We start from the raw sequence: 72,089 nt of genomic DNA, 5'->3' as shown, positions 1-72,089 counted from the left end.
CACTCGTGCCATGTGTGTTTCCTTATTTCATGAAGCAGTTCTCATTCCTTATAAATATCCTAAGCGACTTCCTCTGTCCATGGGATGTTGATCTTCATATTTACGTAAATGGAATTTTGCATATTTATTCACTTTTGTTTTTACATAAAGGAGACTTGGACAGCTCAGGGTCTACATGTGTCAGAGCAATAGTCAACTAAACCCGGGAGTGAGGGCTTCTCACGGGATCACACACCACTGCCGGTAGTGGAGTCGGGGAGCTCCAGAGCATCAGACTCAGATGGTAGTGAAAGAGATGGCCCCAGAGGTAAAGGCTAGGTGTTCCACTTTGGGAGAAGTCCGATTTCCAGGAATTAGCTCACTCAGTCCAAATGCTGCTGTCCCTGTCCTTCCTGCCTGACTAGTCACCTAGTGGTTATGAGGACAGAGGCAGAGGCCAGCGTGGAAAGTCAGCACCTGTTAGGTATTCTGAGTAAGAAGAAGCCCTTAGCAGTTTCCAAGAGATCCTACACAAGTGTCAGGAGTGGTCTGGAAGCCACCTAAAAGGCAGGTTGTGGCGGTTCAGTTGATGAGCCCGTGGCAGGATGTTGGCGGAGCATAATTTGGGGGTTGACTAACAAAAGGGCAAAGCAGAAGGGTCAGCACCCTGGGGTCCCAGTGTTTGACGGCACAGGCTTACACGAGGTACCTGCTGAGAGTTGTGGACCACCACCAGGAAGAGCGCCCCAGACAGGCTCGGGCTCATTCTCCTCCTCAGCCCAGTTTACCCGCCGCCACCACCCCCTTCTCTCTGTTTCTCTTAGCTCCATTCTTTCTTGTGATCGATGTATGTATTTGTATATGTGATATATTTTTGATTGAAGGTATTAAGTTTTTTTACCTTCTTACTTCCTTAAAATTATGTGTTATTTTAGACTGCAATGATATAAACAAAGGATAAAAAAAAGCGAGGGGGGAAAAGAAAGTGAGGAATGGCGGTCACAGAGACTCAGCTTCCCTGCGCCATATGCCGCACCTTTCCCTCCAGGCTGGCAGGGGTGTGGCGCTGCGAGCGAGCTGGTGGCTGTGGAAAGCTGGCCGTGGCCATCACCGGCCATCTGTGAGCTCAGTGTGGCCTCCTGGTCCTGACTTGGGATGGCGCAGCTGCAGCTCCCCGTCCCTCACATGTAGGGGAGCCCAGCTGACACCCGTTTGCTTCCAGCTCGCAGATGCGCTGGTGCCCATGGAGATTAAACCTGGCATTTCCTTGGCGACTGTCTCAGCTGTGCTGCACACGAAAGATAACAAGCATGTCCTTCAGGTAGGGGGGTAGGTGGGCTGGGCTTGCACCCCCGAGTTGGCACTGGGGCCTGTGAAGACGAGGAACCCCCCAGGCCGCCCCCATCAGTGGTCCTAGCACTCCCACTAGCACAAGTCAGAGACCAGACTCTTAATGGATTGGATTGAAACAGAGAGGACATTAATACAAATTCTTCCCTACTTATCTCTCTGGCCACATGCCTCAGAGAAGAGAAGCGGGAAGAGCAGCTATAATTCATGGAGCTGGGGCCGCACCGCATCCTAAGTGCCTTTCCCGGCTCCCAAGGACTGGCGTCCCTCAGCACGCGTGTGCGCACCTTTGCTAGACCCGGAGTGCGGGCAGGGGGAGCCCCCAGAGCAGCAGGGAAACCCACCCCCAGGGGAGGCCTCCCTACAGAACACGCCTGCAGAAGCGGGCAGCGGCTGGGCACCTGTGAGCCACGGGCCGCAGCGCCTTGTCCCCGGCACCTTGTGCCCCAGTTCACCGTGTGTTTACTGCCTCATGGCATGGCTCTGTGAGCCCTTGTCCTCACCCCCCTTCTCGAGAAAGACTCCTTTCAGACTTGGACTGTGCTGCTACATAAAACATGTGAGCTCCTTGCCGTGAGCATTTCTCACCTTCCCACATCATCCTCACCAGACTCGGTTACCGCCGCTCTGTAGGCAGTTTCTCTGACCTTTTACCCCGTCAGTCTGGGTTAATCCCCCACGGCGGGTGGCCCGGGCCACCGGCACTACTGCTACCCCAGCAGCTGCCAACACAGCTTCTCATTTGAAGAATTTACTTGAAAAATACTGAAGTGAATCCTTTAAAACTTAAAAATGAGTCTTGATCAAAGGAAGATCTCTGCCAGAAAAGTCCCAATGCTGTGTGGATACTTGGCGTTAGCTTATGTTGGGAGAGCCCCGGCTGGCGCGGGGCCCTGGGCGGGACCGACAGACAGGCTCGTGCTGTGGCCCCACACCGGCCTCTGCGCTCTCAGTGCTTGACGAGACCCGCCCCGTGTCCCGCTCTAGCCCCCGCCCAGGCCGGCCCAGCCCAGCGGCGGTAAGAAGAGAAAGCGGGCAAGCGAGGACATCCCCGACTGCAAAGTGCTGAAGCCCCTGCTGAGCGGCTCAATCCCCGTGGAGCAGTTTGTGCAGACGCTGGAGAAGGTGAGCACTGCCCCGGCCGCAGCACCGCGGCCTCCCCGCTCTTCGCTCGCCTCAAGGAACGCCATGTCGCTGCTTTTTTCTCCAGCTACACGTTCTGAGCTGCTGTCCCTGTAGCATCTGCTTGAGTCAGGGTCAGGGTAGAAAACAGAACCGGGGGAGGGTGCCAGAGAGTTGGGAGAAGACCACGCTCTTCTTCCCTGTAGGTCCCCCCATTTCTTCTCTGCCAGCCCCTACCTGTCAGACTCGGGCCACAAGAAGACTACCTCACCACACCCCGTTTCTTGTGGGAACTAGACCAAGGGAGCCCTTCAGAAACTTAGATGCGACCGATGGGTGAGGTGGGGAAGGCCAGATAAAGGAAACTTTGTAAGTCTGCTCCTTAGAGACTTGCTTTTCAAGAAGCCCCTTGCTGATCAGAGCGCCAGCATGGATGCTGGCCGTTTCATAAGAGACGAGAGGCTCATACTGGGGGGCGGTGAGGGCAGAGGCACCCATGTGTCCAGGTCCCTGGGAGAGGGAGAAGCAGGGCCAGCAACTCCCAAATGGGCGGGAAGAGAAGGAAGAAGTCGGCGGTCCTCGGGAGGACCCTGGCCCTTCCCCAAATCAGCAGCCAGCCATCAGTGGTTTAATTTTTCCCTGAAGGGAAGACCGTGGCCAAGTTGTGCAGCCCTGCTAGCCCCTGAGGGTGGGGGCACTGCGTGGGAATGAGCCTGGGAGTGTCCCTGTATGATGCAGTGAACACAGCAGTAACTGCTTCCTCCCGACCTTGTGCTCCTCCGGCCCCTATTGGTAGGACTCCGCTTGACCTGTTTTTTAAAAGCTTGAAACCGCTTCCTTTCCCAGAAGCACCTTCACTTAGTTCTGCCTGGTTCGTGTAGAACTTGACCCTTAGGATCTGCCCCAAACTGCACATGAGCTTTCTGGAACTAAGGGGAGAGATTCTCCCTAGCCTGGTTCGTGTAGAACTTGACCCTTAGGATCTGCCCCAAACTGCACATGAGCTTTCTGGAACTAAGGGGAGAGATTCTCCCTAGCCCATATTCTTTACCTATCCTGTGTCCCTTTCAGGCAAATCAGTGTTATTTCTCCTTTTCCTCTTCTCAACTTTATGTGTGATATGTAAGAAAATTCTATAACTCACATTAAGATAGTTAAAGAAGGATTTGCTGTCCTGCCTTGTCTCATTCTCCCTTGAGAAGGATTTGCCAGATCACAAGGCCATTGATATCTTGCTTTTAGGAATGGCATTTTTCTGGGATGGGGTGAAGCTTTTTTTTAATCAGGAACCTTTGGCTGGTGATGGATAGCCCAGCACCCCAGACTCCTGAACCCAGGCGCTTGGATGTGCTCCTCAGATAACTCAAAAGCTTAAGCAGGTTACAGAAATTTTGTTGTGTTTTGCATGAGAATTGGCATGTTTGGAGGCTTCTTTTAAAGTGTACGAAGCTGTTTTTTAATTCTGTTGCTGTAGGAGATCTTGTGACAAGTCTGAAGAATTGTATTGGGGAGCATCAAAAATGACAGTTTCTAGAATGTTCAGTTTGGCCAAGCCTAGGAAGTATCCTTTCTTAAAACCACCAGTTGCTGCAATATCCTCTGCCTTTCAGTCAGCCTCTTGCTTTCAGAGTATCCATCATTTGCTTTCTCTTCTTCTTTTGGAGCAGCATGGCTTCAGCGATATTAAGGTGGAAGACACAGCAAAGGGCCATATTGTCCTGCTCCAGGAAGCCGAGACACTCATCCAGATTGAGGAAGATTCGACTCATATCATTTGTGATAATGATGAGATGCTCAGGGTACGACTACGGGACCTCGTTCTCAAATTCCTACAGAAGTTCTAAGAGGAACATCTAAGCCATTTCTACTTCACCGAAACCCTGCAGTCTTCTGCCGGGGCTGCCGGCACAAACTGAGGAAGAGCATGAAATGTTGGCCGTGACTTGGTGGTGTTCTCTGGCTTAAGGAATAAAGAAGTAGCCCTTGAGGGACCTGATTGTCAGCAGTTACAGCCAGAAGCTCCTGCGCTGGATTTCCACTCTGTTTTGGGCAAGGACTTTTGCTTTAAACTTGAACTCATTCTCTTCCCAATTTTGCCTCTCTTGGGTGGCCAGGATGGTAAGGCAGCAAGCTAAAAAATAATGTAAGTGGAACAGATGCAGTTTCCAAGAGGTTAATGGTGGAAGGGGAGGTAAAAAATGACTGACTTAGCAGTCTTCATTTTTCATGGTTTCATAGGCCTTGGGCAGGAGGAATAAATCTTTGCTTGTGTTTTATTTACTTGTCTACAGTGCTACACCTAAGAAGAAAGATGATTTAAAAAATTTTTGGTATAATGAACCATCTATATGTATTTTATACTGTGAGCCCATTTTGTTAATAAAACTTATTTTTTATAGAAGTACATGTGCTCTGTTGAACCTAGAATGTACACATTGATTTAGTATCCGAAAAAATAAGTATACAGAACAGCATAAATTGAGAAAATAACCATAATGGAGCACCCGGGTGGCTCAGTTGGATAAGCGTCTGACTCTTGATCTCACGGTCGTGAGTTCAAGCCCCATGTAGGGCTCCATGCTGGGCGTGGAATCTACTTAAAAAAATACCATAGCATGGGGCACCTGGGTGGCTCGGTGGTTAAGCGTCTGCCTTTGGCTCAGGTCATGGTCCCAGGGTCCTGGGATCAAGCCCCACATCGGGCTCCCTGCTCAGCAGGGAGCCTGCTTCTTGCTCTCCCATGCCCCCTGCTTATGTTCCCTCTCTCGGTGTGTCTCTGTCAAATAAATAAAATTTTAAAAATACCATAGCAAATTTTAGTTTGGTGTGTGCAAGCATATAACCCAACATTATTTAGAAAACTCAGATATATGTTTCTTAAATTGTATGAAAAGTTGCCTAACTTTATCTGAGCTGTGTCTGTATTAAAAAACAACACAGGGGCACTTGGGTGGCTCAGTCTCTTAGGCATCCAGCGCTTGATTTTGGCTCAGGTCATGATCTCAGCACCCTGAGATGTAGCCCTTTGTCGGGTTCCATGCTCAGCACAGAGTCTGTGTGTCCCTCTCCCTTCCCCCACCCCATCCCTGCTTGTGCGCTCTCAAATAAACATATAAATAAAATGTTTAAAAAAAAAAAACAAAACACCAGCACAGATTGGTCACAGTAGCCTTAACCTTTGGGGGAAAGATCCAGAACACACAGCCCAGGCTCCATTAGTTAATCCATGCTCACCGCAGCCCCTGCCACAGATGATCAGGATTCTCTGCATTAAGCAGGGCATTAAACTCAGATACCCATAGACCCTTATAATAATAGTAAGCTACTACATTTACAATAATGCTGCTGCTTAACTGCTTAACACAGATGTTTACCTCATCTAAGATAGCATCAGTTGTAACGCATGTGCCGATCTTGCAAGTATTATCATTGGAAGAAGGGGGATAAAGAGCACAGGTCTTAGAATTGGTCAACTGTGGAAGTAGGCCCAGTTTAACCTGCTCCTACGATCTCTCTAGACTGGTTGAAATTTACTCAGTAATCAGTCCTCCAACTTGGCCAGCAGCTATGCATCACGAAGGGATTTAGTGAGCCAAGAACCACGTACAGTTCTGTTACTGGCTCAGGTTTTAGAGAGAGTTGACAGACTATCCGTTCTCTCTCTCCTGCCAATGGAGGAATTCTTCATGAGGAGGAAAACAAGCAGCTTCCCTTGACAGCTCGGGCACAGGAATGCTCAGCTTTGACAGGCCTCTGTTGTCTATGGTACAGGTCATTCCAACCAATCAGGGGGCCTAAGATGCATCTTAGGGGGACCTATAGCCTTGGATGGGGACTGACGTGACAGGAGATTGGTTGCTATGAAAGCTTACCTGTGTTTTTAGGAGGAGACTGTAAATATGCAGCACATGTAGATGACCTCCTGACAAAACTTTTGTGAGAAATCAAGTTAAATTTCAAGGATCTTTTAAAATGTGAAAGCAGTATAAACTCAAGAAAATGAAAATGCTTATTTTACTTGGATTTGTTCAAGTTTGATTTCTATTAAAGGGCTTGCTCAGAGAGCCCAAGGCATTGATCCCTTGAGAGGTGATTACTGAAGAAACAAACAGTATATAAGTGCAAATCAGTCTGTAAACTGACAAGCCAGTAATAACTTCGAAATTCTGAAAACTGTAATCAAGTCGCCACCACCTACTGAGTGGCAGAAGCCAGAGAGGCAGGAAGAAGCAAAGAATGATTTGTTAGAGCGGAGAGAAAATCTAGAACTGGAGCAGTTGCGAATAACTGCCTAGAGTGCAGAGATTTGGATATTAAACTAGGTTGGTTAGTAGAAGATCCACAAGGAACAACAGAGCCTGCCTTCCCACGCCATGATTATACTGATGGGGGCTCTATTGGAAATAGCGCACTGACTATTGACAATGACCTGGTGAAGAGTTGGACATGTAGAACAATTTCTACTCAAGCCCAACAAAATCCTAATGATGAAATAGTCATTGAAAAACCATTACTAGTGAAGAGGAACCTATTTTTATTATTTCTTTAAATCTAAGAAGTGGTGTGTTTATTATTGTGTAACAAATTACTCCAAAACTCAGTGGCTTAAAGCAACATTCATTATCTCACCATTTCTGTGGGTCAGGAATCTCGTGTGGCCTGGCTGGACGCTCCTGCCTCAGGGTTGTCTCTCCACAGGGCTACAAATAAGATGTTGGATGGGGAAACTGAGGTACAGAGATTAAGCAGCTTTCCCCAGAACATAGCCAATAGGTGGTATCTGCCTTATCATAATGTCACATGTTGGTATCAGGAGCAAGAGCAGGCCTGGAAGCAGGGGCATCCCTGTTAGTCCACTTCTTTTCAAGTAAAGGTAACAGCTACTGCTCTTCTAATCCCTTGGGAGCTTGAAAGCTTGTGGACTTCACAGCTGTCCTACACAGGCAGGAGTTGGCTCTTCCAAACTACCATGAAGTAGTAACAGAAACAAGAGTGAAGAAGCCTCCAAAGCTGTCTGATGATAACATTCCTGTGAGCAAGCAAACAGGTGGATACGAAAAGGAGACACTTCTCTCTGGCCCCGAGTCCAGTTTTCCGCTGTGGCCATAAGGAGAGTTGAATATTGTCTCATCATTTCGTGCCACACTGTGGGTAGGTAGGAAGCATCTGATGTTCTCAAATTCACTGCAGTGGAACTATGGGTAAACAATAATCCTCTTCTTTAAACCCAGAATGAGGTTAGAAATAACCAACTACAACTCCAGAGGAAGTGGCAAATAAAACCTAGAGACGGGCCCTGTAGAACTTGGCCGAAAATGTCTAATCTCACCAGAGGCTAGAGCCAACATCAATCATGAGTGTATTTACTAAAGATTAAATACCACAGTCTCTGCTGCTGCTTGGCAGTGCCTTATAGGTTTTAGTTGCATCATAAAAACAGTATTTTCCCATCTATAGATTCAATGAAATCCTCAGCAAAATTCTAATGACATTTTTCACAGAAATAGAAAAAGAAAAAAAAAAACACCTAAAATTTGTGTGGAATCACAAAAGACCCTGAATATTCAGCCAAAGTAATCTCGAAAAAGAACAAAGCTGGAGGCATCATAGTTCCTGATGTCAAGCTTTATTACAAAGCTATTGTAATCAAGACAGTACGGTCTTGGCATAAAAACAGACACATAAACCAATGGTACAGAGAGCCCAGAAATAAACCCACACTTAAACAGTCAACTAATATTTGATAAGGGAGCCAAGAATACTCCTTGGGAAAAGAGTAGTCTTTTTAATAAATGGGAAACTATAACCACATACAGAAGAATGAAATTGAGCTGCTATCTTACACCATTCAATAATTAACTTGAAAAGGATTAAAGCTTTAAATTTGAGGCCCAAAATTACTAGAAGAAAACGTAGGAAGTAAGCTGCTTGACACTGGCCTTGGCAATAATTTTTCGGATAGGACATCAAGCACAAGCAACAAAAACAAACATCAACAAGTAGAACTACATCAAACTGAAAAGAGTTCTGCACAGCAAAGGAGACTCTCAACAAAAGTAAAGGCAGCCTACTGAATGGAAGAAAATACTTGCAAACCATCTATATGATAAGGAATTAATACCCAAAATATATAAAGGACTCATACAACTCAACAGCAAAACAAACAAAACCAATTTGATTTAAAAATGGGCAAAGGACTTGAATAGACATTTTTCCAGAGAAGACATAGAAATGGCCATCAGGTGCATGACAGGGTGCTCAACATCACTCATTGTCAGGAAAATGTAAACGTTCAAAACTACAATGAGACACCACCTCACACCTGTCAGAATGGCTATCCTCAGAAAGACAAGAAATTAGTATCGGCGAGGATGTGGAGAAAGGGGAACCCTCGTGCACTGCTGGTACAAATGTAAACTGGTGCCGCCACTGTGGAAAAACAGTATGAAGTAAATTGAAAATACAGTGTGATCCGGCATTCCACTTCTAGACATAGAGACCAAGGAAATGAAGTCATTCAGATACGGGCAGCCTGAGTGTCCACTGATGGATGAATGAATAAAGAAAATGGACACACACACACACAATATGGGATATTATTCAGCCATTAAACACACACACACACACACACACACACACACACACACACACACACAGAAATTCTGCCTTTTACAACAACATGGATGGACCCTGAGGGCTGTATGTGAAATAAGTCCAAGAAAGACAAACACTGTCCAGCCACACCTCACGTTGCGCTTCGCAGATACTGCTGTTTGGACAAGCTGAAGTTTCCAGACTTGAGTGGAGGAAGTGACTGCAGACGTGGTGGCAACAGCAAGAGAACTAGACTTAGAAGTGGAGCCTGAAGATGGGACTGGGCTGCCGCAAGCTCATGATCAAACTTGAACAGGTGAGGAGTTGCTTCTCACACATGAGGCTAAGTGGTTTCTTAAGATGGAACCTACTGGTGAGGATGCAGAGAAAACTGTTGAAATGACAGCAAGGAATTGAGCATATTACAGACACTTGGTTGATAAAGCAGCAGGAGGGTGTGAGAGGAGTGATTCCAGTTTTGAAAAGTTCTGTGGGTAAAATGCTATCAAACCGCATCACGAACTGCAGAGAAGTCATGAGAGGAAGAGTCAGCTAATGTGGCGAACCTCACTGTTGTCTTACTTTGAGAAATTGCTGCGGCCACCCCAGCTTTCGACACCCACACCCTCCGGCATCAAGACAAGACCCTCCAGCAGCTAAACGATTACACCTAGCTAAAAGCTCAGATGATGGTCAGCATTTTTTATCAGGGAGGTATTTTTAAATTAAGGTTTGTATTTTTTTGTGCACTTAATAGATGACACTATAGGCATAACTTTGATATGCCCTAGGAAACCAAACACCTGATTTGACTCGCTGTTGCAATATTCTTCTTACTGTAGTGGCCTGGAACTGAACCCGCAGTATCTCGAAGGTATTCCTGTCTGTTCTCACTCTATGTGGAATCTAAAAAATTCAAACTCAAATAGTAGAATAGTGCTTGCCAGAGCTGGGAGGTGAGGGCATTGGGAGATGTTGGTCTAAGGGTACAAACTTCAGCTATAAGATGAGTAAGTTCTGGGGCCCTGATAGATGTATAGCATGGTGACCAATTAACAATACTATAAAAAAATGTACTTGAAAGTTAGAAGAATGGATCTTAAAAGATATCACCACAAAAAATGATCATTATGTGAGGAGATGGAGCTGTTAGCTAATTTTAGCATGGTAATCATTTTTCAGCATGTACGTGTACCAAATCAGCACCTTAAACTGGCATGGTATGTATTTCAATAATAGCAGTAAAGCTGATGAAACATTATTTTACATGTATTAAACTTAAGCATTTTTTGAGTCATGGTACCACAGGTTGTCAAGAGCATTTTGCCCACAACTTGTCATTAGACATACAGGCTACTTCTTGTTTTCTTATATTGTTATGTGAGACCACAGTAAAAAACGGAGGGCACCCTATGCACAATAATTCTTGTGCTAGCAGGGTTTATCTTTTACCCCTCCCTACGACAAGCCATGGTAATAATTCCTAACCCATTTATGAGTCTTCCTGACATCCAGCTAGGAAATCAATCACAAATAAAAAGTAACTTTAATTTGAATATACAAATTTTGGATTACTAAAAACATGATCAACTAAAAGTTTGCTGACATTTTTGAGATGAGCTAATATGTTTCATCTAGTAACTAGTTATAATACTCGCGGTATTTTGAAAATAGTGAAATTTGATGTTATAAAGTCTTTTCCGGTCATCAGTAGGCCCTTCCAATCATCAATGAACATTTTTTAGGCACCTGTTATAATCTGTGCATTGTGCTCCTTTGATTTTAGCTTGCAAGAATAACAGATAAAAACCGGAGTTTCTCCTAAATTTCTCATGAAGTACAGAGGAACAAATTTCCAGGACCGTGTGTGTGTGTGTGTGTGTGTGTGTGTGTAATAGGGAATATTACCAGCCATAAACAGGAAGTTCTGGGGGCCCTGGGGTGGCTCAGGTGGTGAAGCATCTGACTCTTGATCTCAGCTCAGGTCTTGATCTCAGAGTTGTAAGTTCAGGCCCTGCATTGGGCTCCATGCTGGGCGTGGAGCCTACTTAAAAATTAAAGAAAAAAGGAAGTTCTGACACATACTACAGCTTGATGAACATTAAAAACATGCTGAGTAAAATAAACCAGACAGAAAAGACTCGCTATTGTATGAGTTCGTTTATATGAATGTTCAAAAAAGACAAATTCATGGAGACTACACGGAGGTTGTCAGGGGCTGACGGGAGTGAGGAATAGGGAGCTGCTGTTTAATGGGCACAGATTTCCTGTGGGGAAGATGAGAAAGCCTGGGAATTGCTGGTGGTGACGGTCATACACCGTGAGTGTGCTTAATGCCACCAAACTGTACACTTAAAAATAGGTTAAAAGGTCATTTTTAAGTTATGTAAATTCTACCAGAACGAAAATATTTTAATTCTAGGGGTGCCTGGGTGGCTCAGTTGTTAAGCGTCTGCCTTCGGCTCAGGTCATGATTTTAGGGTCCTGGGGTCGAGTCCCACATCGGGATGTCTGCTCGGCAGGGAGCCTCCTTCTCCCTCTGCTTCTGCCTGCCGCTCTGCCTGCTTGTGCTCACTCACTGTCAAATAAATGCATAAAATCTTTTTTTATAGGTTTTATTTATTTGACAGAGAGAGATCACAAGTAGGCAGAGAGGCAGGCAGAGAGAGAGGGGGAAGCAGGCTCCCTGCTGAGCAGAGAGCCCAATGCGGGGCTCGATCCCAGGACCCTGAGATCATGACCTGAGCCAAAGTCAGAGGCTTAACCCATGGAGCCACCCAGGTGCCCCTAAATGAATAAAACCTTAAATAAAAAATCTACCTTGAACAGACACATTGTTAACAGTCATGAACTTCATGTACACCTGAGTTGGCATTGGTGGTAACTTGTCTTCCAAGAAGATACACACCTGTTGAACATGATGTACAGTTTCTCAGCAGTTGTAGTAAGGATGAATAGTGGTACCCATGATTCTAGGCCCAGCACTGTCCAGTAGAGACACACTGCAAGCTACAAATGCAAGCCATGTGTGTAATTTTATATACATAAAATTACAAAAAGAGCAAAAAGAAATAAGATAATTAATTTTACCAATATATTTTAAGCAACTCGTTATATTCAAAGTTATATTATTTTAGCATATAATCAATGCAAAAGCATATTATGTTCTTCGGACTTCATCTTTGTACTCCAGAGTGAATTTTACACTTAAACAGCACATCTCAGTTCATACTGGCCATGTTTCAAGTGCTCAATACTGATACTAGGCTTGTGACTATCATACTAACTGCACATGTCAATACCATTGTAGGTGCTCTGTAGTAATTTTATCTAAAATAGGATTTGTGGTTGTATTTTGTGTGAGCAGAGTTGCTTGCGCTACAATATATTTTTATGCGTAGTGATCCGTAAAGCTGGTTGTGAACTTGGTTCCTTTTATTGTAAATTTAAAGGTCACATGACCTAAACCAGTTGTTCTCAACCAGGGGTAATTTTGCTCCCCATGGGACATTTGACAGTGTCTGGAGATGACTGGCGTGGGATGGAAGGGGCCCTAGAGGAATCTAGTGGGTCAAGGCCACCGATACTGCACAGGTCCCCCGCATCCCCACTCCCCACAGTAATGAATCATCCGGTCCAAATCTCAACAGTGCTGACAGTGAAAAACCTTACTCACTCAACTTTGTCCCAGGTTACAACTAGATAAATTGCTCCTCTTTTGCTCTGAGAATAAACCATGTCTTTCTGCTGAACTTCAGTTGTTCAGATCATGGAACTTCTTTCCACATGTCTTGATCTGGGACAAAATATTTTGTTTTCTTCTAAATCTCTTATTCTCTTTGTTAAAATAACTAGTGTGTTTTTTGTTGTGTCGCTGGGCCTTGACTGGCAAAATTATTTTATGTCAAAGAGTTGTCCCTTTGGTTATTTAAATAAGAAACTACAGATTTTTCAAGGCAAGAATGTTTATTTTGCAGCATTAAATGCCAGCATATCGTTACAGTGAAATCGGGGTAAGGCTGTCTATGACCTTTCAGACGTACCTGTGCTTCATGGCTTTTGCAAAGATGAAAAGGGGTAGTGTTTCTTCTTCTCCTTTTTAAGTAGGCTCCATGGCCAGCATGAAGCCCAGTACACAGCCTCAACTCATGACCCTGAGACCTGGGCTGAGATCAAGATTCAGACAATCAACCAACAGAGCCACCCAGGAGCTCCTTTTCTTACTACTGAGTGTAAGAAGCAAATGAGAGGTACAGTACTATCACTTTAAGTCTGCCCCATTACCCATTCCTACAGTGGCCTTCCTGGCTAAATCCCCCAGGAGAAACAACCACCTCACCAAAAGGGAGGTGCACTTTTTCCCTTGATTATGTAAGAAAGCTAATTCTAGGGGCACCTGGGTGGCTCAGTCCATTCTGCGTCTGCCTTTGGCTTGGGTCATGATCCCAGGGTCCTGGGACCTGGTCCCGCATTGCGCTCCTTGCTTACTGGGGAGTCTGCCTTCTCCTTCTCCCTTTGCCTGCCGCTTCCCCTGCTTGTGCTCCCTCTCTCTGTCTCTGTCAAATAATAAAATCTTAAGAAAGAAAAAAAGGACAGACAATTATATCCTGAATGCTAACCTGATTCTTTTGAAGATTTTTTTTTTAGGAGCTGGGGAGGGGTAGAGAGACAGGGAGAGAGGGTCTAAGCAGACTCCATACTGAGGCGTGGAGCCAGATGTGGGGCTCGATCTCATGATGAGATCACGACCTGAGCTGAAACCAAGAGTTGGACACTCAACCAACTGCGCCACCCAGGTGTCCCAATTTAATTGTTTGGTTTTTTTTTTTAAGTCAGTGAATAAAGTAGAGTAACATTTGAAAATCTGGCTGATAACATTCCAATGGGAGTTTTGTTTTTTTGGATAGATGTTTAGATCCAGCATATAAAATCTGCTAAATAACGGTGACTTTCTATTCCTCCAAAAATGATCTGTTGAAGAAGGCACTTTCCTTTCAGACCTGGTATAGATGCCAAATTAATGTTCCAAAATCTTACATAGAATTTCTTTATTTTAACCTGTTCTTTTTTAAAAAACAACAGAAAAAATGCTGGTTTCTGTGTTTATAAACACCCACAAAACCTATCTTTTATAAAACGCTGACATAGAAGAACTAACACATTAAACGTCCTGCTCCTGCTATAAGATCACCTTAAAATCAGTCAACAAACCGATTACTGTGAGACAATGAAGACATACTAACCACAGTCCCTTGCCTTCTAGGAGTTTAACATCTAGGAGAGAAGTGGGATCCAGGGGAACATAACAGTGCCATCGGATGTTCCCTAAGAAAAAAAGAGTCCCATGAATAAAAAAGTTCAGGAAACATTAAAAAAAAAAAATCCTAGACTGAAATGTAAAAGCTACACCATAAAGCTCTTAGTGGAAAACGTAAAAGAATATCTTTAGAACTTGTGGCATGGGGGCACCTGGGTGGCTCAGTGGGTTAAGCCTCTGCCTTCTGCTCAGGTCATGATCTCAGGGTCCCGGGATTAAGCCCCACCTCGGGCTCTCTGCTCAGCGGGGGGCCTGCTTCCCCCCCTCCCTCTCTGCCTACTTGTGATCTCTGTCAAATAAATAAAATCTTAAAAAAAAAAAAAAAGACCTTGTGGCATGGCTTTCTTGAGTCATAGAAAGCAGTAACTAAGAGATAGTTAGACCATATCAAAATTACAAGCTTCTGCTCATCCGAAGAGATCAAGAAAATGGACAGGCAAGCCACAAATTGGGGGAGTATCAACAATAAAAAGACAACATACCCATACAATGGAATACTATCCAGCAATGAAAAGAAATGGGCTATCAAACCACGAAAAAGATGGAGGAAACAAGCATTCACATACCTGAATGAGAGGCCCATATGTGAAGGCTCCATACTATACAATTTCAATCCTAGGACATTCTGGAAAAGGCAAAACTATGGAGACAGTAAAAAGATCAGTGCCAGGGGTCAGAAGGAAAGAGCTGGTAGAGCAAAGAGGATTCTGAGGATAGAGAAACTTCCGTAGAATATTATAATAGTGGGTACAGGTCATCATACTTTTGTCAAAACCCAATAAATATACCACACAAAGAATGAACCCTAACATAAGCTAGGACTTCAGTTAATATTTCAACACTGGCTTATCAATTGTAACACATGTGCCCCACTAATGCAAGATGATACTGAGGGCAAGACAGAGCAGAAATTACTCTACTCAATTTTTCAGTAACCAAAAAAAAAAAAAAAAAATCTGTTAAAAATGTATTTTTTAAGCAACACAAAAAAAGACCAATTTTTTAAATAGGCATTGTCCAGATATTTTACAAAGAAAATACATGTAAATGGTGTAAGCATGTAGAAAGGTGCTTAATGTCATTAGACTTCAGGGAAATACACATGGAAAAGTAGGAGATACCATTACTAACCCACCAGAATGGCTAAAGAGACTGACAGCAGCATAGCCTGGTGAGGATGTGAGTAACCAGAACTCTGAACATTTTTGGTTATTGTAGAGAATGGGTACAAACACTTAGGGGAAAGGTCCAGCAGTTTTGTTTTTTTTTTTAATAAAACTAAATGTGTATTATACCTACCTTATCTGTCACACAATTTCACTCCTGAGAGAAAATGATAAATCCACAAGAAGACTTGCGCATGAATGGTCATGGCAGTTTTATTACTGATAACCCAAAATGGAAATAGCCCAAGTGCCTAGCAACAGAATGGATGAATGTTGCCATGGGAGGCCATACTACTCAGCAATAAAAGGAACAAATCACTCATAAACACAACATTGGGTAGATCTCAAAAATATGCTGAGTTTCTAGAAGCCTGGCACAAAAGAGTAAAAATTGCATGACACCATTTATATGAAATTCTAGAAAACGGAAAACAAATCCAATGTGAAAAAGAAACAAAATCAAATCATTGGTTTTCTCGAGGGGGTGGAGGCGGAGAATGACCAGGAATGAACATAAGGGAACTTTCTGGGTTTAACAGTAATGTTTTCTTTTCTTTTCTTTTTTTTTTTTTTAAGATTTTATTTTTTGAGAGAGAGAGCGAGCCAGAGAGAGCGCACACAAGCAGTAGGGAGAGGCAGAAGGAGAGAGAGAAGCAGAATCCCCACTGAGCAGGGAGCACAACATGCTCGACTCCAGGACCCTGGGATCACGACCTGAGCCCAAGGCAGATGCTTAGCCGACTGAGCCACACAGGCCACCCTGTAATGTTCTCGGTCTTGACGGGTAGGATTACACAGGTAGATGCATTTGTCAAAACTCAAGAGTGTACACTTAAGATTTGTGCACTGCAGGGTATAAATTTTATATTTAAATTTTATATTAAACACATAGAAACTAATACTGACCTCCAGCTAATGGTATGTGTGCTTATGTATTTGGAAGGAAGTATATTAATGTCACTAATTCACTTAGAAATGTGCCCAAAAATAGGATGGATAAAAGGATGAAGACGACGGACAGATGGATAGGGGGATGGATACACAGACAGCAATAAACCAAGTAAACAGTAAAATAGTTGCTAAGTATACAGGTTTATACTACAAATAATATACTTAATTTTTCATGGTGAAATATTGGGACCAATAGTTTAAAATTTTTTTTTCTAATTTTATTTGACAGAGAGAGAGATCACAAGCAGGCAGAGAGATAGGCCGAGAGAGAGAGAGGGAAGCAGGCTCCCCGCTGAGCAGAGAGCCCGATGCGGGGCTCGATCCCAGGACCCTGAGACCATGACCTTGAGCCGAAAGCAGGGGCTCAACCCACTGAGCCACCCAGGCGCCCCGCGACCAATAGTTTAAATAGAATCCAAATAGTTTAAGCCCTAACATGACAACCCTGCGATATGACCAGAATTTGTACTTTCCCAAATACGAAGACAAATTGAGAAAGAGAAAACCATTTGCTGAATTAAAACAAGTCAAGAGTTTACCAACTGGAATTTAAATTAAAACTTGAAAAGTAAACCAACCAACAAACCAAAACAAACCAAGAAACAGGGGAAATTTAATAACAGACAGACTCAGCCCTACGGTTGGGCTTCCTGCCCTATTTTGATGATGTCTTCTGGGATCCAATCTGTGTCTTTCATTCTCCTTGGCATGCTTTCTTGTCTTCCTTTGTCAATGAAGATTTAAAAAATAAAAATAAGACTTCTCAGCCAGTGTGCGGCAGGATCCTTTAACTCTCTGGTAACATCACATCAGCACTACAGGTCTGGCTACCAATTCAGCTTGCTGCCCGCTGGGATTCCCGTGTGACCCTCTTTGGGTATTCTGTCAAGTCATTCATTTATCCAATGGAACAGGAGATAGGGCAAGCGGTGGCTTCCAGTGCGTCCAGAATCTCCCCCAACAAGCCAGCGTTAAGACACGTGGAATGCAGAGCAAGCCACTGAGAAATTCTCAGTACGTCACCCCAGTGAGCAGCATTTCTACTGTGGGCCAAATGGCGGATGCCTCGAATTATGTTAACTTCCACCTCTGAGATCTAAACACACTGCTAGCTCCCCAGCACCACACCACACACACATTTTTAAAATGAAGCTGGCACTTGCCATCCTAGATCTCACAGCCATCAGTTACAGGACACCTGAATTCCTCCCTGTGCCATCGAACCACGGATCCCAGGAACAAGCCCCAGCAAGGCGGCCCACGTCCACATGTGCTGACAGCATCACACAGGTTCAAGTGCGAGGGCTGCTCCAAGACCAATCACGCAGCCCACAGGCTTGTGCGGGGAAGGGGCCCAGCTGGCGGCTCCCTGCAATCAGGCAGGCCCCTTCTCTCAGGTCACTCTTCTGGCCCTGTGGAGGAAAAGGACACAGGACCTCCACACTGCTTGAGTTAAAGTCTCCATTTATTTTATTTTTTACAAAAATCCAACATAAGACTATTGTGCTCATGACTGGAAAAGGGGGACAAGGTGGATGGACATGGCATGGACATCAAAGAGCTTCCCCCTGCAAAATATCATCATTTCAAACCAGGAGCTCCCTGAGCACACACACAGGCAGCGACTAAAGAGACGACCCCCACCCGCCCAGACAGGGCCTCCCCGACGGTGCGCAGGCCTGGGCTTGAGGAGCAGTCCCCAACACACGGAAAACCACTGCCAGGGGCACAAAAGCTCAGAGCGGCCTGATCAGCACCTTCGGGAGGCTCTCACATTGGTGAATGCCCCTCAGGGTTAAGAGCAAACTGGCTAGCCACGGACAAACACATACTGGGCCCTGGCAGCAAAGACCAGGCGAAAAGGTGTGACCTGTGGAGGGCGGGGGAAATCCATGTAAGCTGCAGAGCTGTTTTCCTCTTCTAAATGAGTCCCAGTCACGTGGTTTAGAGGACATCTGTGTTTCCCAATGGGACAGATCAGCATCAAGGGCATTTGAAGCATGGAGCTGGGCCCCCCCCAACCACCTTGCAAAAAGCAGCATCCATTCTCCAGGAGCACCTAACAGAGTAATGTAAAAGGTCTGACTGCGCAGCCTCTTGCTCCTGAGGAGCATCGCTCAGGAACATGGCCAGTGCCCACCAGAGCGTGCTGTTTGGAGTCCCTCCAGTTAGTGTCCTGTTAGGTCCAAGTAGTGCTCACCTTGAGGCTCTGACAGCATAAGCCTTCCTGCAGTAGACTTCAATGTCATCCAGAATCTCAGACCACTCCGCTACTCCTGCATCTCCCAACAGCATTCGGGGACCCACCAGCCTGGCTCCGTGACAGGGGGTCCTAACAGACTGCTCTTTTCTCGCGGGCTCCCACTGAAAGCCAGTTTATGAGTTCCTTACATGAAAATAAACAAGATAAAAATAGCAGCCACGTATATAGCTCAAAACACCACACTCTTTGGCTCCCTGGACGGAAGAAGGCTACCACTACTTAGGAGTCAGGAAAGGGGAATTAGAAAGTTAGGGTGCCGGGAGTCTGGACCCCTCTGTTGGGCTGCTGAGAAGCAGGGCTGAATTTCCTGGGTAGCTGCCTCTATAGGAGAGCAACAAGAAAATGCCAGTGGGAATCTCTGGAGGCCACAAGTCCTGGGAGCAGCCCTGGTCTTGCCTGCCAATAAGGAGAGGTCTTTTAATCCAGCTAGCCCTCTACCTGGGTGGGATCTACAGGACAGAATCTGGCTTCAGAATGATACTTGAAGAGACCCACTGAGACAGGTCAGAGGAGAATGTGCCCCCAGGAAAGAGAAGCACAGGGTGTCAAGGTCTGGGGAAGACAGAACTGGCTTAAGGCATGTACATGACCAGGACAGACCTGAGCTTTTGTCCAGCTGTGGGAAACCACCTGTATTCAACTCCACTGCAAGAAAGTGGGGTCCAGGAAAATGGTAGAAGTCAATGGTTAAATCCCTGCCAGATGCCACTAACAGCCTCTTCGGGTCCCCTACTGCCACCACCACCAAAACAAAGAAAAAAAAAAAAAAGAAAGAAAGAAAATTAGCTTATTACCATTTCAGCCAGGGAATAGAAATGTAAACCCAGAGTGGAAAGTGGTAACATGGGTATGAATGCCTATGAAATCTCAGGCCGGACTGGAGCCTAACATAATAAATGATGTCTTCTTATCGTTCTGGCACATAACAAATCTCAAGGGGTTCTGGAACAACCTGGAATGCGGGATCTAAAAACTACAGGTAACATAGGGTATAGGTCCAGACAAAGGTTGAAGGAAGGTGAATTTCACCAAGGTATTTATCCCAAGGCAGGTGCCTTGCTATAAGACTTCCCGGCCAGCCGGGTGGGGGTCCGCAAAGGATGCTCGCTCATTCTACACCAGAGAGAGCAGGCCAACCTGCAGACCACTTCAGATCACAGCTGGAGGTGCGGCCTGCCAATTCTCTGTTCTCTTAACAAGAGAGAACTTTCAGGAAAGCCTGAAGCCAAAGCACAATGTGCGTTTCAAAAGGAGGGCCTAACGAGAAGAGTCATCTGGGAGCACCATCTTCAGGTCTCACTCCTTCCTCATTCTTCTGTTTCAGACAGGAGAGAATGGGAGCTGGGACAGCTCAACCTAGCAATGAATCCTCAAATAGCACTGAACCCAGCACAGGGAAGCCTTGCTGTTCCCAAATGTGCAGGTCCTCCCAACGTACTCAAGTAACAGGAGGACTTAAGCTCCAGATTACCAGTTGGCACAGATGGAGGAAAGAACAAACCAAGAGGGCTTATCTCGTCCAAGAGCTCCCTAGGAGAGCCAAGCCTGGCCCTTTTTTGTTTCTGCACACAGATGCTCTGGGGTATACGGAGATGATCTTTAAGAATGAGCCAGATACCATAAGGCCAGGATCCATCTCCACTAACGTCCAGAACATCAGAAAACTTAGTGGGTCCCTCACTTTGTGAAACAGGCAGAACTCTCAAACTTCCCCCCCAAATCTATCTATATCTCTCTCTATATATGTATATGTATGTGAGAGAGTGTGTGTGCATATATACATACATATATATACACACTTATATATAAATAAGCCTCGAATGGCAAATCTCAAACTTTCTCCTTTTAAATAATAATAATAGTTGTTACTGAATTTAAAAACCACAAACCAGCTGTCCTGGACTTATGAACTGCGTGAGCGACTCCCCGGAGTCCCCATTGTCCTCAGTGTAAGCTATCAGTCAGTGCCCTGTGTAGGGAACCCCCGAGTCCTCTGACCAGGGTTCCAGGCCCAGTGTGGCCGACTTTAAGAGGAAGAAGGCTACTTCCTTTCCACTCTTCCCGCCTCCATTCCCGTAGAGGGTTTGGGTCACCCACCCAGCGGATGTCCCTGGGGTCCTTCAACGTCTAGGAACCGTAGAAGCCATCTCCCCCACTCTGTTCATCCTCTTCCCGGCACTTGCAGTGTCCCTAGATGAACTTGAAGCACTTGGTCTTGTCGTGGGGCAGGCGGGTCTTGAAGAGCACAGAGTCCACCCTGAATTGAGTGTAAAGTAGGGGCATATAGCCATACACCTTGACAAAGAAGTTGATACATTTGTGCCGCTCATGGAAGTGGGAATCGTCGTGTGACAGGGCCTGAGGGCATCCTGGGCATCGGAAGGTCCACCGAGAGGTCACCTGGGAATCGGGAAGAAAAAGCACAGTGAGAATCACAGGGACCAGGATGGACAGAAATCCTGCCACCTAACCAATCCGACACTTCCATTTTCCCAGGGAATTCACTGACCGCAGGTGGCCATGTTCACCCACAGAGGGCATCAGGAGCCAGAGCCTTGGCTCCTTCCTGCCACATACGTAGCTGTATCGCTGGAAAGAGTACTCTTTCCAAATGACCTAAACTGTAGATATCAAAAGCCTTACAAGGTTTAGTATTACTTGTCTCAATAACTCAACCTCTAGTACTTATCTGGGTCACACGGCAAGACGTAGCTATAAAGGTGTTCATTCCATCAACGTTTTTAGTAGCAAAAACTGGAAAAGTACCCACCAAACGGGGACCAGTTAGATAATTATTAAATACTACCCATCCACTAGAAAAGGTATTTAGGAAAACTCTATCTGAAGACATGGGAAAGTTGTTATATGATCGTAGCAGTAGTTGGGATGATGCTGAGGAAATTTCAAGCAGTTAGAACAGAATAAAGAATAGTATTACAGCTTCACTTCCAGCAATGTGGCAGAACAAGTAACCGAAAACTCCCTTAGCAGAGAATACCTGAAAATGCAGGACGAACTATATAAACAAACTCTTGAGAGATAGCAATGAAAGAAAACCTGTAATCAAAGGAATGGAAATAAAAGGAAAGAAATTAAATCATCAGAGGCCAAAATAATGAAAAAGCCTGAATTCAATGAACTAGCCAGAGCTTTGGTTTTAAACAGGCTGGGGAGGCAAGAGCCACAAAACTACTGGAGAGTTTTCAGAACACCCGGACCCAACGGAAGGCTGCATGGGTTGGAGGCAGCTCCACAGAAAGCTGTCTTCCCAGCCTCTGCTCTAAGTGGAAGAGGAACTATCACCTGTGAGAATGGAAAGCCACACACTGGCCCTCACCCACTTGGGGCTAGGGTTTATGTCACCTGTGTGTTCTGAAAAGCCCCAAGATGCTAATTTAGCTTAAACAGGTCTCAACTAGGTCTTGACCCAGGGTACGCAGAAGAATCAAGTACAAACCCTCTCGGGTATAAAGTCAGGCCTCCCAGAAATGCCCTAAGTGAAATCCTAAAGAATACAATTTCACAATCAAATTCACAAAAAAGGGAATGAACCACATGAGGGAGAATCTGCAGAAACCGACAACAGAATCAGACCCCCAAACCCTGCAGTATCCAGGATTCTCAGATGGTGATGAGAAAGGTAAATGTATACGTGCCCTGAAGACTACTTAAGGTCTGAGAAAGAAAGCCGGGACTCTCAAAAAAGTCCTAATAGATGTGAAAAAGAACCAAAGAGAACAAGAATGAAAAGCATACTGAATTAAATCAGACAATGGATGGGTGTGAAAAGAAAATTAGTGAGGAAAAGTACACTAAAATAACTACCCGGAATAGAAATATTGACTAAAAGCTTTAAAAAATAGGAAAGAATGATTGAGAGACACGGAGAGGAGATACTGTAGGATTCCATTTAGATAAAGTTCAAAAAGAGGCAAAACCGATCCTGCAAGAGAAAAAAAAGACCTTGACTGGCTGTCATTCCGCCAGCCGAGCTCCCTGGCCTTTAGGGAAGACACTCAGGCTCCATAATAACCAGGCAAATGTGAATGAAAATAGTAGGATACAGTTTATACCCATCAGATAGGCAATAATGGAGGTGTGGCAGTACTGAATGTTAGTAAGGATGTAGAGAAACTGCAACTATTATACAATGCTGGTAAGAATATACACTGGTACATCTATTTCCAAGAAAGTTTGGTACTATCAAGTATAATTGAAGGTACACGTACCCCATGACCTCACAGGAGAGGAATGGATGGAGGGAGGGTATTATAAGACATCTACTCTATTTGTAATATTTTAATGTCTTTTAAATTTTAGTTTTTTTCAAGTAGACTCCACGCCCAGCATGGAGCCCAACACAGGGCTTGAACTCACGACCCTGAGATCAAGACCTGAGCTGAGATCAAGAGTTGGATGCTTCACCAACTGAGCCACTCAGGGGCCCCTACTGAGATTTTTGATTTTTAAAAAGTCATCCTAATCTTCAGTTGAACTCTTATATTCCCATAAGATTGAGAAAATTCCCAAAGAATACTCATTTTTCAAGATTTCACTTGGTAAGGATCATGTATACCATGTGCAAATTATTTCTGTGTCATTCTCTACACTGAAGAGATGGTTTTGGCTAATGAAACACTGGCCTAATAATATGGTAGACAAACACGCTTTAATAAGGACAAAAAATTCATCATGTCTGTGAGTGCTTCAGGTGACTGATGCTATTATTAGGCACCTACTCACTCAGATACTTTAAATTTTCATGGATAATGCCTTCTGATCTACTAGCAAAGTATAAATAGAAGTATACATCTTGGATGAAGTTTAGTCCCTGGCCACATAAGAAAGGATAAAGAAAGAAAAGAACATTACACTGATTATTAATTTCTTTCTAAGACCCCTATCTCCCTATCTTAAAGTTTATAAGGAAGTGTGCCTTTTCATTTAACATCACACAGAATGAAAACAAATATTTTCATTTAATATTTATTTATTTCAATATCTATCACTGCACCTGAGAAACACACTACACTTTTATTAAAATAATTATAACAATTATTCCATTTTTTAAAAATTGGAATATTATTTTGCTAATTATTTTTCTTTTGTGAGATTTTAGCAGACAGCCCAGGAATAGAAAAAAACTATGGGGTAATCAGGAATTAAGTTCTAATGCTGAGCTATACTTGGGAAAAGGTATGATTAGGTATAAATGAATACATAAGGCCCACAACTGTTTTTCTCTCTTTTAATGCTTTTTTTTAATGAACCCAATGTCCTCTGTTTACCACTCTACCACCACTAAAGATATCATTAGCATAGGTTGATGATTACTTAATCTATAACTTACCTTCAAAATATAAAAAGAATGAAATACTGATAGATACACATGAAAGTGTATTTTATTCTTCTTATATTCATACTCCTTATATACATACTCCAATGTATATGGAGGTATACATTTACCTCCATGTATAATGATATACATGGAGGTGAACTTGCTATTTTGTAAAATTAAATAATATGTCTTTTTAATAATAATGACATTAAGATCTGACTCAGCTTATTAATCCTGAGGACATCAGGTATGAATCCATCACATAAATACTGACAGACCATGGTCATAGATACTATTACTTTGAACTGACAGATTCTCAAGTATTAACTGCTGCAAGGTCCTTACCAGGCCTACGCTAATCCCTACCAGAAGAGCTTTCACTTGTCTGCACCTGCAATGATGACACAGAGGTGATGTAACTGGCCCTTCTGTGCACTGAATATGAAATTATTATATTCTGGTAAAATATATTCACTAACTCGAAGACAAAGACAGAACTCAAATTTCTAGAATTCTGAGGGTACTTGTGGTTTTGTTTTTGAATAAATTGTCTTTCATAGTATTACTTATATGCCTGGTACTATTTTTAGAGCTTTACATATATTAACGCAGAAACCTTAAATTTCTTGTGCCAAGGGTCTATGGAAAACGTAATAATTTTAAAGTCTTGATGGACATAAATAATACTTCAAGATGTAACAACAAAAGTAACGTGATATGAAAATACCTGTGAGTTCTACTGGTGACAATCACGGTTGCTGCAAATACTCTTAGAATGGTCACGTGTTTCCTAACCGATGAAAATGCTAAATCCCAGTTACAGATTAGCAAAAATTAAAGATGTTACATTTTTCCCATCCAAGTTCCAAACCCTCTGACTTCTGTCCATTTAACCTTAGTAGTTAAGAGTCCCTTTATTCACAATTCATTTAACCCAAAGACAATTACAGATGAGGACTATGAGGTACGGTGAGTTTCATACTGCACTACTGCAAAATAAGTGAATTAAGTAAGCATGCACCCCCAGTCCCTTAAGTACTGGGACCCTCACCTTGATGGGGGGTTTCCGAGTGATGTGGGAGACAAGGAAGTTCATGGCAATGTCCTCACAGTTGATGTATTCATCCACCATATCTCGGATGGCCTGGGGCATCACGTAAGAATACAGGTAGGCATAATACTGTCAGGGGTAGAAAAAGAATCACATAATCTGTTAGAGTCCACGGTTCTCTGGCTCTCAGCCATGAATGGATCCAGGGGCTGTTGGGAAGTGTAGGGTGGGGAGAAGGTTGGGTGTGATGATCAGTCATGGAATCACCACTCCATGTAGGGAGCTGGGGCCAGGGATGCTAAACATCCTACAAGGCAGATAACTGTAATAAAGAATTATCCCATCCAAACTGCCATTATCACCCCCCTTTTGAGGTCCTTGGTTCCTCAGTGACTTTATAACAATAAGAAGATTCATCAAAGTAGGTCAGACGGTGGTTTAGATGATCAGCACCCTATGTGTGACAATGGCAATAAGGGGTAAGTGAGGGGAAAACCCGGCGATAGAGCCATAAGACATCCAATCCCTCAGTTCCTCCACTTAAGGATTCTAGAATCGATCACTTCTGAACTCTTGCCCCTGGCTACTCCCTACTCCAAGTTATAAACATCTCTTGCCTGGATTATTCATACAGTCTCCTAAACAGTTTCTCTGCTCCCATATTTTCTTTCCTCCAATCCATTCCATGCACACCAGAGTGATCATGTTCAAACGTAAGCTCAAGTGAACATGTCACTCCAAACCCCTCAATGGCTTTTCATCTCGCTCAGAGTAAAGGCCTATGTTCTTAAAATGTCCTAAAGGCCCACAAAATGGTGTGCTAAAGCTGGCTCACACCTGCTAATGAATGTCAATTGCAAAATTTTCAGGAATTTTGTGAGGCCATTTAGAATTTTGTGAGATTATTATGAAAAATGGCCATTATTAAAAAATATAATTACATAAACTTAAAATTAAATAAGCTATATTAAAAACCAATAAAAACCTAAAGCACATCACTTCTTAATTAGCTTCATTTCAGTATTGTTTATTACATTTTACTATTGTCTTAATTTATTTATGTCTATCATATCTATATGGTGAAAATATTATAGAACTGTGCCCATCCCTTCCCATCTCCAAATTCAGTGACTCATGTCCATAACTTGAAATGAGCCATGCCAAAAATATTTATACCACAGAAATGGACAAATGCCATAAACACGGCACATATTAACTATGATATGTTGCAATGTTGCGGCTGCTGAATGAATAGGTGAGATGCCCAATAAAACTGGTTTATACGTTAGAATTAAAACTGATTTAAATAGTTAGAATCTATGTAATGAAATAATGATCATAAAATTTTTGTACTACCCACTGGTTTGCTGGTTATCTTGTGGCAAAGTACTTAAAAGATGGTGAACTTAAAAGGTGAATTACAGGGATGCCTGGGTGGCTCAGTGGGTTAAAGCCTCTGCCTTCAGCTTAGGTCATGATCCCATGGTCCTGGGATCAAGTCCCACATCGGGCTCTCTGCTCAGCGGGGATCCTGCTTCCCTCCGCTCTCTCTCTCTGCCTGCCTCTTTGCCTACTTGTGAGCTCTGTCAAATAAATAAATAAGGTGAATTACACGTATTTCTTTTATAAAAAGACAGATGATTGAAATTTTTTGATACTTTAAATGGCCAGTGGCTGTCATGAGTATGCTAATGAGAATATATTTACTGAACACAATTTATATCCTCAACAAGAACTGCCTTTCTAGAAAAATGGAGAAAAGCATTATGAAAACAAATGTTTAGAAGTATTTCCACCATTATGAGATTGTGACTAATGCCATAAATCAATAAATACTTTGATATCTGTATATTTTAAAATATATAAAAACTTTGTAACCTATTTAAAAATATTTTATCTTTTTAACTTTTATTTTTATTGATTTTTTAAAAGATTTTCTTTATTTATGACAGAGAGATAGCAAGAAAGGGAACACAAGCACACGGGAGCTGGAGAGGGAAAAGCGGGCTCCCTGTTCAGCAGGAAGACTGACATGGGGCTTGATCCCAGGATGGTGGGATCATGACCCTAGCCAAAGGCAGACAATTGGGGCGCCTGGGTGGTTCAGTGGGTTAAAGCCTCTGCCTTCGGCTCAGGTCATGATCCCAGAGTCCTGGGATCAAGCCCCATATCGGGCTCTCTGCTTGGCAAGGAGCCTGCTTCCTCCTCTCTCTCTCTCTGCCTGCCTTTCTGCCTACTTGTGATCTCTATCTGTCAAATAAATAAATAAAAATCTTAAAAAAAAAAAAAAAAAGGCAGACACTTAACAACTGAGCCACCCAGGCACCCCTGTTTAAAAATATTTTAAATGAAGTTTCAATGGCTTTAGAACCTACTGTAAGAAAAAGTAACACTTTCTCATTAGTTTACTAAAAAAAAAAAAAAAAATCAAATGACATTACAGAAGATGAAAATTCTAGTCCAATTTGAACACAATTTAGTGGATGAGTATCGTGACTTAATAAGCACAACAATATGATATTTCTTAAAGGGACAATAACTAAAACCAAGTATCAAAAACATGTTTAATTTAGAAATAGAGCTCCGATTTGCCATAACACAGTGTCAAATCAAGATTTTAAAAAATAATACACTGAATCTAATATAACACTGTATGTTAACTAACTGGAATTAAAACAAAGAGTTAAGGGGCACCTCAGTGGCACAGTTGGTTAAGCATCCGACTCTTGGTTTTGGCTCAGGTCATGACTTCAGGGTTGAAAGACTGAGCCCCATGTCAGGATCCATGCTGGGTGACAGCCTGCTGGGATTCTCTTTCTCCCTCACCCTCTGTTCCGCCCCGCTGCACACACACACACTCTCTCTAATAAATAAGTAAATCTTAAAAAACAAAACAAAACAAAAAAAAACCACCTTAAAATAAATGAAGCACATTCAATCATATTGCTCTCACTAAAATTTAAGAATTCACTGAGAATATTATTTTGAAACTTTATTTCATTTTATCTCAACATTATAAAAATTTCTGTAAGTACAGTAGTACATATATAAATTTAATGTATAAATAAATATACACATCTGTGTGGTACAGGTTTAAAATTTTTAATTGATCGGTATTTATAATTAAAAAACTTCATCTTTCAGAATTAGGGATGACCAACTTCACTGTTTTCAAGGACCAAACAAGTAAGGTAAATAAATGACTTTTTTTTAAAGATCTTATTCATTTATTTGAGAGCGAGCGAGCGTGAACAGTGGGGGAGATGTAGAGGGGATGGGAAAGGAAAGGGAAAGAATCCCAAGCAGACTCCCTGCCAAGCACAGAGCTCGCCACAGGGCTCAACCCCATGACCCTGAACCAAGACCAAGAGTCAAATGCTCAACCAACTAAGCCACCCAGGTGCCCCGGTAAGTTCCATTTTAAAGAAACTGATGAAAGAAAAACAAAGAATCATGGGGCAAATAAACACAGACATGTCCATCTACAGGGAACAGTAGCTATGTAGCTCCAGCCAATTCGTGCCTGACAAGAACAATGCCCAATGTCACCTGATCTTCATGGTTACTGAGGTCCAGATCTTTCTGTAAAATTCTCTGGTACTGAAAAAGCCTGGCAGCGTATGGGATAGCACTGGGGGACTAAAAAAACATTTCTGTAAACCATAGGCTTGAGGGCTACTACTTTATAACCCTTGCTCTAGATTTCAAATAGAAAATAAAAACTATAAGGCATATTAAGTAAATGATTACTTGAAAGTAAAGGGATCTTGCTCTGTAACTTTTAAAGAGCAATCAGAATTTGAGAAGAGGCAGATTTCTCAGAAGACAAGTAAAGTCTCAAGGTATGAATAGACAATGCTGAAATTAGTGGCTCTTTCTCATATGACCAGTGTGAAAATAAAGGACTCCTAGTTTGGTATGGTTTCTCAGTCAGAAACTTCCTAATCCTACTGGCATCCCCCATCCCAACCAAAACCCACCTGTGTTTGGAAAATAAGCACAAGGGTAAGGTTCAAGAATGGGAAAAGCGTATCAGCTTCACACATTAAGTTGTAAAAAAGAAAAAAAAAAAAAAAGCTAACAATGTAATGATTTCTTAGGCTGGTTCAAAATGTCCCTAGCAAGATGACTTTCAAGATTCTCTTTGAGGTAGGTCACAAGATCCCACCATCTGAAATATGAAATATATGAGGGACAAAGCCTGGGGAGTGTTGGGATGTCAGTTTGAAGTACCAGAGGGACATACAGGGGGGTGGTGCCCTGAAAACAATTAGGTATATGAGTACAGGCTTCAGGGAACAGCCAAGGTTGGAATACAGGCACAGAAAATTACCAGCCTGTCAGTATTCAGCCCCAAGACCTTGAGATATTAGAGAATGTCTAGGGAAGACCAAAGTAAGAAGACCTAGACAGAGAAGCTAGAAGACTAAGATACTTCAACATTTATGGGGAAAACAGTATGGTAGATGGGTCTTCCATGAGGGCAATGAAGTTGCCCAGAATGAGAGAGGGCATTGCAGATCAAGAGAATGGGCCATGTGCCATGTTTTCAATGACCAGGAAGAAATGGGTAGGAGGTGCTAGATGGCAGCAACAAGACAGACAATGTAATCCTCAAATGAAATTTTATAGGATAGCTGAGAATCGTCTGGAAGTGTCATCAGTAAGCAATAATGGTTCTTTGTATCTTTCCTGCTCCAAAGTACATTATCTGGTGAAATGAGTACACTCAATCACTGTCCCTGGAAGAAATACAGGAAACAAGGTAAAGGGGAAGCGCTGTCCTCAGAGAAAAGTCAGGTTTTAAACAGGTCAAGAGATAGAGGAGACAACCTGTGAAGTGGGGTGTGCAGGCAGCTTGACCTCAGAAGAGGGATTCTTCAGAGCCCAGAAGTAGTACTTGGGAGAGAAGGTATAGAGCAACACTATCTAAGATATGTGAGTTGCATCTGTCACTTCTCTAGTGGCCACATTTTAAAAAAAAGATTTTCTTAATTCATTTGTGAGACAGACACAGAGAGCATAAGCAAGGGAGAGGGACAAGCAGACCTCCCACAGAGCATAGAGCCTGACACAGGGCTTGATCCCAGGACCCTGAGATCATGACCTGAGCCAAAGTTAGACGCTTAACTGACTGAGCCACCCAGGCATCCCTAGAGGCCACATTCTTAAAAAGAGAAACAATAAAATTAATTAGAATACATTTTATTTAACCCAGTGTAACCAAAATAATTGCATTTTAACATATCAAAATCTGGTGTGCACTTTACACTTACAGCTCATCTCAATACAGGCCAGCTGGATTTCAAGTGCTCAATAGCCATGTGTGGCCAGCGGCTACTTTACAGGACAGAAAAGGTACAGATGAAAGATAAGTCAGGAGCAAAAAGAACTTAGCAATAACAATACAGGAGAGAAGTAATGACTAGAGGGGTTTGCATTCTAGATGTTCAATAAAAATTGGGATGTGTGCCATGGTGAAAGCTCTAAGGAATAAACAAAACTTGCATAACCATAACAGAGGCTCGTGGTGAAGCCTGAGATAGTAGTGGGTTAACCCGAGTGAGAAGAGAACCAGCCTTCTGCTGGGCAGGCCATGTCTGGGATGGCAATGGCAAAACAACAGTATTTTAGCTCAAAGCTCTCAATTTTACAGGAGAGCCTATGCCCAGAAAGAACAAACTAATTTTCCTAATAGCCTACATACAATTGTGTAGGGAGCCTTCTCACCCTGACTTTTTATTCTGGAGTTGTTCTAAGCATCTTGAACACAGTCTTTAAAAACAGAAATAACTTACATCTAGCATGCAAGGGACATGTAAGAAACATAAGAAGGCTTAACTTTAGGGCAGCATTTCATTACCACACAAAGGCTCAACTCTTAACCAACCTCACACCAATCTTACCAAGCTTTTTCTTACCTTGTGAAAGAAGGCAGCACCTGTCAGCACCATGGACAGCTCACAGGAGTAGTTGGAGTTATAGAGCCAGGACTGATGAGGAATGTCCCATGCATGGTAACGGCCAGGGAAACCCACAATGCGATCCCGTGCTTCTCTCCACACCCTCAGAAAACACAAGTATATGCACATACCTCAGTACAAAGCTCTAAGATTATCAGAAACATTTAAAATTATTGCTCTATCTTGCAGACTCTGGCCCTTGGGCTATTCTTTTTTCCTCTTAAAAATTTTTAAACAGGGGCACCTGGGTGGCTCATTGGGTTAAAGCCTCTGCCTTCGGCTCAGGTCATGATCCCAGGGTCCTGGGATCAAGCCCCACAACAGGCTCTCTGCTCAGCGGGGTGCCTGCTTCCTCCTCTCTCTCTGCCTGCCTCTCTGCCTACCTGTGATCTCTGTCTGTCAAATAAATAAACAAAATCTTTAAAAAAAATTTTTTAAACAAAATTAATCACAGGCTAAACAGGATAAGAACAAGCAAACAGTGCTACATGTAGCTTCTTTAATAAGCACCCACTTACTGCTCTTCTAACTTCTGCAGCCAGGACTTCTCTACCCTTTACAGAAAGAACAAGCTGGAATAACATGCGAAGGAGGTAACTGAAGTTCAGAGTCTCCAAAATGGGGTATGTACATCATCAAAAGAAGTGATCTATAGGACCATACAATTGAAAGACTCAAAAATGCAAGAAATAATAAACTGAGGGTTGCCTGGGTGACTCAGTCAGTTAAGCATCTGCCTTCGGCTCAGGTCATGATCTCAGGGTCCTGGGTTCAAGCCCCACCCATTTTGGGATCCCTGCTCAAAGGCAAGACTGCTTGTCCCTTTCCTTCTGCCCCTTCTCCAGCTCGTGCATGCATGCACTCTGTCTCAAATAAATAAATAAAATCTTTAAAAAATAATAAACTGAAAATTCAGTATATTTCCAGGATAAACTTTTATATCATCCCCAAATTTATTGATAAGGTAGAACAAATAAAACTAGTTCCCCAATTTCACAGGCTAAAATCAGAAAGCTGAAAGCACTTATGCACTACAAAACCCTACAGCCCTGTAGCAGGGCTTCAGGAGTCCTATAAACAATGAACCACTACATCCCCACTCCACCTCACTCCCAAACAAAATATAAACAACTTGAGAAACTCTCTCATCACTTACATGGAACTTCAATTCCTAAAAAACGAAAGAGTTTATTCCCAAAGAGCTCCCCTCCTATTAGGTTTGAAAGCAATTAATCTAGTAGGATAGATGAGAAACCACAACTATCACAATTTAACAGTATTCTAGATGTGCCTTCTGCCATCTCCTACCCAAGTGCTACCTCAGTCCTAATTTATTTCCCAAGAACAACTCCAAATTACTAACCTAAAAAGCTGTAAGATGTTTTCATTATATATTTGAATGTAAGAACTGCCAATTAATACCACTGAGATATCTAAATGTTATCATCAATATTCCTAAAAATACTGATGTCTTCAAATGCCTATTGCTCTTACTAGTACTACTAGGCTAGCAGAATAGGAAACTGAATATTTCAATCATCTGATTTGGTTGATTTAAATAAACATAATGTAATAAATTCTTAATAAAGCAGAATCTATTGGGCTACACACATGATATCAAAAGATACCATCTAATTTGTTAAGGGCTGTCAACCATGACACCGTCAACTGGGTGTTAATTATTTATTAAATAATAAGGGAGGAAACCAATATGGAAGGAATTGTAGAAGATAAACACAGGGAACAGCTTAATTAAATTCCTGGGACAACACATCAGTAGTTATAGATAGTATGGTCTCAGTGGATATTTGAAAGTTAGGCATTTTAAAAGATTGACAATTAGGGACATCTGAGTGGCTCAGATGGTTAAGCATCTGACTCTTGATTTTGGCTCAGGCCATCATCTCACCAGGATTGTGAGATCTAAATGAATCCAGCTCCACACTCAGCAGGAGTTTGCCTCTCTTCCTCTCCCTCTGCTCCTCCCCCACTCGCATGCCTGGGTTCCAAAATAAATAAATCTTTAAAAAAAAAATAAATATCAAAATAAACAATGCTACCAATTTACATAAAATTGTTGCACATAATCAGTTCCTTAACATTATACTCAAACTTGCACTGCACTAAATATTTTTAACGTATGTGCTATATTATAGATCAGGCTTTGGTATACTTCACCTTTAATGAATTGTTCTTTAAATGTGTTAATGTTCTAGTTACCAAGACACTATATACTTTTGTTAAAGATTTATTTATTCGCTTTAGAGAGAAAGTACAGGGAGAGGCAGAGGGACAGGGAGAGAAAAACTCCAGCAGACTCCTGGCTCACAACTAACCTATGGCTCAATCCCAGGACCCTGAGATCATGACCGGAGGGGAAATCAAGAGTCCAGCGCTCAACCAACTGCACCACCCAGGGCCCCCCGCAACATACTATAACATGAAAAAAGTTTCAAAGGTAATTTATAGCTCAAACTTCAAAATAAAAAATTCGCTAGATAAATGAAAACTCAAAAAACTAAGGAAAATTTTAGAAATAATGAAATCAAGGCAGAATTCCACTGAAGAATTTGAATCATGAGTAATATTCTTCTATTTACATTTCAAACTTAAATACTATCATCTTGGAAATAAGTGCACCAACTCAACCTTTTTGTGGTATGAAGTTTGACACATCATTTACCACACATCATTTCCAAATTAGTACAGTCAGTTCAATAAAAACAAAAAACTGTTAACAGTTAAAACACTACATATTTTAAATAAAGACATTTTTAAGCAAGTATGCAAGATCTAAATAATTTTTAATGAGTTACCTGAATGAAGTAGAAGATGTTACTGTTAACTTTTTAAGATTTTATTTATCTATTTGCCAGAGAAAGAGAGAGAGAGAGCACACAAGCAGGCAGAGGCAGAGAGAGAAGCAGGCTCCCCGCTAAGCAAGAAGCCTGATGCGGAACTTGATCCCAGGACCCTGGGGTCATGACCCGAGCGGAGCCGAAGGCAGATGCTTAACTGAATGAGCCACCCACGCGTCCCTACTGTTAATTTTTTTTTTTTAAGATTTATTTCGTTGAGAGAGAAAGCATGAGCAGGGTGAGGGGCAGATGGAGCAGCAGACTCCCCAGTGAGCAGGAAGCCCAATGTGGGGCTTGATCCCAGGACTCCGGGATCATAACCTGAACTGAAGGCAGACGCTTAACTGACTGACTGATCCACCCAGGTACCCCTTGCAATTAATTTTTTTAAAAGATTAATTTGAGAGAGCGAGCGAGCATGGGAACGGAGATGGGGAGGAACAGAAGGAGAGGGACAAACAGACTCCCAGCTGAGCACAGAGCCTGATGTAGGTCTCTATCCCACCACCCTGAGATCATGACCTAAGCCAAAATCAAGAGTTGGATGCTTAACTGACTGAGCCACCCATGTGCCCCATTACTGTTAATTTTTAAATGAAAGCTGATTTTATGATTTTTGAAACTTAGGCATAACAGTTTTGAATAAAGATCAGTAAATATTTATGATATTACAGTATATTAAAGTATATTTACATTTAATGTAAATGTAATAATAAGGTACATAAAGGTAAAGTACTACATTTAATGTATATTTAGTACCTTGAAGTCCATATTAAACTAACATGGACTTTATTATACAAAGACACATTCTTAATCTTGTTGGTTACACTTCCATGTTTTTCCTTCTGGTTCATTAAGAATCAATTTGAAATGCTGTAAGAAAATAAACTGTAAAATTAACTAATAATCCAAAAACGTGTAAAAAAAAAAAAAAAGTAAGGTGAGATTTTGCTTCCTACTTAAGAAACAAGAATTTCTTTTCCAAATCCCATGTTTCTTATATTACGATAGTATATAAGCCTTTTCCTCCTCTCCAAAACAAAATACTGAGGCAAATCATGGCAAAGGAAAAGGTTTTGGTTAGTTCCCTTTGGAAAAGAAAACCCATAAAGCAGAGCCATGAAATACAGAGAAAAAGATCAATGTCCTGCTCCAAAACAGGAGACACCGGGGCCCAGGGGGAGAAACCTACCTTACAGTCCAGAATCCCACACCTTCTCTTAAGCTTGTGTAGTCTTTTCTTTCTTTCTTTTTCCCAATAAAGTTTACTGAGATATAAATCACATACCATAAAATTTACTCATGTAAAAGTGTTTGACTTTGGGTTTTAGTATATTCACAAAGCTGTGCAACCATCACCACTATCTAATTTGAGACTGTTTTCATCACTCCAAAAACAAACCCCATACCCAAGAGCAGTCGCTCCCCATCTCCCTCTGTCCCCAGCCGTGGCAACCACTCATCTACTATCTGACTCCACGGACTGGCCTACTGTGGACATTTCACATAAACTAAGTCAGAGAGCAGGTGGCCTTTCATACCTGGCTTCTGTCACTTAGCCTGGTTTCAAGATTCATATGGTAGCTCCTATCAGTACTTCACTCCTTTCTATTGCTAAATAGTATTCCACTGTATGGATATATCACTTTTTTTTTTTTTAATCCATTCATTCGCTGATGGATGTCTGGGTTGTTTACACTTCTTTTATTTTTTTTAACAACTCATTTTTGTGTGTGTGGCAAAATACATGCAACATACATTTACCATTTTAATCATGCTTATGAGCACAGTTCAATGGCATTAAATACATTCACACTGTACAACCATCAACTCCATCCATCTCCAGAAGTTTTTCATCTTCTCAACCTGAAACTCTGTGCCTATTAAACACTTAACTCCGCATTCCTGCCTTCCTCTAGCGCCCTGGCAACCACCATTCAACTATCTGTCACTGTGGATCTGACATAAAAATAGAATCATATGATATTTACCCTTCTGTGTTGCTTATACTTGTTCACTATTATAAATAATACTACTATGAACATTCATGTACTGCTTCTGTATGGGCAAACGTTTTCAATTCTCTTGGATCCCCATTGTTTTACCTGTCCATTAAGAACCTATCTCCCTTTTTCTTTGCTATGTAAGTTGAAATTAGCCAAACCCCTATTATCCTTTGCCTGAGGAGGTAGTTTTTGTTATACCTGCTTCTTCCCTTTTGAACCTAGGTCTGTTCCACTCCCATTCAGATGAAATAAGCAAACTGGAAAGAAAAGAAAAAGCTTTTAGAGGCGATTGGGTGGTCCCAGGGTTCTGGGATGAAGCCCCACATCAGGCTCTCTGCTCAGAGGGAAGACTGCTTCTCCTTCTCACGCTCCCCCTGCTTGTGTTCCCTCTCTTGTTGTCTCTCTGTCAAATAAATAAATAAAATCTTTAGAAAGAGAGAGAGAGAAAGAAAAAGCTTTTAGATCAAAGGATGCGCAAATAAATGAGTCAAGGTGATGAAAGATTGGGTAGTACCACCAGAAATAATTCTCCAGTTCTATACCGGAGGCTAAACCACAAATTTCCAATGATTGGTAAGAAATTCTTACAACTCAATAATAAAAAGACAAATAATCCAAATAACAATGGGCAAAGGATCTGAAAAGACACTTCTTCAAAGAAGATACACAAATGGTTACTGCACATGAAAAGCTATTCCACATCATTAGTCATTAGAGAAATGCAAATCAAAACTATACTGAAATACCACTTCACACACAGTAGGATGGCTATAAACAAAAAACAAAAAATAGCAAATACTGTCAAGAACATGGAAAAACTAGAACCCTTATACACTGATGATGGCAATACAATGATGCAGCCTCTGTGGAAAACAATACAGTAGTTCCTCAAAATGTTAAAGAGTGATCCCACCCAACGTATATATCCGAGAGAAAAGAAACATGAACACAAACACTCGCACATGAATTTTCATAACAGCATTATTCAATAACCAAGAAGTAGAAATAACCCAAATATTCATCAACAGATAAATCGACCAGCAAAATGTGTGTATCTATACAAAATAAGTATCAACATGTGCTATGGGATGAATGAACCTTTTAAACACTAGGTTAAGTGAAAGGTGCAGGTTACACATCAGCACATATTATATGGTACCGTTAACAGTCAGAGTGTCCACAAAAAGCAATTTATGGAGGCACAGGTAGATTAATAGTTGCCTAGGGCTTAGAGCAGTTGGAGGGAAGTGGGAAGTGAGGCGTTATCGGTACACAGGATTTCTTTTGGCCGTAATGAAGATTTCTAAAAAGATCAAGGTGACAGTTGCATAACGCTGTAAATACACTAAAAACCATTGAATGAGACATAAATGAGTGAACTGTATGACATATGAATTGTATTTAATAAATGTTACCCAAAACGAAATTGTGAGGAAATGATCCCAAACCTGGATGTCACAGTAAATGTCAAACTGCTTTAAAATTAAGTCTCTAATGCCTACCCTCAATTTTTGTACTTACCTCACTGTGGACAGATGATAAACTGTCCACGGCCTGCATTCTAGTCCATGATACACCTTGAACAGTCCTGATCTACTCCGTTCTCTAACCTGTAATGCTCCCTCAACTGGGATATACAAGCCCCAGTAAGAACTACTAAGAGTCAAGAAAACAAAATAGTTAAGTCAGTAGGTACTACAAGTTCCGGAGTCAGACAAACCTGCACTTGAATTCCAGCTCTGCCACTTACTCTCTAGAGTCATGGTTTGGTTCTCCTGGATCTCAATTGACTCCTATTGAAATGGAGATGAGTACAACTTGTATCACCAAGTTTTTGGGGTGTTAATGAGATAAATTGTAGAGTGCTCAGCCAGTCTCTGGCACACAGCCTGGGCTCACCAATATCATGCACTGTCATTATCAGAACCACCTCCACCATCTCCTCCCCCTCTTTTCCTCTGGATCTTTACATCTAACCCCATCCTTCCCTATGTCTTTTAAGCCCCAGGACTCTGGCACTGTTGCATTGCCCTAACACACAGCAACATGTTGCTTCTGCCTGACTGGGAGCTATTCCCCATTCCTGTAAACACAAAAAGCTCCTATTTTTTTCAGGAAACTACCCTTTGCCTCCACTCAGTCCATGTGGTTTGTGGTTGGAAGATGATATACTTGCAGCTCCAGGGCCAGGCAGATAAGCCTGGTCTAGCCAATCACAGAAGCCATCTCCCTGGCCTCAAAGGAAGAGCCTTTGTGAAATCAAAGGCAACAAAGAGGAAAGCAGAACCTCGAGATGAAGAGAAATAGAGCTCTCCAACATCACCTATGACCTAAAATCCAGCTATGTCCTAAGTCAGCCATTACTACCTCTGAGGATTTCTGTTACTGGCAGCCAAGAAATTCATTTTGCTGCCTAATCCAAGTTTGAGTTGCTCTTCTGTCACTTGCAAACAAAAGTGTCTCCTGATTGAAAATCAGCTGCTCACCGAAACCCAAACATGATTTCATCATGGCGAAGGTGAGCATCATCATCAATAGAGAGGATGGCCTCTGTCTCAATTTCATTCCAGGGCAAGAATCGATTGTTCAAACTGTTCTTCTCAGTACGGACCACCTGTAAGGAGGAAGTAAAAACACTAATGGTCAGTGCTGCATTACAGAATACGAAACCCAAACTGCCTTTAGGTCAAAGGTAAATTTACTAAATAATCTTGCCTGGTTGCCTACTGCTTGTAAACCCTAGCATATGCCTTTCAGGAATAGAAACTGCCTTATAATTCAGCAAATGTGTAAGGATTTCACATTGTAAGCTTTATTCATTTGCTAACTAATTTCTTGTGAAAGCAGTTAAAGCTGAGGATTATTTTACATAAGCGATAAACACAGTCTAGGGAAATCAAAAATAACTTTCCCAAGAGAACACAAGGTGGCAGAGTAGAACTGAGATTATAATTCCCAGCTCTGAAATCCCCAGGCTTGCTCATGAATTTTAAAACCCAATTCAGAAATCACCTCAGTCTGTGTCATTTCTGATGCCTAATTTTAAGGTCTTTTATCTGGTATTTTAGGGGGGGAAAAAAAAAAAAAAAGGAGAGCCCACCCAGTAGAGGTTAATTACCTAACCCTTTGCAACTTGCAATTTCCACCTGTGGCACTGACTACACATAAAAAACTTTCTTTCAGGGGGTACCTAATTCAGAAAAGTTAACAGCTGTGTCCGCAGCAAATCCCTATTCAGAGAACCTCTACCCAAAGTGACCCATATATGCAAAGCAGTATTTTCTTCATAAAACAAAGATTAGTGCCCAAACAGAACTACATTATTTAAAAAAAACTATTTTTAACTTAGACGTTACCTTAGATGGGCATAGTTTATTACAATGCGGGCAGTAGTTTTGCTAATCACCTTGCCCAATACTCAAATGAGGATGACCATACTCAGCACTTTAATAGCTCATTTTATTTTTATGGTATCTATATCTAATTAATCCAACTGATGAGGAACTATCATTTTATTTCAAAAAGACAGAAACCAAGAACTTCCTGAGGAATGATCCTTTTAGAAAGACTGGAAGAGTCACCTTTTTTTTTTTTTAAGATTTTATTTATTTGACAGAGAGAGACTCAGCGAGAGAGGGAACACAAGCAGGGGGAGTGGGAGAGGGAGAAGCAGACTTTCCTGCCAAGCAGGGAGCCTGATGTAGGCCTCATTCCCAGGACCCTGGGACCATGCACGACCTGAGCCGAAGGCAGACACCTAACGAATGAGCCACCCAGATGGTCCTGAGTCGCCTTACTTACAACAGAAGCTTAAACTGAGAATAAGCTCTACCTAGCTTGATCAATGGAATTATACGCAGGGTCTAGAAGTCTATGAATGGTTTCAAAGGTCCTCCTATGACCTCACAAATATGGTCTCTTCAGTTTAAAATACTTTTACTCCTATTCTTCGACCGAAATTATTCTCTCCCTAGAGACTGAGCTCTCACACCTCCTGTCACTTCCTCCCTTTTCAAAATTAATCACTTCTATGTTCTTAGAGCACAGTCCGCATACTTCAATTAAATCATTCTAAGACACCCAGAATCCAATTAGTTCAGAGCTCAAAGGGCCTTGGAGATCATATGGTCCAATTCTCATCCTGTACACAAATGACAAATGGCAGAGCCAGATACTAACTTGTGCCTTCTAACTCCAAAGCAGTCTTTTTCTGCTAAACTCCTATTAAATTAAGAACTCTCATCAAATCAAAGCCCTATGGAAAATGCATTATTAACTGTGTACCATCGAGGAAGAAAAATGCTGCCAAATAAGAAAGCATGTGAAATAGTTTTATCACTTAGAATGTTTACTCTATTAAAGAGCTTTTTAAGACTTTGCCTCACCCCCAGAGGAGCTCCTCCCAAGTCAAGACAAGAGAGGATCTATAACAGATTTGCTACTACAGAAAACAGATGTCAGAACCAAGCGATAGATAGACACAGATTCCACCCTGCCCTGAAGCATGTTTGACCAGTGTAAAAATCCCTCGTCTCCCAAGCTCAGATTCAGCAGTTAGAGAACAAAGCACTGGGCTCTGGGTCGGGGGGAAAAGATCGAGGAGGGGGAGATAATCAAGTACTCACCATAGAAGCTGCCAGGCTCCATCCCCAAGGAGCAGGAAAGTGGCCAGAAGTAGTAGAAGCCAAACCCCAACCTTAGCAACCATAAAATGCCATCTATCTTACAATGCATCCAATTTCAGAGATGTTAAATGTTAATAATGTCCACCTTACAATCAATGGACTATGGCATCTGTCTGCTCAATCACATCCAACAAACTACCCCTGGTCCTTCATTTTACTTTCTGAGCATGCGTAGCATTCAGTTAATACAGAACTGCAATTCTGCCAGTTCAGGGGAATAAAGCTGCCCCCTCAACTCTAGCAACAATGCACATAGTTTAAAATGAAGAAGAAATAATTGAAAAATCCATTTCTTGACTATTCAACTGTAGATTATCAGTTTTGCAAGTCAGACACCAGGAGGATTATCTATAGCAAAATTAGTAATCCAGGAACATAGCACAGAGCTTTAGTACTCAGAGTGGACCCAAAGATCAGCAACAGGGGCCTCGCTGTCCTCCTGAGGACTCTCTCAGAATTGCAGGCCTACCCCAAACCTACCAAGTCAGAACCTGCAAAATCCCCAGGTGATTCCTATTTTGAGAGGGCCTGTAGAGGAAAAAGGCGGCTTTGGAGTCAATCAGAAAAGCCAGAGTTCAAATTCCAACTCCACTACTTACTTGTGTGAAGGTAAGGAAGCAGCCTCTCTGCTAAATGGATACAGCACCATGTTGTGTGCAGAAATGGAACTTGCTTATCAGCCAAACCTGACAATCTTATAAACAACCTAATTCACTCTAAAAACAGAAAGCAACAACAAAAACTAAAATAGTCATGATCTGATGCCTAGATCATATCCAAAATTTTTATCCAATTTACAAAGTAAATCAAATCAAGAGGACCTACTTGTTCACTGGAAGAATTGGAATTGAAGATCTAATACCAAATGTGTTTTAGCCTAGATTTCACATCCAAGTTTTTATCAAGTTTATTAAAGTCCATTAAGAGGCAAGTCCATTAAGAACAATTACTATGGGGGCTCAGTCTGTTAAGCATCTTCCTTCAGCTCAGGTCATGATCCTTGGGTCCTGGGATCAAGCCCCACATTGGGCTCCCTAAGCAGTGAGGAGCCTGCTTCTGCTTCCCCTTCTCCCTCTGCCTCTGCCTCCACTGATGAGTGCTCTCTCTCTCTCTCTCTCTCAAATAAATAAAATCTTAAAAAAAAAAAAAAAAAAAAAAACTACTACTATGGATTCCAGAAATAGAGTACACATACTACTTCTGCTCATCCTGGCACAACTCCAATGGGCTGAATGGCAGCAAGATTTTCAGGATTAGGGAACTGATGCAATAGTCATCAGAATAAAAGAAAAAATTTAAGGATTCATAGAAACACAACATCATGAGTTGCAGCAGCTTATTTCTGGTTAGCTTACAAACAACTGTGGTCAATAAGTCTGCTTTCAGAATTTATAGCAGGGATTCTCAATTCTGAGTGATTTTGCCCACCATGAAACATTTAAAACAATGTCTTTGGACATTTGTGGTTGTCACAACTGGTGGGGGAAGGGGGTAAGCTACTCGTGTCTAGTGAGCAGAGGCCAGGGGTGTTGGTAAATCGTACAAAGCACCGGACAAGCCCCACAACAAAGACTCATCCGACCCTAATACCATTAGGGCTACTAATGAGACACCCTGATTTAGAGTCAACGATCAGAAGACAGTACACCAAACTGCAAAGAATAAATGTAGTTTGTTATTTAAGAACAATCACCTTTTCCTCCTAACCAAAAAGATTTCTGCACTTATAAACACTGCACATACTAACTAAAATTAAGGAGGGGAAAAGAGTAAAAGCTTTCTTCTAACAGTTCTGCCTCCAAGCTACAGCGCTTAATGGCTGTAATCAGCAAACCAACCGTTATCCCTTCTGGCACCAAAATCCTAAGGACAAAAAAACTTATTAAATATTTGTAATGCAGACCTGCAGATGAGCTTGGCCTCTAAGAGTCTGAGAAATGACAGATCATACATGAAAGAAATGAGTCATCCAGAGTAGTAAGTCGTGTTTACAAAATATTCTCATTTTTGTGAAATTCTTTGTTTTGTTTTTCAAATTAAAAAACTCCTTCTTCCCCAATTGGCTATTTTTTTCATGCCTTACGATTATACGTTAGTAACCTGTGAACATGAATACTGACCTACACGTTACTGAGTGAATTACTGGTTACAACACTGACCAGAATGTATAGACTATGGTCCCTGGAATCCAACAAGTGTTCAACAAACATTTTATAAATGAATGAATGAACAATTGACTCGGAAATAAGACCTAATTTAGCCCTGTCCATTCTATTTTCAGAATACGGAATAAAGACGATAAATTTATGTATCAAAACTATAACATTCTATATACTGAAACCGCCTTGTATTTAACCTAGTTTTCCACAGCAAAACAATCCATCAACCTACAACTATCAAGTCAGGAGCAATGCTCAGTAACATTCATTTTTCTTGCTTCACATACAGTGCTTCCTGGGGATGCTTCACTAGTTCTCCTGTTTACCATCATTCATAAAAGCCTTGACTTTCTCTCACTGCAACTCTCTTCCTGTCACAATTGAACAGTACAGCAATCATAGCCTGGAGCCCTACCATATGCAAATGTATGCAAGTGTATGTATGATCAAAAAACAATTTTAGTAACCTCAGGTAACATTCAAATTGGTTCTTGAGGAATTTGGGAATTTATGAATGATAAAGAGCTACTATTCTAACAGGATCCTTTCTTCTAGTATGCTAACTAGGCATTTGGCTTCTAAATCCAGATAGAATCAGCAAACCCACATGAAGTAAGAAAGTATCAATTTATATCATAAATACTTAATTAGTTATCATAATAAATGTGATGTCCAATTAATAGTTAGCAAATATCTCTTAATATGTAAGGGGTGGAAATATAAGTAGTTACTGCTGTTAACAAGGAACAACAGCACATGTCAACAATTATTAAGTGACAGTTGCTTAAATGTAGCAGGATAAATTTGGATTCAAATAGAATAAATACTTAAATATGGAATCTTTTATAAAAGCAGCTCATGACCAGCCATAGGTAGGTCTTTGAAGTTGGTAAGCAAGAAAAATAGGGCTTGAAAAGATTATGTGAATTAACAAAAGTCATAAAGCAGACCAAGAACAGAGAGCACAAAAAGGTAAAACATACCTAAGAAGTAACAAAATTAGAAAACGTATGTGGAGGGGCTCCTGGATAGCTCAGTTGGTTAAGTGGTCGCTCTTGATCTCAATGCAGGTGATAATCTCAAGATCACGAGATGGGAGTCCTGTGTCAGGCTCCATGTTGAGCAGGGAGTCTGCTTGAGACTCACTCTCTCCCTCTCCCTATGCCCCTCCCCTGGCTCACACGTACATATACATGCATGTGCGCTCACCCACTCTCAAATAAGTAAATCTTGGAAAGAAACAGAGAGAAAAGAAAATGTAGGTGGAAAATATAAAGTGATCATGCAAATACATAATGCCACCTACTAAACTCGGCAATTTAAATATCCTTATAACATTATCCTTTCTCTCCTTTTCTCTTTTTTTTTTTTTATAGAGAGGGAGAGAGAGACTCCTAAGGAAGCTGCATGCCCAGCGCAGAGGCCAGTGGTGCGGCTCCATCTCACAACCCTGAGATCATGACCTGAGCAGAAATCAAGAGTTGGGACACAAGCAATTGAGTCACTGGGGTGCCCCTTTTTCTCTTCAAGATCAAATTTTGTTCAGCCAAAGCTAGCAATTTTCAGCCTCAATACATACACATGTTTAATGCACTTCTGTAATGAATACATTTCTGAAAATGAACCTTATGTCAAGGCATCATATAGACAGGTAAACAGCATCTAACTTTTGTCCTCCATCCTTCCCTTTTTCTCCAACTTAAAAAAGTAACCCATCACAGAGCTCAGGAATCAAGAAAATAAGTCCAAAAGGAAGCACATGGTCACGTTTACCTACCTGTGAGGACTCGTGAAACAGCTTGAGGGGATGGTGATCAACAGATAAAAGCCAAGGAGCATTAAGATAATTAGTTTTTCAAGGAATTCATTCAATAAACACCAAGTGGTGGGGACAAAAAGTTAGGAAGTGCACAGAAGAAAAAAGAATAAGAAGGTAACACACTGACCTGGTTTTCTATTTACAACTTACTTTAAATTGGGGTCAACTGCAGTATTAAAAAATTATATGTTTTGGGTTATAAGTCTATTTTAACTCATATAAGAGAAGTTACACATGCTCCCTATGAAACTGTAGGTAAAGAACTGTGGGCAGCACAGATTGGAGGTCTGCTATCAAATCAGAGAATGCATAGCAAGACCACAACACAGTGGTCTTCACAACACAGTGCTGAACCAGCACACAGAAAATGCTCAAAACTTGTTAGCACTTATTATTACACAAGATTAACACAATCTCTTCCTGTTTTATTTTGTGAACATTTAATACACACACACACACATATACATACATACACATACTGTACCTTTTCAAGAAATTCAAATTTGGTAAAAATATGCACTGACCATGGTTCAGAAGTCCTAAGTTCTAATTTCAATATTAATTAGTTGAGTGACCTAAATAAAATTCTCAGTCTTAGATTCCTTACTTTGAATTAATAAAAAGAGTACATATAGACTAAGAGGGGAAGATTCTACCTAAAGAACTGATTTGTAGAAATTAGGAAATCATTTATGCAACATGACTTTTCCGCAATTCCTTTATGTTATACATTTATGATTCTTGCTATCAATTTCTGATTTCTGGTAGCTTTGTTTTACACAATTCTCCTTCGCAACCATGCAGCCCCTTCTCAAACAGAAAAAAAAAAAAAAAGAGCCACAGCTATAATTACCAAGTTATTAAGTAAAATGATGTCCACCACCCCCCAAAAAAATCAGATACACCAACACCTAATGAAGTCTACCAGACTTTGTATAGTCTTGGACCTAGAAAAGCTGGGCAGGGTTCTTCCTATTAGTTGTGCTTCAAAATCACAATTTTAGGAAATTATCATCTGATATACTCAAGTAATATTTTTAAAAGGTGAGTGGGCACAGATAAAAATAAAGTGTATCAACTTTCTAAGGAATAGCCTTTGGAATTACCTGTACTGTTGCCTGAGGTCTAGCCAGAAGTTAAGCCTTTAACAGCCTGACTGGCAGAGACCCAGGCCTGAATATTAATGACTCTTCTAGTCTTCCTTCTTCTTCCCTTAGTTGACTACTGGCATGATGACTGACAGGACAATAACCACCTTGGCATGACATCAGGTTCCCAAAACAGAATTCTCCTTTTCCAATTCTAATATCAAGGGCTGAGAAGGAGGGGAAAAGGCAGTGAAAAATACTCTCCTATCTCTATATATAGCTGCCATTTGGAACAATGAGCGCATTTTGGCCTTACCACTTCCACAGAGACCTTGAAGTCTACAAGGGAGGTGTGATATGCTTAAGTCACCCTCTCCACCACCACTGCCCTGGTCCAAGCTGCCCACACCCCTCACCTAGGCTCTTGCAATAATAAATAGCCTTTGAACTGTTTATTCTGCTCTTTTCTCTGCAGTCCAACACACATCATATTACTCCTCACTCAGAACCCTCCAATGGCATCCTAACATACCTAGAATAAAATCTCCAATCTCAGGCTGCCTGGGTGGCTCAGTGGGTTAAGCCTCTGCCTTCAGCTCAGGTCATGATCTCAGGGTCCTGGGATCGAGTCCCGCATCAGGCTCTCTGCTAGGCAGGGAGCCTGCTTCCTCCTCTCTCTCTCTCTCTCTACTTGTGATCTCTGTCAAATAAATAAAATCTTTAAAAAAAAAAAAAATCTCCAATCCCTACCATGACCTACAGGGTCCTACATTTGCTGACTTCTACTCTCTCCAACCTGCTTTCAAATGCTCTCCTTGCTCACTCCACCTCAGATTAACACAAGGCATTCTTGCCATGTCTCGAACATGACAAGCTCCTCGCATTTGCTATTCTCTATATATTCCTCCAGAATTTACACAGCCCATTCCCTCACTTCATTCAGGCTTCTGCTCACATGTCACCTCTTCAGGGAGGCCTCCCCAGGCACATTATGTAAACTGTACACTCAATGGAGAAGAGAATTAAAAACGAAGAATTGGGGAACTGGCTGCCCACAAGACTGAGAAATGAGTAAGTATGCAGTGTGAAGATGAGTGGGGTTTTGAGCGAGCAAGACCACATCATTAATTACTGAAACATGTCCTCCTTCATAACAACCCAAGTTTTCAAACTCAAAAAGGACTGATTTTGATGTTCTTATTTCCACAGAGAGCTCTAAACAAGGCCACCCTATTTATTACTATTATCCAGAATACAAAGCAGAGTGAGGAAGATGTGTTAACTAATCAGAATGAAGTAATAACTCAAACCAAAATTTGGCGTGGGCTATGTATCAAAAGGATTACTTGGAGGTTTCTGTTTTCAGGAAGGCTGAAGAAGCTCCTAACAGACCCAAACCTCCTGCAGATGGTAACTATAAACTCTGGACAAAAACACCAAGGAAGCAATTACCTGAAGGCACTGGACAGTGAACAGAAGGTGGCAAATTCCAGAGAGGAGCTGAAATTTAGGAAAGAATTACCAACATGAGTAGAATCACCATTGCTTTTATCCTGACAGTAGGCCAGAGTCAGCAGCATATGAACAGCTAAACTCACATACAACATCCAAGTCTTTTCTGGCCTGAAGAACAAGAGGGAAGAGTGGGAGTCAAAAACAGCCCTCAGAAAGAAAGGAGATTCCAGAAGAGAGAGAGCCAGATAGAGGGAGCTCCAAGTTCTATGTATAAACTACCCAGTCTCTGGCCCCCTCTAAGCCACATGTGCATGCCTGGTGCTATCTGTAAGCAGACCAACAAAAGATAAAAGGATCAAACTCACATTTGAGTTGCTGCTCAAGAGAAAGAACTTGCAGTCTAAGTTCAACTGAAGAAACTGCTTGCAAAAACTAAAACATCAATACTTTTCAGAGAAATAAAACAAAACCCACAGTCTTCACTGTATAATATTCACACTGTACAAAACTATGTGATGTACCAAGAACCAGAAAAACTTGACTCTCAAGAAAAAAGCAATTCAGTTAAATCCACCAAGTGACCTATATGTTGGAATTGGGAGACAAAAAAAGGATGTTGAAGTAGCTATTACAATTATGTTCAATGAAGTAAAAAGCATACTCAGAATGGAAAAAAAGAGGAGATCTCAGCAGAGAAACAGAAACTATTATTTTAAAAACATGGATAGTCTGGAACTGAAAAATATAATATTTGCAATTTAAAATTGGACGAGCTTAACTGTAGAGATGACGCAAAAGTCTGTGAACTTATCAATCAAGAGAAATGATCAAAACTGAATAGGGAAAAAAAAGTTTAAAAAAAATGAACAGACACTGAGAACTGTGGGATACAATCAAAATGTCTAATATACATATAATAGAGCCCCCAAAGGTGAGGAAAGAATGGAACAGAAAAAACATCTGAATAAATAATGAAGTAAAAATTTCCCAGTATATGCTGAAAAAAAAAATTTGACAGATTTAAGCGCTTAGTGAATCCCAGTCAGAACACAAATCAAAGAAAACCATGCCAAGGCATATCATACTCAAACCACTGAAGAAAAAAAAAAAAAAAAAAGTAAAAAAAAAGTCTTGAAAGCACCCAGAGAAAAGAAATTTGGAAACAAAAATTTGGGGAAACAAAATTTTGGAATATGTGGAAACAAAAATTTGGAAACCACTGACATACCATCAGAAACAAGGGAGACCTGAAAACAGTGAAACAGCCTTAAGATGCAATGAAAGTGGTCGTATCCGACCCAGTAAGGAGTTTTTGGAAGGACCAGCTTTCAAATCCCTTGGCATACTACTTCTCTCCATTTGACTTCCATTAGATAGTCTTTGTTGTTATGCTCCCAGAGCTAAGGAACCTGATTCAACTGTTTACAAAACAGGCAAGAGACAAAGCGGTCACCCACCATCACCACATCTGTCACACCATTCCGACAGCTACTTCAACTAATGGCACTTCTCCCATCTCTCTGGGTGGAGTCTAATCACCTTGCCCAGCCCCTATCCTATTTGAATTGATGAGAATTAAAGCAATTGGGGCAAGAGTATCCAAGGATGGTAGCAGTAAAGGTCACATATACTCTAAGCCATACCTAATTCAGTTTCCCTTGTTATCTAAATAATAGACAAGAATGAGGAATTTTAATATACAAATACCGGTAGGCACCCCTAAAACAATCCCTCTCTACCAAAAACGTAGGGCTCAATAGATTTCATAGCCCACAGATATTTAGCATTTATGCCTAATGCTTAGATAAGAACCTGAGCACAAGAGAAGCACAAACTGTCCATCGTTTTCCGAAATGGTATGTGGGGTTCCTGGGTTGATTAAAAAATGCTGATTTCAAATCATTTTCTCTGAAGGACTGGAATCTGAGAGACTGCCTGGGAATCACCCTACTGCTAATTTTAGAAGTACCTGTTAATTATAACATAATGGATAAGGTACATCTGCATCCCAGATAGCAAAACTACTCCACATCTCATTATAGTGCCATTTCTCCAGAGGGGAGAGAGCTGCCAGTCCCTCCTAGTCTCGATACCTGGTAATGTTGGCTCCATGCCCAAGAGGCCAGCAATTCAACCACTGACACCCCCCGCAAAAAAACCTCCCTCTCTTAAATAGAAAATGGAGTCAAAATATTTAGAGAATACAGTGTTTTCTCCAGCTTGAAACTGTTTCCTCTTTTTCAGAAGAACTAAAAAACACCAGTACCGCTAATATGAGTAAGCTATTCAGAATGGCCTCCTATTTGGAAAGTTTCTGGCATTTTCCAACTAAGCATTGTATTATTGCAATGAGCTACCCAGTAATCAAAGAGGACTACTTATTTCCCACCAGAGTTAAAAGAAAGGATTAGTTCTGGTAACTTCTCTAACAAATTTCAGTCACTGTTAACAAGGTGGTGTCGGCTTCTCTACATCCATACCAAATTCAAAAAAAACTCAGGAAAAATGGCAAACAAAAGCTGCTTTATTATTGTATTTGAGCAGCATCCACCTTTCAAGGAACAAATGCTTTCTTTTTTCAAATTTCAGTGACACTTAAAAAGTTGTAACCTCTAAGAAAAAAGTGAAATTTATTCAGAAAGAAATCTATAAAGAAATTTTCCCATTCACAACACTTTTCTTAATATACAAGATAAATTCTGGGATCAAAAGTTTTTAGAACCCCACATAGTTTGAAGAGCCTCAGATTATAAATTCAATTAAAATTTAAAAAAAGAAAAGACTAGCAGTGGTAGAAAGAAAATTTAAAACAAAGATTTGTACAGGAGAAGGTAAATGGTAACAGCTACAACACAAAGGGAAACTATGCAGAGGACAGACAAGGCCTTTACCAGTGAAGTGAATTAAAGTTGTCCATAACACAGGCAGCATATCCATACTGCCTTCCATCTTCTTGGACATAAAGAGATAAGTAGGAGTCAAACAGTTACTGGGTACCTTTCTAGATTCCTTACTTGTATTATTTTATTTTCCTCTCTAAGCCTTAAGTCAAAGAAGTTAACTCATCAAAGATCACAAAACTGACTACTTAATCCCAGGTCTCTATTACTCCAAAACTCATACTGCCCTATTATACCATGCTGCTGCTCAGGAAATACTTCACATGAATCAGTTTCTTGCTGATACAATTTTAAAAACCAGTCTAGCACAAATATTCCCCTTCTAAACGGATTCTTCCTAAAAACTACACTAATTTTCTTTAGCAACCTTCTAGTAATGCAGGGCCCATGGGAACTTCTGCTGTCCTTGCTACCTTTTTCTGAAAAGTATCTGTGCCACAGGATAAATAGGGGCAGTTTGTTTGCTTATGACTTGCTCTAAGGCCTCACATTTAAGATAAGTAGGTAATCTTCTAGATTGCTAAATTTATGCCAAAAGGTAGATAAACAACAAAGTCCTCAGAACTAAAGCCCTATCCTGCTATTATCTTTCCTGTAAAATATGGCATCCAAATCATGACAGATAAGATAAGGTAAAGAATAGAAAGAACCTGTGAGAGACCAGGACCTCCAACTCCCAAATATTTCAAACCCCAATTCCAATCTTCCAAAAAACCTCTACAATATTCTGACAAATAGTCCTCTTGCTAAGTCTGGAAGGTGATTAAAGCTGCAGCTTCTGGAATTGGACAACACTGAAGCTCAGTTTGTCCATGACTTGTCATGATTATGACCTTGGGCAAAAGAGTTAACCTCTTAAAGCCTCAGCTTCCATAGATATAAAGAGAAGAAACCATAATAACGATGTAAGTTTGTAAATCCTAAACTACACTGCCTGGGTCACACGTACTTCCTAAGCATTAGCTGTGTCGTCATCATCTGCATGAACATCTTTGTTATGACATGGAAGACATCAACAGGGCAACCGAAGGGCTTTTGTAAATCTTCATGGGGCCAATATTGATTTCAGTTTTGGAGAGTCTTAGGAGATTTAGGAAGTGAGTAGCAGAGATGGAACTGGCAAGGCCTGAAAGGACTGAAAAAGAAGCAAGCACAAATTCCACAGGGAAAGGAAATCTGTATAGTTTAAAAAAAAATTGTATCTACAAAGACTTACACTATATATATTTGGAAAAGGGATTACAAGTGAAACACTATCTCATGCAGTAAAACAAACTGCTCATTTTTCTATTACCATGATAGGGACGCCAATGTCAGGCCACAGAAGGTCCTCCGACGGTAGCTTGGGCGAATTCCATACCACCACTACCTTGTTCAGGTAAGGGAGGCCATTCAGTCTCTCTAGAGAGTTCATAAGCACTTCCTCCCGCTCATAGGTCAACATCACCACTGTGAACTGCTCTCGTGGAACATTGCCTCCAAGTGCTGCCTGAAACTCCTTGCCAGAACCCCCAGCTCCACCACCAATAGGCCGAAATCCAGTCCCTGAGCCCAAGAATTTGGCTTCTGAGGGCAACACGGGGTCAAAGGGTGTGTGGGGGAACAGATGGAAAGGCCCTGGAGCAGAGTTCCAGCTGCGGTAAAAATCAGTGACAGTCAATGTAAAGTTGCGGAGGTATTTGGGTGAGGCATAAGGCGGCTCCGTCTCCACTGGCCCCAGGTCCAGGTCCCCGTTGTCGGCCATGTTAGGGTCAGTTCCAGCCGCCTTGCCTGACCGATGGGGGATCTCAGCAGCTGCCTCTTCCCGGATGGGAGCAGCTGGGATCTGTATGCGAGTCCTAATCATAGCCAGCACGGTATTAAAAATACTGTCAGCGGTGGAGAAGTAAGTCTCCCAGAGAAAGCGGCCTTGCCGCCGCATAGCCAGCAGATCACTATCTGAGAGGCTTCGTAACAGAAAATGAACCTCAGTAACGCGTGGCTTGGGAACCACCAGGGCGGCCTCATTCCACTGCAGCATGTCCTGGTAAGGAAGCTGTACCTGCTCCCCCAGCACAACTGGGACAGCACCGACTTCCAGGGCTTCAAAGAGCCGTGTTGCACACCCAGACGAAATAACCAAGTGAGGGTCCCCAGGAGTGATAATGAGGGCGAAGGTGGAAAGCTTCAGCAATTCCAAGCGGTCCTCACGCTCACCACACAGTGCCCACTCGGTAGGCAGACTGGGCTTCGGCTGGTTTTTGCAAGTAAATTCTACCAGGACCTGATCTAGCCTGCTGTCCTGTACAGCCTTTAAGGTGGCAATGATTCGATCATCATAGTCAGCTGGAGGGTCACCTTCCATTTCTTCTTCAAAGGAGCGGGCCTCCTGAAGGCTGGATCTCAGTGATTCAATCTTCTCACCCTGGAAGGTGAAAAGATATTTCCGTTTAACTGGCACCTGTGGTGGGATTTCCATGAAGTTGGGCTCCGACATGGCATGGACTAGTGGCGACACTACCAAATCAAAGCCAGGTCTGTATTGGGAAGCATAGAAAGTAGACTGAGCCACCATGGCACGGCCTGTACTAACATTATATAGTAAGTTCTGTGTATCTGACTTCCGTGACAGATTGATGATGACATGGTTGTGTCCATCTGTCCGCCAATGTGGTAGGGAATAGAGTTGCTTCTCAAGTTCGGCAGGCCGAAGCACTACTGGCTCCTGTATTTCTCCCACTAGTATCACATAAAGGCAGGCAATGTCTGCATTTTCTGTAACATATACATTGGCTCGTGCTGTAGCTTGGAAAGCCTGCTTGACTAAGGGATCCAGGTAGCTGCCAAAGGCAAACTGGTCACTGTCATATACATAGACTGGAAAACCGGAGGTGAGAGGACAACGAGAATAATCAAAACAATTGTGAAGCCGGCATCCCCGTATGACCTTTGGGGGAGGAAGACCAGCATCGTCCTTCTCTGGAAGCAGCCGGATAGGCAGAGAAAGTTTGGGCTGATTCTGAGCCATCAGCTCTTTATAAGAGTGCTCAGTCTGGCTAATGACATTCTTGAGCTGAAGCAGGTCCTGCTTGGCATTCTCAATACTCTTCTTACAGGCTTCAATCTTCAGATTCAGCTTGGCAATTTCACTGTTCAGCTCTTGCCGCTTGGCTTCCAGCTGCAAGAGCTCCTCACTCACAGACTCACGAATCCGGCAAAGATCCAGCACATGCTTTACCTCGCAGAGTTCGTTACCAGCCCTTGGGCCAAAAATCCGCTTGCCGGCCTCATCAGCCTCATCCAGAGTGGTGAGATAATAGTGAGCAATGAGGGGGAAGAAAACCAGAATAATGAAGAGCGTAAAACTGAGCCATGTGAGTCGGATCCGGTTGGACCACCGTAACATACAGGTTTGACCTCCATTCCCCACTCCCCCATTCCGCAACATGGTATAGCCCGTCATGAGTTCCTGTGTGGCTTTTGCCCCCTCTAGTCACGTTGGGTCACTCGCCATAACCATGAGTTTCTAGTAAACAAACTCAATCTCTTTTCACTCACACCTTTCTGGTAAGAGTTAGTGTGCTCCCTGTACAAGGCACGGAATAAAATGGAAATTTCATTTTCCTCAGCTGTAATTGAAATAGTCTCTGACCTTATTCCAGCAGATTTTAAGTTCTGATTGCTGACCAGTGGACATGTCCTTACTCTTTATCGAATGGTAAAAGGTACCACATTGTTGATGAGATGAAAAGGAGAAGGTCCCTGATGATGAAACCCAGGAAAAATAACCTGGAATCAGACAGGCTTTTTCAACTGCCATAGCTCTTGTTCCTCGATTTTGCTGACCAACAAATACACATAGTTACTATTCACAGTTATAAAGTAGCTGGTTAGAACAGAAAGAAATGCCAGCCTCTTATCGATGTCATTGCCAACAATCAGGCCTGCAAAAGAAAGAGAACCATGTCAGTCTTGAAAAGATTATGTCCAACAACCCCACCTTCCCTCACGTTTCTAGAAAATGCTTCTATCTTAAAAGATAAAGGAACAGCTGGAACATTGGGCATGTGTCTCATAGGACATTTTAAGTTCAGTTTAGGTTGCCTTCATATGGATATTTTCCTTGTGGTTAATAAGAAATGGATAAGGAGAAGTGTCCAAAAACAGCCTCATATTTTATACACACAGATATACATACCCCTTCCTCCTATTTAACTGGATATAGAGCAGAATTAGAGCTCTATAAAATGAAGATCAACCACATTCAACAGAGTGCAAAGATGTCTGCAACAATTTTTATTTAAGACTGAAGCAGCATCTTTAGATGGAGAAACACCACCCTATCCAGACTTGATAGCCAGTTCTACTCCTAAGATGAGTCTCTTTTTGAATTACTTAGGGAAAAAAAAAAGACTCTGAGAAGCTCAATGTTTTATATTCAGAGTTGAAACGAGTTGAAGAGAATTCTTTTGATCTTTACCCAGTAGTAGGTGCATTAATCCAGAGACAAAAATATATTTCCCAGGTTCCTTCTCATTTATCTTCTGCTAGCAGACATCATGTGCTCCTTCTTAAAATATAAATAGTAACTTGGTCTTTTAGAAAGACTACTATACTTAGAAATGAGGGCCGTTATTTCTTGTCCTTTGGAGACAGATTTGCTATCAAACTTTATACCTCAGTTTCCTAATCTCCCAAAATGGAGAGAAGTGTACGGAGACAGAAACAATATATTGTGTTGCTATGACAAGAAAGGACAGAGGATTTAGGATATTTTCAGCTAATAAATCTTGAAACAACATTCCCACTCCTGTTCATTTACCAACTTTATAGCTACAAAAGCTTTTCACTTCTTTCATCTCAAACTTAACATATGTAGAACTGAACTCCTAATATTCTGTGCCAAAGAAAAATCCCAATTTCTTCCATTCATTTCCTCCAAAAAGTATTTATCATACTTTTGACATGTCTGAGACATATTCAGTATAGCTGGGAGAAGGTAGAATGCAAAATAATCTTTGAGGGAACCTCCTTTAACCTGAGATACAAGATGTAAACGAACAGCAAGGGTATTACTACAAGGTAGGATAATGTACATAACCCACCAACAGGTCTCATTTCACAATCCTCTCTCTAGCTTCCATGTTTGGTACAAAATTATTAAAGTCTGGATACAGTTTTCTCTCCTTTAAATAAAAAAAGTTGCCAATGTTAATAAAAGGCTTGCGTAAGTAGAACAAGAGATACAGACAACAGAAAACAAAACTATTGATCACAAAAAATTTGTGATTAAATTTGGTGGATCAAACCCTGGATAATTAACAACTAAGCAAATATCCCAGAGAATGTTAAATCAGTATTTCTAAAGCACTATCCTTCTAATTCAAATGTTAAAAATCTCTCTGTTTCCAAAAGAATACTCTCTGCACCTTAAAATCGGATTATAACAAAAAAATAAGAAGTGGAGGAAATAAAGGAATGCATAATCAAGAAAATTCAGTTGATTCATTCCCTCCTTACCATGTGTTTCTGGATCCTTTCTTTTTCTAACTCATGCAGCATTTTATTTCAGTATACAGTTTCTTGAAATAGTGAACTCCAGGTCCCAGGGCTTGTTCTCCTGATAGAAAACAGAAAAGTGACATGCCATTAGAAAAACACTCAATACTGGGCAGCCTGGGTGGCTCAGACAGTTAAGTTTACGCCTTCCGCACAAGTCATGATCCCAGGGTCCTGTGATTGAGCCCCGTGTTGGGCTTTCTGCTCAGCCGAGAGCCTGCTTCTCCCTCTCCCTTTGCTGGCCGCTCTGCCTACTTGTGCCTTCTCTGTCAAATAAGTAAATAAAATCAAAGAACGAAAGAAAGAAAGAAAAATGCTCATAAACTAAAGGTGCTATTAAACAATGTATTTACTAAAGGGGGAAGACGCTGTGGGAGTAGAAAAACCCTAGGCTTGCCTCATGGTCCCATGAACACAACTAGATAACTACCAAATCATCCCAATACCCCAGAAATCAGAAATTGACCTGAAGACTGGCAGAACAAACTCCACAACTAAAGGTAGAGAAGAACCCATACAAAGAAGGTATGAAGTGCAGAGACACGGTTTGGGAGAAGTGGATCCTGGCCCCTGCAGTGAGCAGTGAGCCACCGTGGCGAAGAAGGGTAAGAGACAGACTAGCCCCCACGTGTGGAACACAAATTCCCATAGCAATGGCTTGGAAACCAAGAGGGGTCAAATTTCATGAGTTCTTGCTAACAGTGGAGCTTAAAGCCTGGAGTTCTAAAAGTCTGCAGGCTTGGCTCAAGGAGAGCCTAGCGGGCACTGGGACTGTTCTTGGAGAGAAGGCAGGGTGAAGAGCCCGTGGAAACAAAAATCTGAAGAGCACCTGGGGCACACAGTGGGGAGATTATTTGCTCATCTAAATGGCAGTGTTTGCAGAGAGACCTCTCCAGGAATGAAGGAACTGGCCTGCACCACCAACCCCGGCCCCTGCCCACTCAGCATGAGCACTAGGTCACCTGCAGAACCAGCACACTCCTCACTGCTTAACTCGCTTATAGCAAGCCCCACCGCACCCACTGAGCTAGTAGAACTGGCGCTCCCTTCAGGCTTGCCTCAATCCCAGCACAGTGGGCTCCCTACCCCTAAAGACTGGCACAACCTCCTGCCCACACCACATCTCCCAACCCAGGAGTTTTGTAGGGCCTCAGTTCAGGCAACAGTGGCAACAGGTCTTATTTCACAAGCAGATGAGAGCACATTTAGTAAAAACTCATCACATTCAGGCCAGGGACCAAACATTGCTCACAACAGGCAAAGACAGCCTCTGCAAATGACTGGCCTAAAGGATAAAGTAACCAGAACACAACAGGAGAGAGCAGGCAGCACACAATGGAGACAGTCCCTGAAGTGCGAGACCCTGGGGAACAGGGGACACTGCACTGTAGGGCAGTACTAGACCAATTTCTTCATAAGGCCATTACTGTCAAGAACAGAAGACTTAACTATCTTCCTAACACAGAGAAATAGGCACAGGGACCTAGAAAAAATGAGATGACAGAGTTATGTGTCCTAGAGGAAAGAACAGGACAAGGCCACAGCCAGATATGAGATATAAGTGAAACAGATATAAGTAAGATGCCTGATAGAGAATTTAAAGTAATGATCATAAAAATAGTCACTGAACTTGAGAAGAGCGGAAAGCATCACCAGGAGGATTAACACAGAGATAAGGAATACCATAGCAGAGGTAAGGGGCTCAATAAAAGAAACAAGAAACACCCTTGATGGAATGAACAGCAGGCTGGAAGAAGCAAAGGAACAAATGAATGACACAGAAGGCAGAATAATGGAAAGTAATCAAGCTGAACAAAAGAGAGAAAAAAGAACTATGAAAATGCAAACAGATTTAGGGAACTTAGTGACTCCATCAAACAAAATCACACTTGTATCACAGGGGTCCCAAAAGAAGAGACAGAAAAGGGGACAAAAAGTTTATTTGAATAAATAAGAGCTGAAAACTTTCCTCATCTGGAGAAGCAAAGATATCCAGATCCAGTAAGTACAGAGAACCCCCAACAAAGTCAAGAGAATCCACACCAAGAGATACTATAATTAAAATGGCAAAATGTAGTGATAAAGAAAAAAATTTTAAAGCAGCAAGACAAAAGAAAACAGAAACAGAAGGGAAACCCCATAAAGCTGTCATTGGATTTTTCAGAACTTTGAAAGCCAGATGGAGTGGCATGATATATTCTAAGTACTAAATGGGAAAAACCTCCAGCCAAGAATACTCTATCCAGCCATGAATACTCTGAACAGCAAGGCTATCATCCAGAATACAAGGGGAGATAAAAAGCTTCTCAGAGAAACAAAAATTAAAGGAGTTCATGACCACTAAACCAGCCCTGCTAGAAATATTAAAGAGGATTCCTTGAGAAGAAAGGAAAGACCAAAAATGACAGTATGATTGTAAGAAACATAAAAGCGGTACAAAAATGATTATTTCTGTAAAAATTCAGTTAAGGAACTCACAAAATAAAAGGATTCAGAGTATACACCATATACCTAAAATGTGGGGAGGAGAGGAGTAAAGAATGGTTCCAATTTAAATGATCAACTTAATATAGACTGACATATGCAAAAGATGTTATCGATAAACCTAATGGTAAGGATGCCGGGGTGGCTCAGTTAGTTAAGTGTCTGCCTTCAGCTCAGGTCATGATCCCCGTGTCCTGAGATCAAGTCCCACATTGGGCTCCCTGCTCAGCAGAGAGCCTGCTTCTCCCTCTGCCTGCTGCTCCCCCGGCTTGTGCTCTAACAAATCAATAAATGAAAACCTTTTTTTAAGTATAAATAAATAAACCTAATGGTAACCACAAATCAAAAACTACTAATAGATACGCAAAGAATAGAGAAAGGAATCCAAATATAACACTAAGGCAAACTAGTGAGCCATGAAAGAGAAAGAAAAAGCTCAGAGAAAAACTTCAGAAACAATCACAAAACAAGGACTAAAACAGTAATAAATGCACATCTGTCAATAATTACTTAAAAAAAAAAGATTTATTTTAGAGAGAGGGGGAGAGAGTGCGCAAGTGTAGACACAAGGGTGCAGGGGTAGGGGCAGAGGGGGATGAGAAAAATCCTTAAGCCAGCTCCTCACTGTGCACTGAGCCCAGTGTGGGGCTGACATCATGACCCGAGCTGGAAATCAAGAGTTGGACGCTTAGCCAACTGAGCCCCCAGGTGTCCCTATCAATAATTACTTTGACTGTAAGTGGACTAAATGCTCCAATCAAAAGACATACAGTGACAGAGTGAGTAAAGAAACAAGACCCACCTATATGCTGCTTACAGGAGACTCATTTAAGACTCAAAAACACCTGCAGACTGAAAGTGAAGGAATGGAGAAGCATTTATCATGGAAATGATATCAAAAGAAAGCTGGAGTAGCAATACCCACATCAGACAAAACAGATTTTAAAACAAAGACCATAATAACAGACAAAAAAGGGCACTATACCACAGTCGCCAAACTGTGGAAAGAACCAAGATGCCCTTCAACAGACAAATGGATAAGGAAGATGTGGTCCATATATACTATGGAGTATTATGCCTCCATCAGAAAGGATGAATACCCAACTTTTGTATCAACATGGACAGGACTGGAAGAGATTATGCTGAGTGAAGTAAGTAAAGCAGAGAAAGTCAATTATCATATGGTTTCACTTATTTGTGGAGCATAACAAATAGCATGGAGGATATGGGGAGATGGAGAGGAGAAGGGAGTTGAGGAAATTGGAAGGGGAGATGAACCATGAGAGACTATGGACTATGAAAAACAATCTGAGGGTTTTGAAGGGGCAGGGGGTGGGAGGTCGGGGGAGCCAGGTGGTGGGTATTATAGAGGGCACGTATTGCATGGAGCACTGGGTGTGGAGCATAAACAATGAATTCTGTTACACTGAAAAGAAATTAAAAAAAAGTTACTTTCATCCCCAAAAGGGGGGGGCACTATATAATAATAAAGGGTACAATCCAAGAAGATACAACAATTGTAAATATTTATCTACCCAATATGAGAGTACCCAAATGTATAAACAGTTAATAACAAACAAAAAACCTAATCAATACTAATGTAATAATAGCAGGAAAATTTACTTACTTGCTTATTTATTTATTTATTTTTCGGCAAGCTCTACACCCAACATGGGGCTTGAACACACAACCCTGAGATCGAGTCACATGTTCTACCAACTGAGCCAGCCAGTGCCCCAATAATAGTAGAGGACTTTAACACCTCACTTACATCAACTGACAGATCATCCAATCAGAAAATCAACAAGGAAAAATGGCTTTGAATGACACCAGATCAAGGGGATTTAACAGATATATTTAGAACATTACACCCTAAAACATAGAATACACATTCTTTTCAAGTGTACATGGAACATTCTCCAGAACAGACCATATATGAGGCCAAAAAACAAGTCTCAACAAATTGAAAAGGACTGAAATCATACCATGCATCTTTTCTGACCACAACACTACACAACTAGAAATCAACCACAACAAAAATCTGGAAAGACCACAAATACATGGAGGTTAAATAACATGTTACTAAACAATGAAAGGGTCAACCAAGAACACAAAGGAGAAATCAAAAAGTACAAGGGAACAAATGAAAATGAAAAAACATGGGGTCCAAAACCTTTGGAATGCAGCAAAAGCAAAAAGGTAGGCAGTTTACAATACAGACCTACCGCATGAACAACCTAAACTTACATCCAAAGGAGCTAGAAAAAGAACAAACAAAACCCAAACCCAGCAGATGGAAGGAAATAATTAAGATCAGAGTAGAAATAAATGATACAGAAACAAACAACCCCCCCCCAGTAGAACAGATACATCAACCAGCAACTGGTTCTTTGAAAGGATCAACAAAATTCATAAACCTCTACCCAGACTCCTCAAAAAACAAAGAAGGGGGAGCCTGTATAGCTCATCTGGTTAAGCATCTGGTTCTTGATTTTAACTCAGATCATGATCTCAGTGTTGTGAGCTCAAGCCCTGCATCAGGCTCTGTGCTCAGTGTAGCATCTGCTCCAAAATTCTCTCTCTCCCTCTCCCTTTGCCCCTCCCCTTACTCTCTCTCTAAAATAAATTACTAAAAAGAAAAAGAAAAAGAAAAAAAAAGAAAGGATTCAAATAAAATTACAAATGAAAGAGGAGAAAAAACCAACATCACAGAAATGCAAACAATTTTAAAAGAATATTATGAAATACTACTACCAACGAATTGGACAGTCTAGAGGAAATGGATATATTCCTAGAATATATATAGCCTACCAAAACTCAATAGGAAGAAACAGAAAATTTGAATAGATCAATTACCAGCAAGGAGATTGAATCAGTAATCAAAAATAAATAAATTAACTCCCAAAGAATGAAAGTCCATGACCAGACAGCTTCACAGGCAAATTCTACCAAACATTTAAAGAAGAGTTAAGGGGTGCCTGGGTGGCTTAGTGGGTTAAAGCCTCTGCCTTCAGCTCAGGTCATGGTCCCAGGGTCCTGGGATCGAGCCCCACATAGGCTCTCTGCTTGGCAGGGAGCCTGCTTCCTCCTCTCACTCTGCCTGCCTCTCTGCCTACTTGTGATCTTTGTCTGTCAAATAAATAAATAAAATCTTAAAAAAAAAAAAAAAAAGAAGAAGAAGAAGAGTTAATATTGATTCTTCTCAAACTATTCCAAAAAGTAGAAGAGGAAAGAAAACATCCAAATTCATTGTATGAGGCCAGCATTACCCTGATACCAAAACCAGATAAAGATACCCAAAAAAAAAAAAAAGAGAGAGAGAGAGGGAAAGAGAGAGAACTACAAGCCATATCTTTGATGAACATCAATGCAAAAATCCTCACAAAATATTCATAAACAGAATCCAACAATACTTAAAAAAATCATTCACCACAATCAAGTAGGATTTAATCCTGGTATGCAATGGTGGCTCAATATCCACAAATCAATCAATATCATACATCACAACAATAAGAGAAAACACAAAAACCACATGATCAACTCAAAAGACGCAGAACAAAATCTGACAAAGTACAGCATCTATTAATGATAAAAGTCCTCAACAAAGTAGGTTTAGAGGGAACATACCTCACATAATAAAGGCATATATGAAAAACTCACAGTGCACGTCATAGTCAATGGCGAAAAACCAAGAGCTTTTCCTCTAAGGTCAGGAATAAGACAAGGATGTCCACTCTTATCAACAGAGTACTGGAAGTTCTAGCCTCAGCAATCAGACAAAAAACAAAAGGTATCCAAATTGGTAAGGAAGAAGTAGAACTTTCACTATTTGCAGATGTCATGTTATTCTACACAGAAAACCTAAAGACTATACCAAAAAACTACAAGAACAGATAAATGAATTCAGTAAAGTTGCAAGATACAAAACAAATGTAGAGAAATCTGTTGCATTTCTATACACCAATAATGAAGCAGCAGAAAGACAAATTAAGAAACAATTTCATTTATCACTGCATCAAAAATAGTAAGATACCTAGGAATAAAGCTAATCAAAGAGGTGAAAGACCTGTACTCTGAAAACTATAAAACACTGATGAAAGAAACGTAAATGACATAAAGCAATGGAAAGATATTCCATGCTCATGGAATGCAAGAACAAATATTATTAAAATGTTTATATTACCCTAACGCAATCTACACATTTAATGCAATCTCTACCAAAATACCAACAGTATTTTTCATGAACTAGACCAAAAATAAAATCCTAAAATTTATGTGGAACCATAAAAGACCCTGAATTGCCAAAGCAATTTTGGGGGGGGGGGACAAAGCTGGAAGTATCACAATTTCGGACTTCAAGTTATATTACAAAGCTGTAACATTAAAAACAGTATGGAACTGGCACAAAAACAAGACACATAGATCAATCGAACAGAACATAAAAACCCAGAAATGAACCCACAACTGTATGGTCAATTAATCTTCAATAAAGCAGGAAAGAATATCCAATGGGAAGAAGACAAACTCTTGAACAAACGCTGTTGGGAAAACTGGACAGCAACACGCAAAAGAATGAAACTGGACCACTTATTTACACCATCCACAAAAATAAACTCAAAATTGATTAAAGACCTAATCCAAATGTGAGATCTTGAAACCATAAAAATCTTAGAAGAGAGTACAGGCAGTAAGGTCTCTGACCGTCAACTGTTGCAACATTTTTCTAGATATATATCCTGAGACAAGGGAAACAAAAGCAAAAATAAACTATTGGGACTTTATCAAAATAAAACGCTTCTGCACAGCCAAGAGAAACAATCAACAAAACTAAAAGGCAACCTATGGAATAGGAGAGGTTATCTGCAAATGACATATATGATACAGGGTTAGTATCCAAAATATATAAAAAACTTATACAAATCAACACCCCAAAACAGATAATCCAATTAAAAATGGGAAGAAATGAACAGACATTTTTCCAAAGAAGACATACAGATAGCTAACAACATGAAAAGATGCTCAACTTCACTCATCATCAAGGAAATGCAAATTGAAACTATAATATCACCTTACACCAGTCAGAATGGTAACAATCAAAAACACAAGAAACAACAAATGTTGACTAGGATGTAGAGAAAAAGGAATGTCTTGCTTGGCTGGCGGGAATACAAACTGGTCCTGCCACTGTAGAAAACAGTACTGAGGTTCCTCAGAAAGTTAAAAATAGAACTATCTTGTAATCCATTAATTATGCTATCAGGTATTAACCAAAAAAAATACAAAAATTCTGATTCAAAGGGATACATGAAGCCATATGTTTATAGCAGCAATATTTACAACAGCCAAATTATGGAAGCGGCCCAAGTGCCCATCAGTAGATGAATGGATAAAGATGATGTGGTGTGTGTGTATATCTATATAATGGAATATTATTTGGCCATAAAAAAGAATGAAATCTTGCCACTTGCAATGACATGGATGGAGCTAAAGAGCATAACACTAGGTGAAATAAGCCAGTCAGAGAAAGACAAATACCATATACCATATGAGATTTCACTCAGATGTGGAATTTAAGAAACAAAACAATCAAAGAAAAAAGAGATAAGCCAAGAAACAGACCCTTAACTATTGAGAACAAACTGATGGTTATCAGTGGGGAGATGGCTGGTGGGGGTAGGTGAAATAAGTGATGGGGATTAAGGAGTACATTCTTTGTGATGAACACTGGGTGATGTATGGAATTGGTGAAACACTATTATATACCAAAAACTAATATAACACTTTATGCTAACTATACTGGAATTAAAATAAAATGAAATGAAATAAAATAAAAAATAAAATTAATGTATTTACTGACAACTATGAAAAGCCTTCCCTTATATGTATTAGGTGACCACAGAATTTAATATTCAAACAGACACACTCTTAAGTGAAAAGGGGTGATATTTGATAATTATACTGGAACAAGAAGCATATAAATTGACATTTGAAGACAAACCATCCACATATACAGTTACCTGTTTATGTGCTCAAAGAGGGAATAAACTAAAATACTGAATTGTTTTTAAAAAAAAAAATCCCTACCTATTAGAAGTATATACTGAGGTGTTTTTTTTTTTTTTTTAAGATTTTATTTATTTATCTGACAGACACACCAACAGAGGAACATAAGCAGGGGGAGCAGCTGAAGGAGAGGGAGAAGCAGACTCCCCGCCGAGCAGGGAGCCCGACACAAGGCTCTACCCCAGGACCCTGGGATCATGACCTGAGCAGAAAGCATATGCTTAACAATAGAGACACCCCAGGCGCCCCTATACGGAAGATTTTTACAGAGAAAACAATTTATCCAGAATTTGCTTAAAAATAAACAGGATGAGTGAGGGTGGTAAAGTGTGTTTGGAGGTACAGATGAAACATGATTAACCATGAGCTAACTATTATTTGACACTGCATGATGAGGATATATGGAAGTTTATTATACTGTAGTCCGTATTTACATATGTTTAAAATTTTTCATATTTAAAACTCTAAAATGTATTACACAGAGTCTAAACAAAAATTTTTTTAAAGTCATTTGCTGACTGACTATACTAAATCTGATATTGTTAGTGCTACCAACTTACATGAACACAGGTGGAAACAGAAACAAATGGGAATAATTCAAAAGAATTTTCCCATCAAGTTCCATCCCTTTTATTAGAATAAAGCAAAACTACTGTCAGTGTCCAAGAGCATGAACTTTCTTTCCTAAACAGACAATTAAATTATTCCAAGCACAAAAGAAAAAGAAAACCCTCAGAATCTCTTCTGTAAAAAGAAAAAAAATGAATCTCTTCTTTCATTCTCTGTAAAATGACAATGAAGTTCTTAGGATATAGAAATAAATGTCACTGAAACACTGATAAGGAAAAATCTCCAGAGATTTTCTTTACTCCAAATACAATATAACCTGCCTTATTCTCTGTCATCTGCCCAGCAGTGAACACCTAGCTTGTCAGCCTGCCCCTACAAAGCATTCTATACATAGCAACCAGAATCATCATCTTAAAACATGAATTAGAATTTTGGTGGTTCAAGAGCGTAGTATAAGAAGACACTGAACTCACCTCCTACCAAGGTCACACTGAATTTATACCTACATATAAAGCAATTCCTCCTGAAGAAGAACTGAGGGCTCACTGAAGAGTTTCTGCACCAAAAAAAAAGAGGGAACACACTTAGAAAACAGAAGGAGACAGAAACACTGTAACAACAGAAATCCCACCCCAAAACACCATCCTGCAGTGGGGAGCCATATTACTGAGGGGCCTGTGACTGATTCATGTATCTCAGGGCACAGCGAGAGAACAGTGATTTCAAGGGCAACTACACCACAAGTGAAAGAAATTCATTTACTAACTCTTGAGCATACACGAAACAGGAGGAAAATTGCTCAGATTCTGTGGGGTCAGAGGCATTAGCAAGCCTCTCCACCCGATAGCATGAACAGGAGCAAGGTATACATGTTCTAGCTGGCGTGCTAAGGCCTCCCAGCACACTCCAGACCCCAACCCACCCCAGCTCCAGGTGTCCCACCAGGGCAGCTCCTGTGCAACATGCTACAGGCTCACTTGGCCTATGCCCACTCCAGCTGGCCTTACAAGGAATGTTAAGGAGTCTTTAAGTGGAAAAGAAAAGGCCATAACTAGAAATAAGAAAATCAATGATAACTACAATAAATAGTTAAGGGATAAAAAAATGAACATATAAAGTATGAAGTCAAAGACAAAACAGGGTAAAGGGTAAAAACATAGCGTTTTTAGAATTTATAATGTGTCTGAACTTAAGTGACTATCAGCTACATATAAAGATCAATATATATGAACCTCACAGTAACCACAAACCTAAACCTACAGAAGATACACAAAAAATAAAGACAAAGGAACCCAAACATAACACTAAAGAAAACCATCAAACCACAAGAAAAGGGACAAAGAGAAGAAAGGGACAAAAAGAGCTACAAAAACAACCAGAAAACAATTAACAAAATGTCAATAAGCACGTATCTATCAATAATTAATTTAACGTAAAGAGACTAAATGCTCCAATCAAAAGATATAAGGGTGGGGGTGCCTGGGTGGCTCAGTGGGTTAAAGCCTCTGCCTTCAGCTCAGGTCATGATCCCACAGTCCTGGGATTGAGCCCCACATCGGGCTCTCTGCTCAGCAGGAAGCCTGCTTCCCCCTCTCTCTATGCCTGCCTCTGCCTACTTGTGATCTCTGTCTGTCGAATAAATAAATAAAATCTTTAAAAAAAAAAAAAAAAGATATAGGGTGAACAAATTAAAAAAAAGATCCATCTATATACTGCCTATAAAAGACTCCAGATCTCAAGACACACAAAGGCTGTGAGTAAAGGGATAGAAAAAGATACTCCACACAAATGTAAATGAAAAGAAAGCTGAAGTAGCAATACTTGTATCAGACAAAACAGACTATAAAACAAAAACTGTAACAAAACACAAAGAAGGAGGGCGCCTAGGTGCCTCAGTCAATTAGGCGTCTTCCAGTTCAGCTCATGATGCCAAGGTCTTAGGATCGAGCCCCAAGTCATCAGGTTCTCTGCTCAGCAAGAAGCCTACTTCTCCCTCTCCCTCTGCCTGCCACTCCCCCACTTATGTGTGCTCTCTCTCTCCGACAAATAAATAAAATCTTACACACACACACACACACACACACAGAAGGGCATTACATAATGATAAAAGAGTCAATCTGATAGGAGGATACAACATGCATATTTATATACCTAACCTAACAACAGGAGTTGTTTTAATATTAAAAACAAATATTAATAGATATAAAGGGAGAAATGGACAATAATACAATAACGTAGGGAAAATTATACTCCCAATTATATCAATGCATAGATCATCCAGACAGAAAATCCGTAAGTAAACACTAGCCTGAACCACCACCACAAAAAAAAAGGAGTAAGTTACAGGTCAATATCCTTGATGAATACAGATGCAAAAAACTTCAACAAGATATTAGCAAACTGGGGAGAGAGGTAAGATGGTGAAGGAGTAGGGGAGACTCATTTTATCTGGTTCCTGGAATTCAGCTAGATAGCTATCAAATCATTCTGAACACCTGTGAACTCAACCGGCAATCTGAGAAAAGAATTGCTGCAATTCTACAAATAGAAAAGCAATCACTTTTTGCAAGGTAGGAGGTATGAAAAAGTGAATCTGAGGCAATATATCATCAGAAGATAAACTGTAGGGGGAGGAAGCCTCTATAAGCCTCAAAAAGTGATATAAGCAGTGGAGAACAAAAGCGGAACTTTTAGAAGTCTGCTCCATTAGGGGATGCCCCTGCCTGAAGGGCACTCAGGTGGCAAAGTGGAGCAGAATCCCAGGTGCGACAGTGTGATCTCAGGATACCTGGGGTCACAAAAAAACGGGGGTACCTGAGTGTGGCAGAGTTTACAAGTATCAGAGCAGGGAAGCCAGCTGCAAGTAGTAAGCACAGGTTTGAGCTTTGTGCTCAATGTTGGCATAAACTGCAAAACGAGGCCCAGTCGTGTGACTACTCTGCAAGCAGGAGCCCAGCAAGAGCAAGACCATGGCAAGACCCCACTCCCTACCCCAGGAGGACCAGCACTGGCTTGCACCACTGGAGTCCATAAAGTTTGGAGACTTGAAACGGGGTCACATGCCTGAGATAAAAACACTTGATCATGGGATGCCTCGGTGGCTCAGTCGGTTAATCGGCTGCCTTCAGCTTGGGTCATGATCCTGGGGTCCTGGGATTGAGTCCTACATCGGGCTCCCTGCTCAGCAGGAAGCCTGCTTCTCTCTCTGCCTTTGCCTGCCACTCTGCCTACTTGTGCTCTCTGACAAAAAAATAAAATCTTAAAAAACAAAACAAAATGCTTAATCATAGGCTGCTTGAACACTGAATGCAGACAGAAACCAGGGAGAGAAGAGTGACTGCTTTTCTCTGAGGGCACACTGAAGAATCAGGGGTGCAAACTTTCAGCTCCAGGGCTGGATATTGGGAAGCTGCAGTTTTCATACCCCAAATTGGTGCTGAAATCAACCAGTTTAGATTTTAGAGAACAAAAGCCACACAGAGCAATCTGGGGTTGCTTACACTGAGCTTGGCCCCTGGTAAGGGGGATACAATTCCACTCAGGCAAAGACACCCGAGAAAGAGCCCAACAGGCCTCTTCCCCAGAAAACCAGCAGGAACTTCCAGCTAATACCAAGTTTACTGAACTGCAAAACTCTGGGGGAAATCAGAATTTGTGGGGTTTTTTTCTCACAATTCTTTAGCCTTTCAGTTTTAAGTTTTTTCCTTTTCAGCCAATTCCCTATTTTGTCAACTTTTTAAATTTCCATTTTTACATTTATGTTTTTTATATATATATATATACATATATATATATACACACACATATATATATTTCATTTTTGGCTTCCTTTCATTGCATTCAGTTTTATTTTTGTATAGGTATATAAGCTTTTATTTTACAATTTTGGGATCTAGTTCCTAGTTTTGAATATTCAAACCAAAATACACCCAAGACCTATTTTAATATTCTGTTCTGTTCACCTCTGTTTGATTTTATTCTCTATTCTTTCTTTTTTGCTTTCTCATCTCTTCAGATTTGTTTAGTATATATTTTTCTGGTGTCATTGTTGCTATTTTTTTATTTTTTTCTCTCTCTCACCTATTCTTCTCTAGACATAATGACAAGATGGAAGAACTCACTGTCAAAATAAAGAGAACAAGAGGCAGTACTCACTGACAGGGATTTAATCAATATGGGTATAAGTAAGATGTCAGAACTAAGAATTCAAAACAATAATTATAAAGATACTAGCGGGGCTTGGAAAAAACACAGAAGACACTAGAGAATCCCTTACTGGAGGAAAAAAAAAAATCTAAACAGGTTGGTATCAAAAAGGCTATTGCTGAGATGCAATAAAAAATGGAGGTCCTAACTTCTAAGATAAACGAAGCAGAAGAGTCAGTGCTATAGAAGACAAAATGATGGAGAATAAACAAGCTGAGAAAAGAAGATAAACAACTACTGGATCATGAGGGGAGAATTTGAGAGATCAGTGATAGTATAAAGTGAGACAATATTAGAATAATTGGGATCCCAGAGGAAGAGGAAGGGGAGGGGTTAGAAGGTTTATTTGAGCAAATTATACCTGAGAACTTCCCTAATATGAGGAAGGAAACAGGCATTCAAGTCCAGGAGACACAGAGAACCCCCCTCAAAATCAATAAAAATAGGTCAACACCTTGACATATAATAGTGAAATTTGCAAATCTCAAAAACAAAGAGAAAATTCTAAAAGCAGCTCAGGGACAAGAGGCCCATTACCTACAAGGGTAAAACATAAGGCTGGCAGCAGACCTATCCACAAAGACCCAGCAGGCCAGGCATGACGTATTCAGGGTGCTAAATGAGAAAAACATGCAGCCAAGAATACTTTACCCAGCAAGGCTGACATTCAGAACAGAAGAGATAAAGAACTTCCAGGACAAACAGAAACTAAAAGAATTTCTGATCACTAAACCAACCCTGCAAGAAATACTAAAGGGGATCCTTTAAGTGAAGAAAGAATCCAAAAGTAACACAGGCCAGAAAAAAAAAAAAAAAAACAAAGACAAAAGCCCAGAAATAGTGACTTCACAGGTAATACAATGGCACTAAATTCCTATCTTTCACTAGTTACCTGAATGTAAATGGGATAAATGCTCCAATCAAAAGACACAGGATATCAGAATAGATTGAAAAAACAAGACCCATTGATGTGTTGTCTGTAAGAGACTCATTTTAGAACCAAAGACACCCCAGATTGAAAGTAAGAGGGTGGAGAACCATTTATCATACTACTGAACAATCAAAAGAAAGCTGGGGTAGCACTTCTTATATCAGACAAATTAGATTTATTAATTTATTACCAAAAACTGTAAGAGGAGATGAAGAAGTATACTGTATCATAATTAAAGGGTCTATCCAACAAGATCTAGCAATTGTAAATATTTAAGCCCCTAACTTAGGAGCAGCCAGTTACATAAACTAATTAATAAAAAAATTAAAGAAACACATTGATAATAATACAATAATAGTAGGGGACTTTAATACCCCACTCACTGCAATGGACAAATCATCTTAGCAGAAGATCAACAAGGAAACAAGGGCTCTGAATGACACACTGGACCAGACGGACATCACAGGTATATTCAGAGCATTTCATCTTAAAGCAACAGAATACACATTCTTCTCAAGTGCATGTGGAACATTCTCCAGAATAGATAACATACTGGGTCACAAATCAGGTCTCAACCAGTACTAAATGACTGGGATTATTCCCTGCATATTTTCAGACAACGATGCTTTAAAAATTGAGCTCAGGGGCACCTGGGAGGTTCGGTTGGGTAAGTGGCTGCCTTTGCCTCAGGTCATGATCTGGGAGTCCTGGGATTGAGCCCCTCATTGGGCTCCCTGCTTGGTGGGAAGTCTGCTTCTCCCCTTCCTCTCTCACCCTCCGCCACGCTGCTTTGTGCTTTCTCTAATTTAAAAAACAAAACAAAACAAAACCGAACTCAATTACAAGAGAAAATTTGGAAGGAACACAAACACATGGAGGATAATGAGCATTCTACTGAAAAATGAATGGATCAACCAGGAAATTAAAGAAGAGTTCAAAAAATTCATGGAAACAAAAGAAAATGAAAACACAATTGTTCAAAATCTTTGGAATGCAACAAAGATGGTCCTAAGAGGGAAGTATATAGCGATACAACCTTTCTCAAGAAATAAGAAAGGTCTCAAATACACAACCTGAACTTACACCTAAAGGAGCTGGAGAAAGAATAGCAAATAAAGCCAAACCCAGCAAGAGAAGAGAAATAATAAAGAGTAGAGCAAAAATCAATGAAATAGAAACAAAAAGAACAGTAGAACAATTAACAAAACTAGGAGCTGGTTCTTTGAAAGTATTAGTAAAATTGACAAACACCTGGCTAGACTTATCAAAAAGAGAAAGGACCCAAATAAATAAAATCATGAATGAAAGAGGAGAGATCACAATCAACACTGAAGAAATACAATTATATGATCATATTATGAGCAACAATATGCCAACACATTAGGCAATCTAGAAGAAATGGATGCATACCAAGAAATATTAACAACCAAAACCGAAACAGGAAGAAATAGAAAACCTGAACATACCCATAATTAGCAAGCAAATTGAAGCAGTAATCAAAAATCTCCAACAAACAGGAGTCCAGGGCCAGATGGGTTTCCCGGGGGACTTCACCAAACATTTAAAGAAGAATTAATACCTATTCTTCAGAAGCTGTTTCAAAAAAATACAAATGGAAGGAAAACTTCCAAACTCATTTTATGAGATCAGCATTACCTTGATCCCAAAATCAAACAAGGACCCCACCAAAAAGGAGAATTACAGACCAATATCCCTGATGAACACAGATGCAAAAATTCTCATCAAGATACTAGCCAATGGGATCCAACAGTACATTAAAAGGATTATTTGCACAACCAAGTGGGATTTATTCCTGGGCTGCAAGGGTAGTTCAACATCTGCAAATCAATCAGTGTGATATAGCACATTAATAAAAGAAATAACAAGAACCATATGATCCTCTAAACAGATACAGATACAGATACAGAAAAAGCATTTGACATAGCATCCTTTCTTAATGAAAACTCTCCACAGTGTAGGGACAGAGGGAACATACCTAAATATCATAAAAGCCATATATGAAAAGCTCCCAGCAAATGTCATTCTCAATTGGAAAAAACTGAGAGCTTTTACCCTAAGGACGGGAACACAGCAGAGGTGTCCACTATCACTGTTGTTATTCAACATAGCACTAGAAGTCCTAGCCTCAGCAATCAGACAACAAAAAGAAATAAAAGGCATCCAGATGGGTAAAGAAGAAATCATACCCTCACTCTTCACAGATGACATGAAA

The 72,089-nt window shown here is 41.0% G+C and overlaps 2 protein-coding genes across 5 annotated transcripts in view; one reads left to right on the top strand and one right to left on the bottom strand.

Moving 5' to 3' along the window:
- Positions 1-4,643, top strand: part of INTS9 (integrator complex subunit 9) — a 105,425-nt gene extending 100,782 nt beyond the window's left edge. For 2 of the 4 annotated variants that reach the window (XM_032855707.1, XM_032855709.1), the window contains 3 exons: positions 1,202-1,300; positions 2,317-2,454; positions 4,119-4,643. In XM_032855707.1, coding sequence (XP_032711598.1) covers positions 1,202-1,300; positions 2,317-2,454; positions 4,119-4,295 — 414 coding nt within the window. In that variant the 3' untranslated portion in view covers positions 4,296-4,643. The other 2 variants (XM_032855710.1, XM_032855708.1) reach the window with 2 other exon arrangements.
- Positions 4,644-20,582: 15,939 nt separating this feature from the next.
- On the bottom strand, positions 20,583-55,668 carry EXTL3 (exostosin like glycosyltransferase 3). Its single transcript, XM_032855706.1, has 6 exons — positions 55,564-55,668; positions 51,359-53,987; positions 38,445-38,572; positions 31,053-31,197; positions 25,132-25,260; positions 20,583-21,142 (listed from the first exon to the last, which is right to left on the bottom strand). Exons 2-6 carry the CDS (start codon positions 53,504-53,506, stop codon positions 20,933-20,935), a joined length of 2,760 nt encoding a protein of 919 aa, XP_032711597.1. The 5' UTR covers positions 53,507-53,987; positions 55,564-55,668; the 3' UTR covers positions 20,583-20,932.
- Between the last annotated feature and the right edge of the window lie 16,421 nt (positions 55,669-72,089).

The sequence above is a fragment of the Lontra canadensis genome, unplaced genomic scaffold (assembly GCF_010015895.1).
Source record: "Lontra canadensis isolate GAN:19392208 unplaced genomic scaffold, GSC_riverotter_1.0 scaffold10, whole genome shotgun sequence".
In the NCBI taxonomy this organism is placed as follows: Eukaryota; Metazoa; Chordata; class Mammalia; order Carnivora; family Mustelidae; genus Lontra; species Lontra canadensis.
Note: the sequence above shows the minus strand (reverse complement) of the source record. Positions and strands in the feature narration are given on the sequence as shown.

Excerpts from the sequence above, each read along its gene's own strand:
- EXTL3 (XM_032855706.1), bottom strand. The coding sequence starts at position 53,506 with ATGACGGGCTATACCATGTTGCGGAATGGGGGAGTGGGGAATGGAGGT. Across the intron at positions 31,198-38,444 it reads GAAATCATGTTTGGGTTTCG|GGTGTGGAGAGAAGCACGGG; the intron begins GTGAGCAGCTGA and ends GTGTTTTCTGAG. Across the intron at positions 21,143-25,131 it reads CTCGGAAACCCCCCATCAAG|GTGACCTCTCGGTGGACCTT; the intron begins GTGAGGGTCCCA and ends CCCGATTCCCAG.